Below are 62,957 nucleotides of genomic sequence, written 5' to 3'. Positions count from 1 at the left end.
ATTTTTTAAAAATATTTTTATTCCTTTGACAGAGAGAGAGAACACACACACACAGGGGGAGAGCGAGAAGCAGACACCCCACCGAGCAGGGTGCCTGACATGGGGCTTGATCCCAGGATCCTGAAATCATGACTGGAGCCAAAGGCAAACATTAATCCAACTGGTGCCCCTTAACTCCATATTTTAGAAGTGTACATGGTTATGCTCTTGGCCCAGGTTCATGTTATGTTATCAGTGAAACCCACCCTAATAGCAGGAATAGAACTTTTCTCCCCTCTGTAATCTCACTCTACTTTGCACCTGTTTTACTGTAGTAGGGTTTTATGCTACATGGTAGTTGGATGCTTCATGCTTGTGTCTGTCAGATTATATGCTCCTTGAGAACAGTGACATGGTTTTATTGGTTTTCAGATTCTCAAGGTAGGAGAGTTCTTTATGGCATGTAGGCACATGATGGGAAGCCAGTAACTTATCACACTGGTGAGGAATGTCTGTCATGCTTTCTCCTCCAACCAAGTGCAAAGGTAGGCACGCCAGAACACATTTTCTAATTGTGAATAGTGAACTCCGTAACAGTTCTTCGACAGCTTTTCCATGTCTTCCCATTGTGATTACATACATACTTACATTTGAACACAAATGTGCTGTTTCAGGGATCCTTATCATTTGCGGATGTGACTGTGGGCTTTACCCAGGAGGAGTGGCAGCACCTGGACCCTGCTCAGAGGACCCTGTAACAGGGAGGTGATGCTGGAGAACTATAGCCACCTTGTCTCAGTGGGTAAGAGTTGTTTCCCGTGTAGACTCCTAGTATGCACTTTCATTCTTGGGCCCAGTTCGGCCTCTGGGCTTGTTTCTGTGAAATGAGCGCAACACTCGGTTTTCCTCAATTTGGAGCTGCAGCAATGCCAGCCCCAGTGAGCTGGCTCTGTGATGACAAAGAGAGCAAGCTGTTGTAGAGGCTACTCCACTGAGGAAGGAAGGCACATCCTGGTTGATCTGTAAACCGAGACCAACACATGTGCAGAACACTTGTTCATAATGCATTACCCTTCTAGCCTAAGGGATGACTCTGTTCTGTCTCCCAAGTAAACCTTTTGCAGTGTGGTCTTCCTTGAAAAGCTCACATCCTTTTAGCCCAAGTAATGGAAAAGGAACCAGCACAAATGCATGCAAAATGATTATAAGAAAAAAGGGGTGAAAAGTATTGGGAAGAAAGGTAGTTGTGATGGAATTGTCATCTGATCAAAGTGGTCATAAAGTAGGTAAATTATGTGACCAAATATTAAATCGTGAGTTTCCAAAGGGTGAACTAATTGAATGAATTATCTCTGTGATACAAGTATTTAAGAAAGATATTAATAAGGGAATAGCAAACACATGGCAGGGTGTCAAACTGAGAAAAGAGAACAGAAAATAAAATTACAGTAAAGAAAGCAAATCGGGGGCGCCTGGGTGGCTCAGTGGGTTAAAGCCTCTGCCTTCGGCTCAGGTCATGATCTCAGCGTCCTGGGATAGAGCCCCGCATCAGGCTCTCTGCTCTGCAGGGAGCCTGCTTCCTACTCTCTCTCTCTGCCTGCCTCTCTGCCTACTTGTGATCTCTGTCTGTCAAATAAATGAATAAAATCTTAAAAAAAAAAAAAAGAAAAAGAAAAAAAGAAAGCAAACTGGAAGAATCCCAAGGATGAATACATACTGTCAAAAATCTGTTCAGGGCCCGCCCGGGTAGCTCAGTCAATAAGCATCTGCCTTCGGTCAAGTCATGATACCAGGGTCCTGGGATTGAGCCCTGCATTGGGCTCCCTGCTTGGCGGGAGGCCTGCTTCTCCCTCTCCCACTCCCCCTGCTTATGTTCCCTCTCTCACTGTGTCTCTCTCTCTCAAATGAAGAAATAAAATCTTTTTTAAAAAAATTTGTTCAGAAAGAAAGGATAGATGTAAGCAAGAAGAAAATGAAATAAAATTAGAAGATTACATTAAAAAGAGAGTTCACATACATACCATACATAGAATTCATTCCCCAAAATAGAAAGGAAAAGAAATAGAACAAATGTTTAAAATATTTTGAGAATACATTTTGTTGGGGAAGAGATTTGTGATTGAATCTGTGTAAAAGAGCCAGTCCTTAGCAACATTAGGATATATTCTGATCAAGGGACTAGATTTGAAAAACAGTTATTTTGACAACCGGCCAATATAAGAGAAAGTCCAAATAGCCTCAGACTTTTCCATAGTAAAATCTGTAGCTCAGAGTCAGCAAGAGCAGTTTCTACAAAATCCTCAAGGTGTCACATTGAGAGTATTACACCCAGTTAAGAAGATACTCTTCAACAAAGACAGCAAGTCTTTTCTGAAGGGACAAGAACTGTAGGATCTTTGTTCCTAGAAGCCTCTGTTAGAGAATGAGTATCAGGTAACCAGGGAGTGACATAAAGAAGCATGGCAAAAAGGCTGGTAGTAGACTCTGACTTTACCTGAAGAACTAATCTTATTTTATTTTATTTTATTTTTTTCCTTAAAGTCTTACTTGTTTGAGAAAGAGAGAGAGTGAACATGGTAGGGAGACAGAGAGAGAAACAAGCAGACTCTGTGTTGATCATGGATACCGACGAGGGACTCTACCCCCAACCCCAAGATCACGACCAGAGCTGAATCCAAGAATCAGACAGTCAGCCAACCGTGCTACGCTGACAACCCCCCACAAAGAACTGATGTTAAAACAGATGTGGGAGCTAGGTGACAGATTGTACGGTTGCAAATCTAGGCAACACAGAAAGGGTATGTATCTATATAGATAAGAGGAGGCTAAAAACAAATGGAGAGGAGAGAAGGTTTACAAATACGGTGACTTCTTTTATAACATGATGTGTGTTTTCCTAAAAAAGAATCACTGCTCCATATAAAATAGTGTACTGAAAATCATAGGGCTAATGGAAAAATGGGTTTGGGGATAAAGTTCCTAAGAGCTTTGTCAGTGACACAGTGAGAAGCAGTGTTGAACTCTGTAGCTATAATTTTGTGTTTACTTTTTTCAGTTCTATTGGTTTTTGCGTTACCAATTTTAAGAATTAGTAAACTTATAAATACTAGGATCTTTATGTCCTTTTGAGCCTTTGACCCCTTTATGATGATGTCTCTATTTCTGGTAGAACCTTTTTGTTCTGAAGCCTATTTTAATATTACTACTGCCAACCCACAAATCCTAGCTAAGCCACTTACTGGCTTAGAAGAGTCACTTAATCTCTATGAGCCTTTGTTTCCTCATTGTAAATTTGGATAATAAGACCTTTGTCACAATATTTGTGGGCATCAGAAGAGGCAAGATACACATACACAGGGCCTTCCTAAAATAGGCATCTGGGAAGTTTATACTTTTTTTTTTTAAAGTTTTGTTTATTTTATTTATTTGACAGAGATCACAAGTAGGCAGAGAGGCAGGCAGAGAGAGAGGAGGAAGCAGGCTCCCTGCTGAGCAGAGAGCTCAATGTGGGTTCGATCCCAGGACCCTGTGATTGGGTTCAATCCCAGGACCCTGGGATTATGACCTGAGCTGAACGCAGAGGCTTTAACCCACTGAGCAACCCAGGCACCCCTGGGAAATTTTTACTTTTAACCAGCATTTAACTAAGTGCCCTTCTAAAAGCTCAGGATATACATCAATGAACAAGAAAGTCAAGGACTCTCCCTTTGCTGGGCTTACATTCAGCGGGGAGGTGTAGAGATAAGGACCACAGAGGAAGAAAGGATGCAAATAAATTAATCCTATAATTTCAGGTCATGCTAAATGCTGTGAAGGGTTTTAAAGACCAGAAGATGAGATGATAGTGATAGAGGGTATTGGGGATAAGTAGACTGTTTCAGCCAAGTGGCCAAGGGTAGTCTCTTCAAGATTGTATCTGGAAAGGACCTAAATTATATGAATAATCTTGACAGCAAAGATATGTAGAAGAGCATTGCTGAGAGAGGCAGGAAGGTCCTGGTCAGGAGCACCCTGGACTCATTCAGTCAATAGCAAGATAGCTAGTGTGTTTCTGTCACGACAAGCACAGTGAGCAATGGTATGAAATAAAGTTGGAGACACCAGCATAAACTTGATCTTGAAGTTCTAGGCCATGCTGCAAAATTTGAATGTCCTTAAAAAAAAAAAGGAGGTCCATTGCAGTTTTTACTGTGAGAGAGACTATAATATAACCAAAGGGGGAAAAAAAAGTTTTTGGCTCTTTCCCCATGGTTACTGGCACATCGCTCCTAAAACCCTTGGAATCTCTGGCATGAAAAGAGTGTCTTTTGTATACTGAAGTAACTGGTGGCTGGGGGCCGCTAGATCACTTCAGGTGTGTTGGGGGGGTGGCCATCACCAGTGGCCAGTGACTTAATCACTCAAGCCTAGGTAATGAAACCTCTCTAGGAGCCTCTGAACAACAGAGTTCAGGAAGCTTCGAGTGGTGTGCCCCAGAGAGGGTGTGGGAGTTCCACATACCACACACATCCCCAACCCTTGCCTATATATCTGTTCTCTTTGGCTGCTCCAGATTTGAAACCTTTATAATAAATTGGTAATATAGGGGGCTCCCGGGTGGCTCAGTTGTTAAGCGTCTGCCTTTGGCCCAAGTCATGGTCTAGCTCTGCATCAGGCTCTCTGCTGGGAGGGAAGCCTGCTTCTCTCTCTCCCAATCCCACTGCTTGTTTCCCTCTCTCACTTTGTCTTGCTCTCAGAAAAATAAATAAAATATTTAAAAATAAAATAAAACCAATTAGCAATATATAAGTAAATAGTTTTGGGGGTTTTTGAGGTGTTCTAGTGAATGACTAGTCTGAGGTGAGATGGCTAGTCATGGGAACCCACGGTTTATAGTCAGAAGCCCTGGAGGTAAAAAAAAAGAAAAAAACATTAATAGTCCCTTCAGCTTTCTTGTAATGTCTGTGTGGTGTATCTTTTTCCATCTTCTTACTTTTAATCTATTTATATTTAGAGTGGGTTTCCTATGGTTGGTCTTTTTTAACTAATGTGAAAATCTCTCATTTTTTAATGGGAATATTTTCACCACTTAAGTGGATGCCCTGTGGAATACGATATCTTCAGACTGTCACAGACTGATGTCAAATGACATCATGCTATTTTATAAGAGGCTTGCAACAATATGCTTCTGTTCCTCCTCCCGTTCTGTGTGATATGTTACTTCAAACCCCACAAGGCAGCAAGCAGCTCTTTCTGCCTACAGGCCTTCCTTGTGCAGGATGTTTTCTGTCGGTACGGAAATCTGGATCGACACTTTTCTGCTCATACTTAATTCACTTCACTGTCTTCTGGGTTACATACTACCTTCTCTGATTTTTAAATCTCTGCTTTTCCGTATTTAATATTCTGTTTTCTCTTGTTGCCGTCAAGATTTTCTTTTTATCTTTGGTTTTTAGCTGTTCAACTCTGTTGTTTCCAGACTTACCTTTGTTTTTTTTAGTGTGTGTGGGGGGGTGGGTTTCCTGGTTATTTTTCTTGTTGCCTTCTCGGTTTCCTAAATAAGTGGTTTGATGTATTTCATTCTTAATTTTTTCCTAGCACTCCAGTTCCTTATATGTGGCTATATTTGACACTGTTCCCTAGTTCTTGGATCTGTCATGTCAGAATTTCCTCAGTGTCTGTGCTCCATTTTCAGCTTTTGGCTGCCCATCCAAGCCTGTGTCACAAAGGGTTTATTTCTTTACTCCTGTTTCTCTTCCACCAGTCAGCTGGGCTCATGCTGCTTCAATGAGAAATAAAGCCAGCCCCCATTAACAGTGATATAGATTTTATTCAGTAACTGTTGGAATAGGGGGTGAGAAATTTCAGTAAAACCGAGCTCAACTCCACATACTGCTAAGACAGCTAGGGACTTACAGCCAACAGGCAGAGTGGGCGGGGGGGAAATCACTGGATAGAAGATTACTAAGAGAAACACCAACAGTAGGGGGATTCTTGCTGAATGCAGATCGGGCACTAACGCATCAGGGACAGGGTTTAAGGAACTTGATCAGATATCAAGGGTGAAGGGACTGTCACTAGACTGATTTAAAAGGGTTCTTGCGGAAACTGAGCTCAGCCCGGATAGACCTGGAAGACCTAGTCAAGGCCTAGTTGAGAACAGGCCTCAGAGGACACTAACTGAGGTTTAGTCAACAGGAGAGTTCGTCTCAGAGTATCATTAAATTTGCGTTGGTAATGAAATAAATTATAGCAGCGGTACCTTTAATTGTGTAATTTCATTGTAAAATTCTAATGGACATACTACAGGAAAAGAATATGAAACCCAAAAGAATGCTTGAGAGGAGTGGCAAGTGATAAGTCATGACAAAACACAGAGGTGAATCTGAACAAATGGGTGTGTAAAGCAATTATGATACTAATATGTAGTGCTAAAAACATACACAAAGCGCTAACTGTATATAAATGAGGTGAGAGGTGATCAAATTGAGTTTGATGCTTCTATTCTTCAGAAAGGGAGATCTAAGATATTGAATTAGTCTCGATTTTAAGTTAAATATTCATGGTATTATGTGATGGATAGCCCCTTAAAGCTGAGAAACAGATGTGTATAACTTCTAAAGTTGTAAGGGAGAAAAAATGGAAAAGATAAATTATTTCACAAAGGAGGAAGAAAAGTACAATAGAACTGGTAGTAAGATTGTGACAAATATAAAGTACCAAGTAAAATGTGAGAGATGACTTGATATATTTCAGGAATTACCATAAATAGCAACAGACTACATTTACCTGTTAAAGTACAAATTCTCAAATTGGATCTTTGAAATAAAATAATACCTTCCTATAGCTAAGATAAGAGGTTTTCATTTATTCTGCTATCTGCATATTTATATTTTTAGCATCTTTTGCCCACCCTACATTCAGTGTTATACCTGTGTGTATACAGAAGATACAGGATATCCTGATCCCTTCAGTGTGGGAAGAAGTAATATCACAGTCAGCATTTACAAATCATAAATTTTCCCCACTTCATTTGTTACCTCCTGTGAATCTTCTCTTGTAACTGTGTCCTTGTGTCATTTTACTTTTCTGTCTTCCTTTCTTATTAATGTTAGATCACTATTGTTATATTTTTGGAAACTTTAAAAAAATTCTTTTTATATTCTCAGTTTGCGCTGATACCACCCAGAACACTGGGGCATACTGTTTTCCTCTTTGTTCTGATTCCTAAATGCAGTTAGACTTTGCCCGCCACAGCATCTAATTTATCATGTTAATATCTTGAGTTGTCTTTTGCCCATTACATAATATAGCAAATTTATGTTTTTCTCATTTAGTGACCCTTAATCTTTTTTACCCTTTGAAAAAAAATATTTTATTTATTTTTTTAGAGCAAGCACACATGAGTTGGGGGAGGACCAGCAGAAGAGGGAAAGAAAGTATCTCAAGCAGATTCTGCTGAGGGTTGCCTGGGTGACTCAGTCATTGGGCATCTGCCTTCAGCTCATGTCATGACCCAGTGTTTTGGGATTGAGCCCTGAGTTGGGCTTCCTGCTCAGCAGGGAGCCTCCTCCTCCCTCCCACTCTTCCCCTGCTTGTGTTCCCTCTCTCTTTCTCTGTCAAATAAATACATAAAATCTTTAAAAAACAAACAGACAAACAAACAAACAAAAAAACCTCTGTGCTAAGCATGGAGCCCTACACAGGGCTTGATCTCACAACCCTGAGATCACAATCTGAGCTGAAATCCAGGAGTCAGACACGTAACCACCCGAGCCACCCAGGTGCCCCAGTTACCCTTAAATATGGCTACGTTTCCTCTGTATGGCACAGAACTGGTGCTAATCCTTCTTTTTAGGATTACCCACAGATGTGCTTTCCTGCCATATAAGTCTACATTTCATTCCTAACATACTTGGGGATTTTTGTGAGTTAATACATTAAAAGTACATGGAACAGTGCTTAGCTGATGGTAATGGTTAGTTTTCCTGTTAACTTTTCTTGTTGTTAATATCATCATTGGTTTTAGGCACATTTTCAAATTTAAGCTCAGCTTTCCACAGCTTTTAAAATGTTCCTTCGTTCCTTTAATTTACGTTATCTACTATAGAATCTGATTCCTGGTAGTGTATGGATGTTGAATGAAGAAGCTATTCTCTGGATTATAATTTCTTCAAAGAGAGCAGCATATCTTACTTTGTTATATAACATATAGTGGCTATTCGATCATTGCTTAATTCATTAACTGTGCCTCTTGATGAGTGAGAGAGCCTTTATATTCATGAAATACTATAAGGAATTAATTTCTAAATGGACATGTTGGGTTATAAACCTGTAGGTTCTTGTTCAAAATTACAGATTTGTAGAAAACTTGAACTTTATTTTGAAAAAGCACACCATTTGTTAAGGACCATTACTTTCATAATCACTCAGGTGTATTCAGAGGAAATCAGATATAAATACTTGCCACACACCATAGATTGTAGTTGGAAAAAGAAAAAAGATTACTGAGTATTTCAAATTTCAGCAGTTAATAGGGTATGTTTATGTTTCAAGGGAGTATTAGCCAACATTTTTTTTTCACCTTTTTACATTTTTATTTATATATTTATTTTAATTTTTTATTTCTTTTCAGTGTATCAGTATTCATTGTTTTTGCACAGCACCCAGTGCTCCATGCAGTCCATGCCCTCTCTAATACCCACCACCAAGTTTCCCCAACCTCCCACCCCGGGCCTCTTCAAAACACTCAGATTGTTTTTTGTTTTTCTTTTTAATTTATTTTTTATTTTCAGCATACCAGTATTCATTATTTTTGCACCACACAACATAGAATGAGATGTATAGAATGCAATTAATTTTTTTTAAATTGGTGTATAAGTAGGACTTGAAATGGTTGAGATGTTTGTGAAGACTTATTATGAGACAGTGTCATTTTCCTAAAGAGCGAAGTTCTGAGGAAGTCCAAAATGGGAATGTAAGCCAGCTGAGTTGAAAAGACTTGCTTGAACGTGAATGATTTTTGACAAATTAATAGTCTGGCATTTCTACAAAGAAGACATTTATTATGGACTAGTGAAGCGATCACTTGAATACCCAATATGTATGTAGTTGAGGACACATTCCCCCTCCAGCCAAGCATTATAACTGCAATACGTTTCCTTTAATGGTGCTTGGAGACAATGGGCTTTGAAGAGGTTTTTAAACAGGGTCATCATTGTTACATTGTATGTACTGAGCAAGAAGGTAATGTGAAGTATAGCTGAGAATTCTTAGGGTGAATAGATAGATCATTGAGTGGGGTCAGGTCTTCCATGGTTATAAATACACATAAAACCAAGAAATTTAGAAATCCGGGTGTAAAAGAAAAATTCTTACTAATAATATGTCAGAGCAAGTTTATAGTGGGGAGAAATTAGCATTTGGTGGTAGGATATCTGACCAAATAAGCTTGAATATACCACAACTAAAAACAACGGAAGGATTTGATTGTCTTTCTGTCTTCTTCCTCATCTTTTTAATTTTACTTTTCCTGGTAGACATTTGTATTTTTTATAAGTAACATGAATAGAAGGAAAATTAGAAACTACATTACAGGACTCTCTTCATAGGCACAAAGAAATCAGTGTTTCCAGAAATTTAATGTGGTATTAACAGTATACGAAGATAATGTATATATAACAAAACAGAAGTAGTTTTAAAGGGGGGAGAATGAAACTGGAAACATGTAAAGTTTAGAGAGAATTTAGGTGCACTAATGTAAGTATGAGAGGAAAATTATGTAAAGTCTGATCCTTCTAAATAATACCAAATTGTTCCTCTATTTCTTTAGGGCACTCTTGTCTACTAAGTTTCATGGCCTCTCTGGTCTCTGCATTTCCCCTTCCTAGATGAGCCTTTTTTTTTTTTTAAAGTCTTTTCTTCACCATGCTTTATATTTATTTGTAACGTACATATTAAGTCTTGAAGTATGTATTTGTAAATTGCCAAATGTAGATGTGTGTGTTCTAAGTTTTTAATCCCCTTTTCTACCCTTTCAGGTTTTGTTTTTCTAATCCAAACGGATGGGGCAATATGACTGTTTGGATCACTCTTATTTCACAAAACTAAGTCAGTGACGTAGAGGGGCATTTGTTTTAAGTGTAATTTCATCATAATTAAGACACGATTTATGGCTTATGGTTTGTTGGTCTTTGTCATCTTTAGAAGTCTGCAAAGTTGATAGCCAAGCAGAAGAGACTCAAGAAACCCAGGACAGACGTTTCTGGCAAGCTCCATTTATCAACAACAAAACACTGACTGTGCACAGAGGTAATGTATTAGGAAACATTTTTAATTTCAGCACAGACACAGTTCCTTCCATAAAAATACTGTGTAGGTGTGACTCCTGTGGTATGAATTTGAAATGTATTTCAGAATTAATTATTAATAAGAAAACCTATTTAAGTAAGAAGGCTGTTGGCCTCAATACAATAAGGAACAGTTGTTCCTTCAGATTAACCATTAACAACCTCAAATGGGAAAGAAACCTTGTGAATTCATTCAAAATGGAAAACACCTCAGTCATAATGAAGATTTAATCCCGTATCAGAGAACTAAAAATATAGAGCAATGCTTTATTCAAAGCAATAAGGAATACAAGGAATGTGGGAAAGCTTTCCATGAGACGGCAGTTGTCATCCCATATAACCAAGCTTACATAGGACAGAGTCCTTGTGAACATAATGAATCTGATAAAACATTCTGTAGTAATTCAACCCTCATGGTCAGTAGGATGGCACAAAGAACAGAAAATCTTTATGAGTTTCAAGAATATGCTACAACTTCTGAGAAATCATCTCTCTTGGAACACAGAGTTCATTTAGAGGTGAAAGGTTATGAGTATATTGAAAGAGTGGATAATTTCAATGGGAGATCAGACTTTCTTGGCACAGGAGAGAGAATATTTGAATATAACAACTTGGGAGAAGCCTGTGGGGAGAAGTCAGTTCTTAATATAACTCAGAGAACACACATAGGAGATAAAGTCTATGAATGTAATGAATGTGGAAAAACATTCTGCAAAGAGTCAAAACTCACCAAACATCAGAAAACACATACAAGAGAGAAACCCTATGAATGTAAGGAATGTGGGAAATGCTTCTCTCGCAAATCTCTCCTCACTTTACATCAGCGAGGCCACACAGGAGAGAAACCTTATGAATGTAAGGAGTGTGGGAAATGCTTCTCTAGAAATTCACACCTTATAATTCGTCAGAGAACTCACACAGGAGAGAAACCCTATGAATGTAAGGAATGTAGAAGAAGCTTCTACCATAAGTCATATCTCACAGTACACCAGAGAATTCACACAGGGGAGAAGCCATATGAATGTAATCAATGTGGAAAGACCTTTGTAAGTAACTCAGTCCTCACAGTACATCAGAAAACACACAGGTGAGAAACCCTATGAGTGTAATCAGTGTGGGAAATTCTTCTCTAGAAACTCCTACCTCAGAGTACATCTGAGAACTCACACAGGGGAGAAGCCCTATGAATGTAAAGAACGTGGGAAGTTCTCTAGGAATTCATACCTGAACAGTACATCAGAGAACTCACACAGGAGAGAAACCCTATGTGTGTAAAAAACGTGGGAAGACCTTTTGCCATAAGTCAGACATTACAATACATAAATGAACACACAGAGGAGAGAAATCATACCACTGTACTCAGTGTGGGAAAGCCTTCACTTGCAGCTCAGTCCTCAGATCACATCAGAGAACTCACACAGGTGAGAGGCCCTATGGATGTAATCAGTGTGGGAAGTCATTTTCTGAGAAATCAGTTCTCACAGTACATCAGAGAATACACACAGGGGAGAAACCTTGTAAGTGTAGTGCATGTGGGAAGTCCTTTTATCATAAGTCAGATCTCACTAAGCATCAGAGAACACATACAAGAGAGAAACCCTATGAATGTAATCATTGTGGGAAAACCTTCAGTTGCAACTCAGGCCTCAAAGTACATCAGAGAAGACACATAAGAGAGAAACCCTGTGAATGTATTGAGAGTGAGAAAACCTCCAAGAAATCAGTTATCACAGTACTTGCAAGGTTACACACAGGGGAAGAAAATTTATAAATACAGCAGTGAGAGAAATCTTTCTCTTGTGATTCATACCTCAAAATACCACAGAAAATTCACAAAGGACGTGACCCCTATGAATGTAAAGAATGGCAAATTTTTACCCTAAGTCATCTTCCAAAGTAAACAAGAGAATACGCGTAGTGGGAAATACTCTGAATTTGTCGAATGTCTGAAAACCTGTTGAAGTAAGACAAATAAAATGACTGTAGAAGAAACCCTATTAATGCATGTAGGAAATATGGGGGATTATTATGAAATAGAACGTATTAAATAAGGAACTTACGTAGGAGATAATCCTGTCAATCAAACAGATGTGTGAAAATATTCTTCCAGAATTTGGCCTTAAATAACAATCATAGCACACTTGGGAGAAAGTGTCAACATCTTGTATACTTTTGAGAGCCTTTATACACAAGCTTGTACTCAATGTATGTCAGGGAAATAATAGGGAAGATACCCAAAGAATGCACAAATGTTGTTCAGCCTTTATCGAGAAATGCCATTTTGTTGAGCAAGACAGTTGATATCAGAAGACATCGTAAAGATGTTTTGAGCGTGCACGCTTAAACAAAATTTGGACTTTCTTATATCTGAAGATTGTATTGAAGGAAGTATGTCCTTAGGAAATACGGACAGAAATTTTCCTTTAGCTATATTATCTCTGATCTCAAAATTTTTAATAGAAATAAAACTAAAAATAGACATTTATAAAAACATTGACTGTGGAATGTGAAGCTTTTTGAAAAGAACAGATAAACTGAATATTCTTCTCAGACCCCGCTTTTACTTTTGGAGAGACATATGTCACTCCATCCCCCTGTCAGAGGGTTTTTGATTAGTCTGTCCCCAACCTATGCTGATACTTCTGCAAATAATGCTTGATGGTCTGGTTCATCCTGGAATCTACTCTGGGGGTTCTCCTCGTGGACTAGAGCCAAATCAGAATGTACACTGCCATCAGCCAGGGACAGTTGAGGATGTGTCTGCTTCTTCTCCTTGGGTTCAGGAACCAGAAGTAACATTGAGTGTGTTAATGAAAGTAGAGAACTGCCTAGAGTGCCAGGACTTTTGTGTCCCACCTGAAATTTACAGGAAGCTCCTCATGGCTTAGCTTTGTTGAATTCAGGCCTGTTGACCCAGGGATAGCCCACCTTTCCAGGGAGAGAAACTTTGTGGTGTTTTAGTGTAATATTTCATATATTATCTAATTATGAGGCATATCTTAACCATTGGTGTGTCTGCCACAGGTTGGAAGTAATGTAGTACAAGAATAGTTGAAGTATCTGCATACCATCCTCAAATCCATTCCATACCCTATGACTCCTACCACCTTCCGCACTTTTCTGAATTTGGTTAGTATTGATCTCAGGTCTTACTAGTTTTTACAGTAATATTTCACATATATTTCTCTGTGTGTGTTTGTGTGTGTGTGTATGTAACATTGTTTTGCTAGTATATCAGTGGGAACTCATGTTTTGCAAATTATTTTTGTCTTGAAATGCATGGTTTTGATATTTATACATACTGATCTATTTAGCTTTAGTTGATTCACTTTAATAAAGCTTAATATATGACCATAATGATATTGTCTCTTTTCCTGTTAATGATTTTCAGAATTTTAAGATCTTTGTTATTAAAATAATAGTGCTTCCAAATTTTTAAAAAACAACTCTGGGCAGTAATTGAAATATGGCTAAATAGACCTTATTTAAGTCACCAACTTGAGTTTTAAAAATAAGAGTATACTCATATGTATGACTCCTACAGTTAAGAGGACACACCCATTACCCAGAAAGGTTTCTCAATCTTGGGACTTCCCCCCTCCTTCCCTCCTGGCCTCTGGCAACCAGTGATTTGCCTTCTGTAGCTAGGTTAGACTGATTTTTTAAAATACCATTTTGCATAAATGGAGATGCACAATATGTCCTCTTCCTTGTCTGTCTTTCATTCAGCCTGATTTTGAGATGCATCCGTGTTTTAGTATCTGTCAGTAACACCTTCATTTTTTGATTAAGTCATATTTTATTGTATGTTTAGTACTACAGTTCTGTTTACCCATTCCCTTTCCAGTTTTTGATTATTACGAGCATAGCTGCAGTGAACTTCATGTGCATTTTAATATAGGCCTATTGTTATTTCCCTTGGCTGAATACTTAGAAGTAAAGTTTCTCGGATTGTAAAGAAACCCGGTCCAGGCCCTGGGTTTCAGTTCTGTTTGCTGTGAGCATTTCCTCTGGTGTTTCCAGCCTTTGGCCTGTTTGACCTATCAAACTATTGATGGTGTATTGATAATTCTAATACTCTTGACATTGTGAGAGATTAGCTCTTCACTTTGTGCTAGAAATGTTTCTTGCTGTATTTTCCTTTTAATTAAAAAAAGAAAAAAGTCAAAGTCCCACGTTTCTGCCCATTTGAATCTCCCTGAGTCTCTCTGTTGTGAAGTGGTTGGGTTTGGGGATTTCTAGGGCGGGGGCCCTGACATAGTTGGTGGTGGCTTTGCCTGGAGGAGCCCATGGCTCAGGACTTAGAGTGGGGACTGGAGCAGTGTGAACTGTGGCCTGAAAATGTGTTCGTGTGTGCTGAGGTGGTGCCCAGATTCTTTTGGAGGATAAACTGAGGTTTTGATCAGTAGGTTAGAGAAACACTTGATGGAATAACACTGATAATTTTGTTTTTGTATTCAATCCTAATTTTGTGTTTTTGTTTTGGTGTAGTACAGTGTGCTCTATGTTCTAAGAAAAAATTGGCAATCAGTTCATACAGTATCATGATTTAATAATCCTTCATCTCTCACCAGGTCATATTTCAGGTTTTTATATGTAGTTTTTATATCTGTAGTTCTGTTTCTGAATTCTGCATTTTGATTCATTCCTTCATTTTTAAATTTCTTATTTTAAAGATTTTATTTATTTGAGAGAGAGAGAGAGAGAGAGAGAATGAGCTAGGAACAGGGGCAGAGGGAGAAGGAAAGGGAGATTCCTCACTGAGCAGGGAGCCTGATGTGGGTCTCAGATCCCAGGTCTCTGAGATCAGGACCTGACCCAAAGGCAGATGTTTAACAGACTGAGCTACCCAGGTGCCCCCACATTTCTTCATATTTTTATTTTCACTCCAGTGCTGCACTGTTTGGCTGGTTGCTTCAGTTTCTGGGAGGGAGGGAGATGACCCCCTCCACTGTTCTTCTAACAAGTTTGCTTTTGCTGCATTGACTGGAGAAGGGCCCGGCTTCCTGAAGATGAATAGGATGATTCAGTGACACCCAAAAGGCAGTGGCTATCATTGTTCCCACTGTGCTTCAACACCTTCACCCACTGACTCTTTGATGATGGCAGCCACCAGCAAATCTCCTGCAGAGGACTGCTGCCTTGGGATGCTTTACTTGTGGTGCTGGACTTCATTCCCCCTGGCAGCCAGTACAGCTAGGATTAGAACCTAGGAAAAGTCCCATTAGAACCCAAGAAATTGGGGTGCCTGGGTGGCTTAATCGATTGTCTGCCTTTGGCTCAGTTCATGGTCTTAGGGTCCTGAGATCAAACCCTGCACTAGTGTCCATGCTGGCTGTGGAGCCTACTTAAAATCAAACAAACAGAAATCAGCCCAAGAAAGTACCATCCTTTGTGTTGTTCTATACTGTGGATCAGATTTTATTTTTCTTTTCTTTTTTTCTTTCTTCTTTCTTTTTAAAGATTATTTATTTGTCAGTGAGAGAGCACAAGGCAGAGGGAGAGGTAGGCTCCTGGTTGGGTAAGGAGTCTGATGCCAGACTTGATCCCAGGACCCTGTGATCATGACCTGAGTCATGTTAGGCTGCTGCCTAACAGACTGAGCCAACCAGGCATCCCCCAGGATCAGACTTCAATAACCCTACCAGATTTCTTTAGTTTTGACATTTTAAAGGACAATGAAAGGTAGCTAAACCTACACCAGGTTTCTCCATCTGCTGGGGCTGTGCTGTCCGGGCCTATGTGCCTCCTGTTCTTCTAACCCCATCAATTCCACCCATGTTTTAGCCAGAGAACTGTAGGCATGTGTGTGTGTGTGTGTCACTGAAAGCTTTGACTCATCATTCATATCTTTATTGTAAGCTTATAATCTTTATTTTTCCTTTTTTTGGGGGTAAGATTTTATTGATTTGCTTATGAGAATGAATGGGGAGCAGAGGCAGAGGGAGAAGCAGACTACCTGCTGAGCAGGAAGCCTGACATAGGGCAAGATCCCAGGATTATGACCTGAGCCCAATGCAGATGCTTAACCGACTGAGCCACCCAGGTGCCTCTTTATTTTTCCTTTATTGATTATCTGCCTTTCTGAGGCAGCGTTCTACCTGGGTTTTCATAGCTCCACACTAAGGTATTCTTCCACTAGTGTTCCCTGTTTTGAGGTAATTCCTATACATTCTGGCTGTGCTGCTAAATGATGCTATGATCTTGGACTCTTTTTTTTTAACCTCTCTGAGCCTTGGTTTCCTCTGTGCTAATGGGGATAATATGCCCTCTCTTGCAGATGTGTGGAGGGCCATGGCTGACTTGGATGCAGTTGGGGTCATCTCACGGCACATGGAATACACAATTTATCTTGCTTCCTGTCTTGATAATGACATCTTGGTTTTCATGCTGTCTTAGAACAAGTAGAATTTGACTTACATGTAAGTTGTGAATTCACATACTTTTGACAGAGGTGTTATTTTATTTTATTTTATTTTATTTTATTTTAGTTTAGTTTTAAGCAGGCTCCACACTCAGTGCAGAGCCCAGTGTGGAACTCAAACTCACCACCGTGAGATCAAGACCCGAGCTGAGATCAAGAGTTGGCCGCTCAACATAGAAATTCAGTTGAGATCATCTCACAGTAATTTATTGAGGACAGATGATAATAAGGATCTTTGGGGAATTGAAAAGATTGTTAAGGGAAAGAAAATTGGTAAACTGCATTTTTTTCCTGAAACTAAATACTTTTCTTGCCCTCAGAGCTAGGCATAGGTTTAAAAAGCAAGTGTATTATTGTCTGTCTCTGCTTGTCAGAGAAGCATGAAAGGCTTCCAAAATTTAAGGCAAAATATCAGAAAACCTGATGTTATAAGATGTCTTGGCTCCAAAGTTTTGTTACTGCCATTTTGATGCAATTCATGTGTTGAACTTGCTGCTTCCACATTTATGACAAGCATACAAAACTTTAATCAAAATTATCTCAAATTTGAGTCTCATTAAAATATTCACCTAATTAATACCATCTTCCTTGATGCTATAGATAAAATCTTTCCAATTTATAAACTTTTTTTTTTACTAAATGTATTTTCAGTGGTTCCTATTCCTTAATTAATACTTCAGAAAAAAACTTGATTTACTGTTCAAAGTTTACTAAGTCTATCTTATGTCAATGTGTATTTTGTATTGCACACAGTTGTTAACTAAATGCAACTATCCAAGATCTTAAACATTACAACTTTGTCAAAAATATTTTTGTTATCTGTCCATATTTTACCAAATAAAACTTCTTACCATGTCAAGTTTTATGGCTATCAATATTTTTGGGGAGATTCTTTCTACCAAGTGTGTTTTTTGGCATTTTATTATTGCTATTTTCAATACTTCCAAGCTATATGATTCTTCAAAAATATTTTTACTTATAACTCTCAGTTTGGGGGTTTGTTGATTACTTCAATCATAATATTTACTAAGAAATGGTTAAAAGTTTTGGATGTAATTATCATCATGTTTTCATGATAAACATTTCAAAAGTTCAAAAAATGATTATCCTTTGGCTTAATAAGAGAAAAATCATTCCTGGATTCATTTGAGGAAAAAAAAATCTTACAGCTTTAGTAATTACAAAATAAGAATGCTAATTTCAAGAAATATTACAAACACCAGCATCATTTGGTCTATTGTGAAAGACTAATCATTCAGTTAAGTAAAATAATAGGTATTAATTTCACATAACCTTAGTAGAGATATAAATCCTATATATTATTTCTAAATCATGTATTTTTTATTATGGCCAAATATACATGACACATACCATTTTACCATTTACTATAACAGCTGGCATTTTAATCATTTTTTTTTTAAAGTAGACTCCACACCCAGCATAGAGCCCAACACAGGACTTGAACTCACAGTCCTGAGATCAAGACCTGAACTGAGCTCAAGAGTTGGACACTTAACTGACTGAGCCATCTAGGCATGCTGTTAACCATTTTTAATTGTACAATTTAGAAGCATTAACTTATAATGTTAATCACCATGACCCATTTCCAGAACTTTCTCTTCATTCAGGACACTCCACACCCATTAAGCAGCAACTCGCCATTTCCCCCTTCCCTCAGCCCCAGGTAACCTTTTTCCCGCTTTTTGTCTCTATGCACTTAGTTATTCTTGGTACATCCCATAAGCAGATTCATGTAATATTTGTTCTTTTGTTTTCGGCTCATTACACTTATCGTAATATCTGTAATATTTTTGAGGGTCACATACAGAGCGTGTGTCAAGATTTTATTCTTTTTTAAGACTGAATAATATTCCATTGCATGCAGACACCGTATCTGTTCATGCATTCCTCTATTGATGGACACTTGTGTTGTTTTCAGCTCTTGGCTACCGTGAATAGTAATACTGCTGTGAATGTTGGTGTATGAGTACCTGTCTGAGTCATTGCTCTCCATTTGGGAAGGGGATGGTGAATACCTAGAATTGGAATTGCTAGATCCTATCATCCAGCTTTTTGAGGAACTAACAATTTCACACAGCAGCTGTGCCGTTTGAAAGTGCACATGGACTTCTGGTCCTCCATGTCCTTACCGAAGCTTGTTGTCTTCAGCGTTTTTGAGAATAGCCGCCCCACTGAGTGTGAAGTGGCATCACATTGGGTTTTGCCTTGCATTTCTCAGATAATGAGTAATTTGAGCCTTTTTCATGTGCTTTTTGGCTATTTATGTATCTTCACTGGTGAAGGGTCTGTTCAAGTCCTTGCCCATTTTTTTTTTTAAATTGGGGCTCTTCGTTTTTTTTATTCTTGAGTTGTAATATTTGTATATTCTGGATATTAACCTCTTATCAAATATATCATTTGAAAATATTTTCTCCCATTCTATGCTATTTTTCCCACTCTTGCTAATGTCTTTGATGCACAAAGTTTTTAAATTTGATGAGGTCGAATTAATTTTCTCTTCTTGCCCATGGCTTTGGTGTCCTTCTCCCTGAAGTACCAAATCCAAAGTCATGAAGACTTTTCCTTATGTTTTCCTTTATGACTTTTATAATGTTAGCCTTTACATTTAGGCCTCTGATACATTCCAAACTAATGTCTCTATATGGTATTAGGTCAGAACTCAAACTCATCCTTTACCATGTAGGTATCCAGTTTTCCCAGGACCATTTGCTCAAAAGACTGTTTTCTCCCCCATTGAATGGTTTTGGCACCTTGCTAAAAATAATTTTACAATACATGTATGAGTTTATTTCTGGGCTCTCTAGTCCATTCATTTGTATTTCCATCTTTATTCCAGTACCATGTTGCTGTGATTACTGCAGGTGTAGAATACGTTTCAAAATCAGGAAATGGGAGTCCGCCAGTTTTGTCCCTCTTTTCCAAGATGTTTTGGCATTTCAGGTTTCCTTGATTTTCAGAAAAGTGACCTTTGTATTTGCTCATGTATTTACCTTCACCAGAGATTGTTATATCTTCCTATGGGTTCTACTTGCTGTCTAATGTTGTTTTATTTCCATCTGAAGGATATACTATTTTTTGTGGTGAGGTCTGTGGTCCGGGATTTTATCAGATTTTGTTTATCTGAAAGTGTCTAATTTCTTTAATTGTTCTCTCAAAAATGAAGGACAATTTTGCTGGTTATAGAATTCTCAGTTTACAGCATTCTTCTTTCAGCTCTCTGAACATACTATCCCACAGCCTTCAGATCTCCAAGGTTTCTCATATGAAATTGCCTGGAAATCTTCCTGAGGATCCCTTGCATATGATCACTCATTTCTCTCTTGCAGCTTTCTCTCTTAGCCTTTGTTTTTTGATAACTTCATTAGTGTGTTTCAGTGTGACTATCTTTGGGTTTATTCAACATGGAGTTTGTTGAACTTCTTAGGCTTACATTATTTATGTCCTTAATCCAATTTGGATAAATTTTTACATCATTTCTTCAAATGCTCTTTCTATCCCTTTATCTCTCTTGTCTTTTCCTAGGACTCCCATAATTCTTACGCTGGCTTGGTTGAAACTGTCCCACACATCACTGATTCTCTGTTTATTTTTCTGTTTTATTTTTCACCCTACTGAAACCTTAAGGTGCTCTCAGATCCTTTCTAAGCATACATCTTTTCTGGGCATGAACATGGTTTTCTAATTTCTCCCCTTATATGTGGTTGCTTTTGAATATCCTAATTTCCAAAAGAGTCACAACCCAGCTTCTCTAGGCCTTAGATGGTTTATTCTATATCTCCACTTGTAATCTCTTGCTCCAGGCATCTGTGAGTATAGTTCTCCTAGATTTTACAAACAGTTCCCATTACTTTTCCTGCTTGTGTTCCAAGTTATGCAAGATGGGAATGAATGCCTTGCATCGGCCTTTTGGGTATAGCAGATGTATAAAATTACTTGGAAAAAAAGTCTGTTCCTCTAATTTAAGGGGAAAATTGGGAACCAGGTTGCTACCAGCTTAAGACCAAGACTATTACCAGGTCAGGCAAGGGATAGGGTTAGATGACTATTGCTTGGTTTCTACAAACTTTTACTGTTTTCAGAGCTCTTATGAATTGATTCATACAGCTTCTGATGTGAGCATGTGTGTGTGTGTGTGTGTCGATGTGTGTTATATGTAGAAAGCAGTCCTTGGGATTTTCTACTTTGCCATTTGCTGATAACGTTGATATATTTTTTAAAACCTAAGAAATGTTTACAGATAAAATATCTCCTTGAACATTTTTTTTTCTGTTCCATTTTTATTCCCTTCTATTTGGACTCTAACTGCACATAAGGAACTTTGGGTAAGTCCCACGTGTCTCTCCTGTTCTTTTCTATTCTTGGTTTTCTCTGTGTTATACTGTGGACATTTTCTATTGACCAGTTCAATAATCTTATTCTATCCAATCCTTTCTTAAACCTATCCATCCTGTTCTTAATTTCACATACATATTTTTCAGTTATAAGCTATGGCTTTTGCTTTTATATAATGTCTAAATCTCTGGTAAAAATTCTCATTCATTTTGTGTCCATCTTTCTCTTTTTTTCTTCATCATATTAGTCACAATTATTACAATGTCTGCTAAGGTTATTTTCTGCATTATCTGTCAGACTTGCTTTTTAGAGTTTTATTATCTTGTTTATTTCTTGTTGGTTTTAGCCATACTGTATTACCTCCTTGAATGTCTGATAATTTTTAACTGCATGCAACATATTTCATACAAAAGAACCTTTGAGGGTCCAGATGGCATCTTCCACCACTTGTCCATCTCCCCCATTAGGCAAAAACAGTAAGTGGTTGGTAACATCCATCTAATCTCTAAATTTCAGCTTAGGTAAGTTTCAGTTTCCCTCTCCTTCATCTCTCCTTTTCAGGTGGGGCCCTCAATAGCTTCTAACTGAAAGATTCATGGGTCTTCCAACAACATAGCCTTAAAGTGGATATTCTAGAATTAAAAAGTACAATATCTAAAATGAAAACACAGAAGATGAGTTTAAGAGACCCACTTTTGTCCTCTAAAGATTTTCAGCTCAGTCTTTAGTCTATCAGCCAACAGCTTCGACATTTGACAAGTGGAATTCCATCTGATTTTAGATTAGATATAGACAGAGAAAGAACATCACTCCCATCCTTAAAATAAGAAAAAAGCTATAAAGCTGAAAGTTGACTAATTTCTATGAGACCATGAAAGAACCAAAGTCACAGCTACAGAGACAGATGCCTGCAGGAAGAACAGCCCCAGAGCATTTGCTTCCCTGAGACAGAAGTGGCCAAATGTCATATAAACAAATAGAAATATCAAACAAGAAAAATTTTAACAAGTTGTTGAAGCATGGACTTTACTGGGAGTGTGAAGCCCCTGGAGACCACTGCTATAAAGGAGGAATTTCACCCTCTTACAGGTTTTTCCTCTAGGAACCCCACCTAACAACCACAGGGAAGATGGGGAGAATGCTAAGGAAGGTAGTGGCTGAGGGAGAAGCAGCCTTGGCCAGCGCTCCACCTAGACCCATCCCCCCTTATTTTCCCTAAAACACAAAGGCCTTAGCCTACAGAAGAAAGATCAATTAAATCATAGTCTGAGGAAATGGAGACCACCACTGAAAATCTACCTTCCCCCATATCTTTCAAAGTGGATAAGAGGCCCAACCTGCAGAAGGCAAAGTGGCAAATCCACAGGCTGGGGGTGCATAATGGAAACCCATTCAGTGTGAAGGAGGGAAAAAGGAAGCTCTATTTCAGGAAGAAGTGTAATAACAATAGTGACATCCATATTCTTAAGACCAAGGTTCAATCACTTAAAAAAGAAAAAAAAATCCTTAAAAAAATGGGATTGCCTGAAGTTGAGATTTAATTAGAAAATCAGAGAATTTCACCATCAACCAAATTTCATCCCCAGCACCACACTAACTAGCCCAGAGTAAAAATATCAATGGATATAGCAGAAAGCACAAGAGTATTGGTCTTTCGGGAAGTTCAAATTAAAAACATGATGAGATGCCACAATCAGCACTGCTAAAACAAAAACAATAAATGTCTTACGTGAACCTTTATAATTGCCATTCAAGCTGATAAAGAATGTAAACAGTCAAGATGTCCTTGAGCAGATGAAAGGATAAACACGCTGGACACCTTGTGTACTGGGCTGCGGCTCAGAAAAAAAGACACGGTGAGCTGCTGAGTCACAAAACAACATGGCTGGGGGACTTTGGGGAATGCCTGTTTCCTAAGGATTGTGAGGTTCGTGCACATTTTACTGCCTTTCAGGAGATTTTGGGAATATGCCTTTTACTGTCTGGTGTAGAAATCAGCAAACGCTTTCTGGGGTCTCCTATACTCTCCAATTTATAATTTCAGCTCATGTGACTACTAAAATTTTTGTTAGTTTTATTTTATTTCTGCATCCCAGCCTTTGCTGACAACAGGGGAAATAGCAACTACTTGTTATTCGTTCTTTCCCGAAGTCTGCCGTCCTTGAACTTTTAGCTCATTCAGTACTGCTGTTTCTACCTGCATCTCATGCCTTCAGACACGTAACTTTTCATGGTTTATTCTACTTTTCTTAGTTGTGATTAGTGAAGGTCTGCCATGAGTAACTCTCTCATCCAAGAACATATATTTCTTTTTTTTTTTTTTAATTTCTTTTCACGTAACAGTATTCATTGTTTTTGCACCACACCCAGTGCTCCATGCAATCCGTGCCCTCTCTAATACCCACCACCTGGTTCCCCTTCAAAACCCTCAGATTGCTTTTCAGAGTCCATAGTCTCTCATGATTCCCCTCCCCTTCCAATTTCCCTTAACTCCCTTCTCCTCTCCATCTCCCCTTGTCCTCCACGTTATTTGTTATGCTCCACAAATAAGTGAAACCATATGATAATTGACTCTCTCTGCTTGACTTATTTCACTCAGCATAATCACTTCCAGTCCCATCCATGTTGCTACAAAAGTTGGGTATTCGTCTTTTCTGATGGAGGCATAATACTCCATAGTGTATATGGACCACATCTTCCTTATCCATTCGTCCGTTAAAGGGCATCTTGGTTCTTTCCACAGTTTGGCAACCGTGGCCATTGCTGCTATAAACATTGGGGTACAGATGGCCTTTCTTTTCACTACATCTGTATCTTTGGGGTAAATACCCAGTAGTGCAATGGCAGGGTCATACAGAAGCTCTATTTTTAATTTCTTGAGGAATCTCCACACTGTTTTCCAAAGTGGCTGCACCAACTTGCATTCCCACCAACAGTGGAAGAGGATTCCACTTTCTCCACATCCACTCCAACACATGTTGTTTCCTGTCTTGCTAATTTTGGCCATTCTAACTGGTGTAAGGTGATATCTCAATGTGGTTTTAATTTGAATCTCCCTGAGGGCTAGTGATGATGAACATTTTTTCATGTGTCTGATAGCCATTTGTATGTCTTCATTGGAGAAGTATCTGTTCATATCTTCTGCCTATTATTTGGTATGATTGTCTGTTTTGTGTGTGTTGAGTTTGAGGAGTTCTTTATAGATCCTGGACATCAACCTTTTGTCTGTAATTTCATTTGCAAATATCTTCTCCCATTCCGTGGGTTGCCTTTTTGTTTTGCTGACTATTTCCTTTGCTGCACAGAAGCTTTTGATCTTGATGAAGTCCCAAAAGTTCATCTTCTATCCTAATTATTTTCAAGAAAAGCTAAATTTCAAATCTAAACACAATCTTTATTTTGATTACAATATTAAGTACAATTATTTATTGGCTGCTTTATTCAGAAACTCACTTGATACCGCACTGTTCAGAGGACCCAATTAATGGAGATTATAGTTCGTGGAAAAAGTGATTAACAGCCATTTATTAATGAATTTTGAAAATAGCATGGAGAGTTCTCTGAACTAGTTAAAGAATCCAAAATTGGGGAGCAGCAGTGTAACTCAGTCGGTTGTGTCTGACCCTTGATCTCAGCTCAGGTCTTGAACTCAGGGTGGTGAGTTCAAACCCCCTCTTAGGCTCCACTGGGTGTGTAGTCTGCTTAAAAAGAAAAAAAAAGAATTAAAATTGGACTATCTGACTCAGGAAAAAAAAAGAGGATATTAAACATGTAATATGAGTGGCTCACATCTCAAATTATTTCTATTAAAGTCTAGCGAAAATAAGCCAAAAAAGTTTATCTACTTAATGTATCATAGACATCGCTTAACAAACAACTGCTCGGTGAAAAGCCAATATAAAAGGATGCCTAGGTGGCTCAGTGGGTTAAAGCCTCTGCCTTCAGTTCAGGTCATGATCTCAGGGTCCTGGGATGGAGCCCCCCATCTAGCTCTCTACTGGGTAGGGAGACTTCTTCCCCCTCTCTCTCTGCCTGCCTCTCTGCCTACTTGTGATCTCTGTCTGTCAAATAAATAAATAAAATCTTATAAAAAAAAGATAAAAGCAAATATAAATAATGAGAAGGGGATCAATAATGCCAATATCTTCTCTATACTCACATATTTTTCATGCTATGAAGTACAGAAAAAAATGTTCTTGATTTACTGTAAGAAAGATGGTAAAACCTTGAGCAAAGGGGTGCTCGACGTCTCTCCTGCTCCTCACTTGAGCCTGCGGCATGTGCGAGGCCGCCCGTGCACCGGGACCGTCTGGCTGCAACGGCTGGAACAGCTCACAGACCATAGGCTCAAGGGAGCCGAGTCAGTCTCCGCTGCAGCAAGCATGCAGGAGGTGGGCTGCATCTCCATGGAGCAATCGGTACAGACTAGTTCCCTTACCCTCTGTGGTCTGGCGTGACACCAGCACCCCCGCCGTCGCTGTTCCTGGACCAGAACCACCTGCGGGCCTGACCTCTGCCCGGGGCGGGTTGACGGGGCAGTCCCACCCCTGGCAGTCTCTCCACACCCACAAGTAAGACATACTCAGGTCAGGACGGGAATGTTGACTTGGGAAAACCTACCAAGTGGGATCTGGAATCCAAAGAGGGGGTCCAAGTTTCAGTCCTGCAAGTGCCCGACACTGGTACCTTGGCCATGGTGGAGTCTGGGACCTGTAAACTGTTATATGGCAAACACTGAAACGTGAGCCCCATTTAGTCCCAGGTGGGGAACTGGTCCCTTCCGTCTGATTTGGCTTTTTGCTAAAATATCAAGAACTCTGAAGTAATATGGATTTTCCCCATCTATAATTTTTAAAACCTTGTTTCTGATTCTAAAAGTTCTTCATGGATATAGGAAAATATTTGGGAAATACAAAATGATTTAGGCAGAAACATATGCCCTTCAAAACCCCAACTTTGGTAAATGAGGAGTTTAAGTCTTGGTACTTTTACTTCCAAAGTGCTTCAAGTTCATTTCCTTACCATTTTAGGTATATTGGACATACTTGTAATTAACACCACCAAAGTCTGAATGTGACAGCATTGAGAAGTGGGAATGGGGATTCAAATCCATTCAGGCAAGCCTCTGTGCTAGCTGAAGGAACTAAGGGGGTGCCTAGGGGACCATCTGCCCCCACCCTCACTTGCCTGAGCATCTGGGTCAGGGACAGGCTCTTGGAGCACAGTGAGGATGCCTAGCTGTGTCCACAGTAAGCAGGAAGGGGTGTGGAGATTCCTCACACCTGCACTCTGGGGTCTCACACTCTGGGTTTCCCTGGGGAGAATGCTTTCTGCAACCCACCTGGAGTTCTCATCCCCCTGCCTCAGCTGCCTATTGAAGGGAACCCCACCAGCTGGGTCACAGCACATTTTTCTAATTAGATTTCCGGACTGCTCAACAAATGTTGAGTCAACAAGCATAATCTTAAAATTCCTCTTTATAAAAATTGAGGTTGTGATCACTGGTGGTTCTGACCTGTGCCTGGCAGAGTCCTTTCCTTTCCTATCTGCTTCCTCACCTCCACCACTGTTCCTGCCACTGACAGGGCTTCCCTCCCCACGGATGCAGCTCCCTGTCACAGGGATGGCTCCCTCCTCCTGGAGGAACCCCTCTCCATCGTCAGCTAACATCCAAGGACACATCCAAGGACACTGTCTTAGAGGACACATTAAATTTAATATCTTTATCTTAGAAGAAAACATAAAAATATATCTTCATGATTGGGGCAGGCAATGGCTTCTTAGATATGACACACAAAAGAAATGAAGAAAAAGAGGTAAATTGGGCTTCATCAAAATTAAAAACCTTTGGGCTGCTATCAAATAATTAGTATTATTAAATAAAGTAGAGACAAACCACAGAATGGGAGAAAATATTTACAAAGTGTATATCTGATAAGAGACTTCTCTCCAGAATATGTAAAGATCTCATACAAGTCAATAATAAGATAACTAAACCAATGGGAAATGGGCAAAGGATGTGTATAGACCTCTCTCGAAGGAAAATATACAAATGGTAACTGGCACACACGCACAAAAATGTGCAAAATCATTAGTCATTAGGGAAATGCAAACCATAATGAGATAAAACAATAATGAGATACCACTGGAGACACACTAGGATAGCTAAAATAAAAAGAAAGAAGCAGGTGTTGGTGAGGGTATGAAGAGATGAGATCCCTTATACATTGCAGCAGGAATATAAAATGACGCATCTGCTTCAGAAAACGGTTTGTTCCTCAGGATGTTAAACACAGATTTATCACAGGATGCGGCAGCCCCACTGGTAAACGTGTCCCCAAGAGGAGTGAGAACAGAGGTCCACAGGAAAACCTGCACATGAATGTTCACATCAGCATTGTCTATAAGGGCCCCAAAGTGGAAACAACCCAGTGTCCACCAACTGCTGAAGGCATACAGAAAATACAGTATACCCTCCAGTGAAATATTCAGTGTAAGAAGTACTGATGTATCCTACCACGTGGGCGGGCCCTGGAAAATACTATGCCAAGCAAGAGAATCCAGTCAAAAAAAGATCGTATGTTCTATGATTCCACTTGCACCAAGTTTCCAGAAGAGGAAAATGTCCAGAGATAGAAAGTGTGCTAATAATATTACTAAGGAGTAATAGTGAACACGGGACAGGGGGAAGCATAGAGGATATAGCGTACCTGCCCATGAGTGTAAACTTCCTTGGGAAAGAAATGAGAATGTTCTCAAATTAGAGTGTTGTGGTGGTTTCGCACCCTGTAACTGTACTTGAAGAACACCGGGCAATTTAAGTGGGTGAATTTTATGGTATGTGAATTTTGTCTATTACAGTTTTAATTTGGCATTTCCCACCAGAAACTAATATTTAGAAGAGCTGCCCTTTCCATCTGCTACTTTAGAAAATCAAGTCTCAAGACGTCTGTGGTCCTCAGGAACAATTCATTAAGAAATTACCACACCCTGCCCAGCACTGTCAGCAATAAGTTATCTTTTGGAGAGCCATGCACTTATGGTTAAATCCATAACAATGTAAGGAGATAAAATAAGAAGAATAAAGGGAGATCAATAGTTCTACAATTATCTGCAGAGCTGCAGCATAATTATATTCCAGACATCTACACCCTTAATGGACTTCTGATAAGAAGCTATGGATTAATAGTCCACATTAACTTGGGCTGAGTTGCAGAAGAAAATCTGCATTTATAATTGTGTCACTTTTGCCTGTTTTGCAGAATTCTATTCTAGACTGAAGTGCACTAAGAAAAGATACATCTATAATCAGCCACCATTGAGAAGAAACATGAAAGAAACGACCTCATTTACACAACAAGATCAATAACAAAAAAATCAAAAGATATGACAAGAAGTTTTTGAAGTCATGTACAAAGCCTATGTGAGGAAAACTATTCAACACAAGGTAAGTCTTCTTCATTCTGTTTATTCAATTTCTTTTTAGTCATGATATCTAATGCTTTGAAATTTCAAGTGATATTTAATAACTTTAAAAAAGGACTTTTTAAATTTATTAAAATTTAAAATTTATTAAATTTAAAATTTATTAAAATTTTAAATTTACAATTTCCATCTGTAACAAACATGACCTAAGTTAAGATGCACAGCTCTCAAAGTACATTTCAATAAATACTTTTCCTTCCTGGACTGTCCACTCTGAGGGACTCATAGAACTTTAGACCCAAAGTGTATCAGAAGTGACAGTACAATTTAAAAGGCATGCATTACTTGATAGATATTTTATGAAGACTATTTCTTTTCATCTCCATAAGAGCTCTAAAAAGAAGACAGTATTTCCACTATGTGAGCAAGAAAGCTACTTCCATGATTTGGAAGCTCTGCTCCTGGGCGATGAACTCAGATCTGCCTGTCCCAAAGTCCCTATTCTTCCCACTTTCCACTGTCCGTTGGTGCATTAATCTAATAAATAGTACGGAAAATACGAAAGAGGAGAGCTTTGCTTCTAGGCTCGTTAGATCCTGAAGAAGATTTTCTGTTTTCATTGGATTCTTACTACTTAATCTCTCAGATCTGAATTGTAAATGTAGACTTCTTATCTTCACTATGAAGTTATAGACAGTTTGTGAGCAAAATCAGTAATTCTACATTGTATCTTTTGAAGTGCCTAGAACGAAGATGACAAAAGAATAGACTTGACAGATGCAGAGAAGTCTTTCAAGGAATATGGGTAGAAGGGAAAAGGAATCAATAATAATTTGACCAGGAAAATCTGTCTTAAACAACAGATTTTGTGAGATATACTCAGTATAATTGAAATGTCAGTTATTCTTAAATTAATATATACATTTGAAGGGATCCCAGTTAAAACACCAACAGGTTTTGATCTCCCATTTTTGTTTTAGTGAGTGGTGAGGTCCTTTAGTCAAGCCAATTCCAACCTATTTGGAAATAGACCAAAAAATTTTCACAAAACTCTGAACAACATAGAGTGACATTGCCTACCAGGTAGTGAACATTTGCCCCCCTGTCCTGCGTGCAAAATGCCTTCGTCCTATCCTAATGTTCCCCCAAAGTCCTAACCCATTCCAGCATCACCTGTAAGTTCCAAATCTCATCCTCTAAATCATCCATGTCAGGCAGGAGTATGACTCTGAGTTGAGGCCACACTCAGAAAGACTCCATCCGTGGACCTGTGAAGAGAGAAAATAGCTATCTTCTTCCAGAATAGCATGGTAAGGCAGGTACAGGATAGACATTCCATTTTCCATAGAGGGAAACTGAAAGGAGTAGAGGGGTCACCAAGTGAGTCCAAACTCAGCAGAGCAAGTTCCATTAAGGCTTGGAAGATCCTCTGACTCTTGGTGCCTTGTCCCCAGGGCTTTTGGGGTGGCCCTGCTGACCTGGCCTTGAGCCTCTCTGACCTCTGTCTCCATGTCCACATGTGTGTCTTTGGAGTCATTCTTCCTTGTTCCTGAAGGACAGCCTGTGTTTTCCCGCAGGTAGCTCTGGAAGCCCACTTCCTGCTTCTAGAATCTCACAGGTTTTGGATATCCTCCCTTCATTTATTCCTGTCTCTGTTCCTTCAGGAGAAGCTGGTGGTGTTTCTGCTGATACAACATTCCGTGAAACTGTGCTGGTCTGTGGTGTACATTGTGGGGCACCCATGCCGTTAGACCCCTCCGGCCAAACCCCATCTCTGCTCCTGGCTCTGCTGAGATGTCTGAGTGGGTCCATGGGGCCCCATATCATGTCTTCAGCAGAAGGTTGCCCAGCCTCACACTTGGCCCTCTCTCCTGAGCATCCTTCATCAGCCATGGATGGCTTTGTTTTCCCACTCCCAACTGGGATTGGCTTGGGACTAACCCAGTCAAGCACTAGTCTGTCTTTGCTGAGCAACCCCTCCTCAATTTATCTCCTTATTCACACATTGCTACGAGCTGAGTGGAGTCCTGCTTGGAAATCTCTTCAGTTATCCTCAGGATCTCCTCAGCTAAATCTCAGCTACACCTCTCCATATTTGCCATGGTAAATTGTTTTCCACTGGACAAAAGAACACAATTCAGTTGAGTTTTCTGCCACTTTGCAACGAAGATGAATTTTTCTCTAATTTCGGATAACATGTTCCTCCTTTCCTTTTAAGACCTCACCAGAAGCACCTTTAACATTTGTATTTCTGCCAAGATTCTGGTCATCAACAACTCAATGTTCACAATGAGAAACTTTCTCTGCCATGCTCCTTCCCGAGTTGTCACCAGAATCCCCCTTAACATCCATTCTTCCTTCCCAGTTCAGAAGCCACTTTCCTCAGGCGCTGCCATAACAAACAGTTACAAACTTGGTGCCTGAACAGAAGTGTTAAGATTTTGATAGGATTAGGGCAAGCTGTTCCTTCTGGAGGCTCTGAGGCAAACATTTGCTCCACACTCTCTCATGGTTTCTGGGGCCTGCCAGCAACCCTTGACATTTCTTGAACTGTTATTTGTTGTTGTTTTTTTAAAGATCTTATTTATTTATTTGACAGAGAGAGATCACAAGTAAGCAGAGAGGCAGGCAGAGAGAGGAGGAAGCAGGCTCCCCACGGAGCAGAAAGCCTGATGCGGGGCTTGATCCCAGGACCCTGGGATCATGACCTGAGCCAAAGGCAGAGGCTTTAACCCACTGAACCACCCAGGCGCCCCTCTTGAACTGTTGATACATCACTCCCATCTCTGCCCCTGTCTCCACGTGGCATTCTCCTTTGTGGCAAACATTTTTTCCCATTTTGTTTTTTTTTTACATTCACTATTTAAAGTATACTTCTTACAGAGAGAAGGGCCGCAAAATACAACCACTTTTTACAGTTAATTTGCAAATGGAAAGTGTTAATTAAAATTTAAGGCTCTCAAAGTGTCTAATTAGCCTGTAAAATTCATTCTGCTATTGGGGTTTGAGTTTTTATTTCTTTTCTTGGTTGTATCTCTAATTATAGACTGTAAACTAAAAGTTTTTTTTTTTTTATATTTCACAAGAGCATTTTAAAAGAAAATCCCCAAAGTTTTAAAAATGTAAATGGCTTCCTAAGATTCAGTTGATGCAAATACTATTAGATAATTTGGTTTCACTGTGAAGTGAAAACTTCTAACAGAAATGGCTGAGCTTTTACTTTATGAATTGGAATTTAGGGAAAATAATCTCAAATATTGATTAGATTTAGTTAAATCATGGGCATAATTCCATCAGTTGGTGATAATACACAAATTTCATATTTTTTATCCAAGTAGCACAAGAATATGGCAAAAAGTGTGGGTTAGCACTCTATTTTTATAAAAAGATTCATTTATTTATTTGAGAGCAAGAGGGAGAGAGGGGTGGGGAGGAGGGGGGCGGGGGGAAAGGGAGAAAGAACCCCGAGCAGACTCCCCACTGGGCACAGAGTCTAAGCCGGGGCTGGATCCCATGACCTGTGATACTGAGCTGAGCAGAAATTAAGAGCTGGATGCTTAATGGACTGAGCCCCCTGGGCGTCCCCTCCATTTTTTGAATATACATCCAGGACTGGTTTTTAAGATCACAGTCTTGCATAATAGGCAAGAAGCTGATATAATGACTGAGTCAGAAATTAAGGCAACAGCAATTCATTGACTGGTCCCCATACATCAAGCACATTGATGTCCCTCGTCACAGCAATGCTGACCCTTACTACTTCATTTTTTACCACATTCATATGTAGATATGAATAACACAACATCCAGAGCCGGTAGATGTATCTACATCCTGAAGGCACTGAATTTTAGCATACAACTCAGTAATGCCTAGTCACTCTGGAGGGCTGTCACTATGACCACCGTCCCGTTTGAAAGCATTTCCAAAGAGGCTCACACTCCCGTGCTGTTGGCTTCATTCCCACTCCAAGCCGAAGTGAGGGCTAATGTACTTCCTGTCTCTACAGGCTTGCCTTTTACAGACATTTCATAAAAATGGAATTTCACAATCTGTGCTTTTTAAAAATGTACTTAGCCTGATATGTTTTGAGGTTCATCTCCATTGCAGGATGGATGCGCACTTGGGTTATTTCTACTTTTTGGCTCTTCTAAATCATGCTGCCATGAACATTCATGCACACATCTCTGTACAGACACATATTTTCATTTATCTTGGATGGATATTTAGGAAAGTCATTGCTGGGTGATCTAGTAAATTTACATGTTCATTTTCAAATAACTGACAGATTGTTTTCCACGGTGGCTGCACCTTTTTGTGTTCCCATGAGCAATGAATGAGGGTTCCAATTTCTCCTCAGCTTCTCCAACACTCATTCTTGACTTATATTTTTTTCACTTTATTTTTTTTTTAAGATTTTTATCTACTTATTTGACAGAGAGAAAGAGAGCACAAGCTGGGGAGCAGAAGGAAGAGAGAGAAGCAGACTCCTCTCTGAGCAGAGAGCCCAATGTTGGGCTTGATCCCAGAACCCAGGATCATGACCTGAGAAGGCAGACGCTTCATCCACTGAGCCACCCAGGTGCCCCTGTCTTTTTTGCTGTGGTCATCCTTGTAATTATGAAGTGACATCTCATTGTGGTTTTTATTTTCATTTCTCTAATGGGTAATAATATTGAGAATTCTGCCTTGGGCTCGTTGGCCATTCTATATACATATGCATTGATGAAATGTCTATTCAAATTTTTAGCTTATATTTTACTGCCTTTTTGTCTTGACAAAAAGGCAGTAAAATGTGTTTTAATTAGTCAATTAGTTGACTAACTGAGCTGCAAGCTTTTAGAATCTATTTGGGATGCAAGTAATTTATCATACATATGTTTTCAACATTTTTTCTTCCCATCTAGGACTTGATTCTCACTTATTAATGGTGTTCTTGAAGTTCAAAATGTTTTCATTTTTATGAATGCGAATTTGTCTTTAATCACATGTGTTCTTGGGGTTGTAGTAAGACTGTCTAACCTTAGTCCCTACTCTGCTGAAAGTGGAAACTGAAGTTTCATGCGACCCAGGAGATGCTCAGGGGCACACATGTGTTCACAGGCAGGAAGTTGTCCCTATGCCATCTCTCCTCTGTGCTCACTGCTACCAGGATTCAATTCCTGGGAGCCCAGATGGGGGACGTCTGACCCTGGGCCTGCGATTTCCCCAGTGGTGGACATATTTTGAGTGACCCAAGCCCCGGAAGAAGGAACAGACCTGTCTTCCCAGAAAACACCTCGAGCTTCTTCTGTACCATGTGAAATAAATGTTTTGTGAGCAAATACATCCTATAAGAAAGTTTCTGATGATCCCTTCATCACCCTAAAGTAAAATGAACAATGCTTTTCTCTGATTTTAAGATACAAAAAGTATAAATGTAAGTAAAAAAATTGGCCTTTAAACTTTTTTTTTAAATCTTCTATATAAACAAACTGTAGGAGTGCCTGGCTCAGTCTGTTGAGCACTGGGCTCTTGATTTTGGCTCAGGTCAAGATCTCAGGGTCATGAGATGGAGTCCCTCGCTGGACTCTGTGTGGGGATGGACTCTGCTTCTCTATCTCTCTCTCTGCCCTTCCCCCAACTCATGTGTGTGGGGTCTCTCTCTCTCTCTCTAAAATAAATAAATAAATCTTTAAAACTTTTCTATAGGAAAACCAGGGGACCAACTGTTAAGTTTAAAGTAATCAAAAATTTCAACTCCATTACCCAAATTATTATAATGTGCCAATAATTAAGGTCAGTCACAGTGTATGTTGGTTTAATGTTAAACTTGTGAATTTAGGAAGCATTTCAAATATGTCCTTGTGTAAGGCAGCCTCAAAAGTGACCCCAATGACCCCTACCTGCTTGTATCCCCACCCCCTAAAATCCCCCCACGTCTTGGACATGGGCTAGGCTGAATGACCTGCTTCTAACATATACACAGCAGAAGCACACATACAGCACTCACAGCACTGCCAAGGTAGGTGACAACATTATGTCAGCATGCCCCTGGCCCTCCCTCTCTTGAGCACTTGCTATGGAAAAAGCCAGCGGCCATGTTGTGAGCTGCCCCACTGACATGCTATGTAGTAAGGCCCTGGTGTCTCTGGCACACAGCCAGAAAGCACCTGGGGCCAAGGAGTGCCAGTCTACAGTCCTGGGAGTAATCAGGTCTCTAAAGGGATCCTCATCTTTGAACCAACAGGAAAAAGTCCTATCCTTTAATTCTGTATGACTTTTGGATAAACCACATATTCAAATTAAGTGGAGTTCAATCAGACCAGGAGCGGGCGAGATGACTTTAAGTATTGCATCATGATCCAAGCACGCTGCAGGTAAGGGCTAATGAGAAGAGCTTTCAGCAGCAACTGTCACTCCACCAACCTCTGGGGGTGTGGGTGAGCTCGGATTCTGCCACGAGGACATCACACTCAAGGCAGCACCTGGCATCTTAATTATTGAAGGGCTGCACAAGAATCTCTCGTTCATTCAAACTGCACGCTTGTAATTCTTGACGACAGACGGTTAGAGGTAAGGGGTTCATTTATATTCTCTTGACCAGCAGTTGTGTAGATGAGGGCACAACTTAAGATCAAGCAATTAGAGGGAGTGAGATTTCTTCTAACTTATCTCTCTTCAGTTATGTTATCAGGAATGATTCTAATGACTCCATGTTACTAGCATCATAGTAACAAAGATGGAAATATACAGGGCATCTTATAAAGCAGCGCTTCTCAAAGCACGGCATCTTTTCTTAGAAAACCAAGTGCCCTATCTCCACCCCCAAACTACTGGATCAGTAGAGGAAAAAGTCCCCATTGTTTTCAAGAATGACGTTTGGTTACCAGGACATCATCAGGATAGATCAGGATGTTGACTGAGAGGCCAGTTTCAAAGGGAAGAATTCTGTCTTTGTAGTATGAACAGTGAGGTCATGCATCTAGCAAAACAAAAACATTCCAGTAAACTAGGTTTTTAAAATAGCTTCTTTTTACATCATTATGAAAGATTTTCTGAAAGAAGTGGAAGGAGTTTGGATGGGACATTTATGACTCATGTAATTTTTGTTTTGTTTTATTTTGTTTTGTTTTTACAGTGGGTTCAATACCACTCAGAGCACACAGGTTCTCTACGATCAGGCAGGTCCAGGAACAGCCTTCCCTGGCTCCTCTTGAGAAATGTGGTATTGTCGGAGTCTTGCCAGTGCCCAGATTGTAGAAGAGCTGAGGTGAAGGGCGTGGATGAGAAGGGCAGAGCCTGTGTGAAGGGCTGTGGGCACAGGGGCCGTTCTGATGGATCAGGACTTGAAGGAGCTCAAATGAGAAGTTCTCAGGAGAAGGGAAGGATTGAAACAAAGTTTCCCTTCCTCCCCCAATGAAGATGTGTGTCTCTCTTCTTATTTCTTCATGTTTCTGAAAACATTTTGAGTTGTTTTTCATTTCTGCTGCAAGAGCAAATTTTCTGTCAAATAAAAATGTAAACTGAGAAAATTAATAACTAAGAGAAAAGGGGTGAGGTGGGAAGGGGTCTGCACAGAATGACCTGCAGGCTCAGCCTGACCTGATGTTTTATTATCTCACAATTCAGTCCTGAGGAGGTTCTGGGGCCTCAGAGGCATTTTGCTGTCCTCTCCAACTGCAGACAACTTTCATCATCTTTCCCTTCTTCTACGTACTTCAGTCCTCCCCGTGTTATGGTCAGAGACAGCCCCATTTCTAGATTTCTAGAGTGGAGTCATCTGACTGTTTCCTTTTACTCATGCCCTTTATTCAGCTGTCCTGTTTGCCCTTAACTCCCCATGGCCTGACCCCTACAGAAGCCGAGACCATGGAGGATGACATCAGGAGGAGCTTGGTGAGGACCAGGCCTAGGAAATACAACTGGATCAAAGGAGGAGGTTTTGGGTAACACTTCAGAGAGGAACCCCTGGAAAGGGCCGTGAGGAGAGGGAGTATCAATGCCCTGTAAGATACTACCACTCTGGCTATTCAACATGAATATCTACAATCCCCATAGTTGGGTTATGAAAAAGGAGCATATTGGGCACCTGGGTGGCTCAGTGGGTTAAGCCGCTGCCTTCGGCTCAGGTTATGATCTCAGGGTCCTGGGATCAAGTCCCGCATCGGGCTCTCTGCTCAGCAGGGAGCCTGCTTCCCTCTCTCTCTCTCTCTCTGCCTGCCTCTCCATCTACTTGTGATTTCTCTCTGTCAAATAAATACATAAAATCTTTTAAAAAAAAAGAAAGAAAAAGGAGCATATTGTACAAACACATATAGAGAATTGTTTTACTGCATTTCTACTATACGTATAAAAATTCTATTTAAAATTCTATGAGCACAATTATATATCTTAATTTTCTTTTCAGTAATGTGTATTTTAGCTCCTTAAAAGTACTTTTTCTAGGGGCACCTGGGTGGCTCAGTTGGTTAAGCATCTGACTTTTGGTTTCTGCTCAGGTCATGATCTCATGGTCGTGGGATTGTGCCCTGAGTTGGTCTCTGTGCTCAGAGGGGTCTGCTTGAAGGTTCTCTCTCCTTCTCCCTCTGCCACTCCAGCTCATGCTCTCTCTCTCTCTCTCTCTTTCAAATAAAAAAATCTTAAAACCAAATGAAACCAAATAAAACAAAACCTTTTCTGGCTACTGTGCATATGCCCCAAGGTTGTTAACCCAGAGAGCCACTGGCCTGAAGCCACACGTTTGGTCTGATGCACCACTGCCTTTCAGCTCTTGTGGACTCCATTCTCCCATCTATTTTTCAGGGTCACAGATTCTAAGAGGCTTTGCCACAACATCCCAGGGTCCCAGAGTAGCCACATCACAGCATGAGATCCATATGTATGGAGACAACCACAGTCCAACTCCAGAAAAAAGAGTCACAGGGCATGTATCAAGGAAGAAATAGAATTTTATGTTTGCATTTTAAGTTTAGGAACCATCAGAAGTACTTGTATTGGCACTGGCTTGTTGTCAACAGAGTAACAGGGAGACAGCAGAGAAACCCTATTTCAAAAGCTAAAAATCTCACTAAATCCTTAAGATGTTATGAAATAAAGCTTTGATTCTGTACACAAAGCAGCCCCTGGAATGTTTCCTGTGCCCTGCATAATACTTTCTAGCAGATAGGGCTTTCTTTTTGGTGTTGTTATTAGTTACGTTCCTTTTCCCTAGTTTTTGGTTGACTTTATTATTTTGCTTTATTTTTAAAGCTTACAAAATGAAGGGTGTAAGCTATGCAGAAGATGTAAGGGATAAAAATAAAGGAACACCCATGCATAACTCCTCTGCCTAAGAAAGAAAACTCAGCCATGTCTTTGCAGACCTTTATTGGTCCATCTCTACTCCCATCCTGTTGGTTATCCCCATTGTTCCTCCTCATAGTTTACTTGATGGGAATATACGGCTGAAGATGATATCACTTTGAGTTTCATACTTTGAACTTTAAATAGAGGGAATCATATACTGTGTATATTCATTGACTTGCTTTCTGGCTCAGTATCATGTTGATAATATTAAATCTCATAAACTTTCATTGTGCTATGGTCATTGCTTTATTATATCTCATCATAAAATTATATTAAGCAAATGCATCCATTCTAGTTGATTGGATTGGGTCTTTCCCCCATTTTTCATATTACAGTGAAAACAGCTATGCATCTTCTCAGGATCTTGGAGACAGGGCTGAAATTTATTTAGAGAATATACAATAGGAATGGCTGAGTCCAAAATCTGACACATCTTCACATCTATGAAGCTTCAACAAACTGTTTTCTGAGATGGCTGTGTCCTCATGAGCAGTTAAAAGGCTCAGGAAGTCCATGTTGCTATGTAGAGTTGATAGTGTTGCTCTTTTTAATTGTGTCCAACTTGGTGGTTGGGAAATGGGATCTCTCTATGTTTTAATCTTAATTTCCTTCATTACTAAGGCAGCAAATAAAGAAAAATAATTTTTTAAGTATTTTATTTATTTATTTGACACACACACACACACACACACACACACACACACACACACACATCACAAGCAGGTAGAGAGACAGAGAGAGGGGGAAGCAGGCTCCCCGCTAAGCAGAGAGCCCAATGTGGGGCTCGATCCCAGCACCCTGGGATCATGACCCGAGCTGAAGGCAGAGGCTTTAACCCACTGAGCCACCCAGGCGCCCCTAAAGAAAAATAATTTTATTTAGACAAACCAAGAAGGAAAAATGGGAGGGGGCTACCTCGGATGAAGGATCAAACTGGGTGTCTCCTGTGCAGAGTCATCTATGTAGACATGAGAGACGAGATGGGCTGTGCCAGGTAACCAGCTGCGGGCAGGGGGCTGCAGACAGAGGGAGTGGTTTCTAGCAGTTCCAAGAGGCAAAACCCTCTTTCCTTTTAAGTGCTGTAAGTATTCTTAGCTGGTAAATAAGAGACCTTGCCAGACAGTTTTCATCTAGATTAGGAGACTAGGGAGAAAAGGGAGAATGTAGGGAGACATACTTTGTGCCTATTTATTCTTAATCTTAACTGGGGTGAATTACTTTGCACTGTAAGAAAAGGAAAATCACACATAAAAACAAATTTTTAAAATCTTTGAGAAGAATTAATCTGGCATGAATCATGCAATGTTTTAAGCTTAAAAGAATCATTAAGAGCTTTCTAGATTTGGAGAAATATATACATATATATAGTCGGTCATATTTTAGATCTGCATGACTTGCCTGTGTTAAATCTAGATGAAGCATTTCTAGCCCATTGGAGATGCCCCTTCTTGTTCCCAAGTTCCGTTATATGTAGCTGCAATGGGTCATTCCCTATCACCTGAATGTTGAGTCGAACTGAGTGTCACCATTCACTCCTGGAAAAGGACCCACCTTTAATGATCAGTGGAGTCCAGATGAGCCCAATGGGGAACCTTTCTAGTTTTTCTTAGTCGCTTTGCATTCTCTTGGGAACAGATGCCAGGATGGAACCAGTCATATGAGTGATTTGCGAGGGAGATGCCTGTGGAGAATGAGGAAGCAGGAGTAAGCGTGGAAAGCGTTCCTATTTCGATGCAGGTCTGACGATCAAGGAGACAGGATGAGGCAGGATTGGACAAGAAGAGCTTCGGACTTGACTGCAGTTCAGAGACAGCTTCAGCCAGGCTGATGCGGAGTCTGGAGTAAAGGCACCCTCCAGGGAGACCCCACATGAGGCCAGGAGAGCCCCGCTCCACCATCCAGTCATTGGCTGAGAGAAGCCTTGGGAGAATATGGCCCCAGGATTGAGGTCAGTGGGGACCCAGAAGTCCCAGAGGTACCGAGGCTGGAGGCTGTCATTTTCCCATGCCTCTCACAACAGGTTCTTTTGAAAGGGAGAGCTGAAAAACGTATCTCCATAACTGCCTCACTAAGAAATATAAACCTATTAAACTCACCATACAAAGAAGCTCACGGTCTTTAACGTCTGCATAACAATGAAATATCACGAATGCATCGGGCTCCTAAACTACATGTGGGCCTACCAGTTATGACATCCAAGAGCCTCTCACTGGTGTTCCTAATGACGTCGAAATGAAATGAGGGTTATTTGCCTGGCTCAAGGGATTATTTTTTAGAACTTTGTGTTGTTTGCAAACAAATTAAGGAAGACATTTTTTAAATTTACAAATTAAACTGATGTAGAGACATCTGTTAGTACCCTATAGCTTCAGTTCTCTATTTGTCTGTAAGCACAGTGATCCCCTTTCATGTTCCTATCCTCAGCACTGAGTTGGTTTGCCCTAAGTAGATTTTCTTCTGCATGAGCACGTACTCATTATTTATTTGGACTTCACATAAAATGGTTGCTATCCTTGACCCAGTGGTCCCAAACCACTCAGATGGGTCTAGAATGTTCTGTGCCTAGGGATGCTGTCATATGATTGCAGAAGCCAGGCCTCCTGCATTGTTCATTCATTATGTGACATTCAGACCTCTCAGACTCATCTGCTTCATTATCTTATTCCTACTAACCACACAAGCCATCAAAGCAGAAGGACACAAAAGTGGGATTCAGACAAAAGAGGCCCAGCTTAACCAAGAGACTGGTTCTTCCCCCTCCCTTTGTTTGCAATGTTCAGTGTATCTACTTTACAATGGGAAAGGAGTGGAATGGCTCACTTACACAGAGTAGAAGTTAGTGGAGAAGAATCATTAATTAGTGAGAGGAAGGGTAACCTTGTGTTAGGTTGGCCATCTGTGTGGGAGAGGAGAATTACGAATCCCTACAGGAAGTTTGTCTAACAGAGGCCATGCAGTCGGGAAGAGCAGAGAGCCCTAGAATGACATGCGTCTGTGATGCCCACCACGTGACATGCCTTCACCCAAACCTCTTTCTGTCTTACTAGAACCTCTTACTACTCAGCATGGTTGCCTGCTTAGTCCCATGACCACCATAAAACTTCTGGAAAGATAATAACTTTCCAGTTGGAACGTAAGTATTGTTAGCTCTCCCGATGGCCCCCTTCCAGGTCCATGACTCATGCTGAGCTACCTTTGTCCTGAATGGCTCTCACTGATAACTTGACCTACCTTTGCTCCTGTCAAGGCCACTCAGCACCCTTTAAGAGAAATAAAGAGTGTTCAATGACAGTTGCAAAAACACCAACTAAAAATAGAACCCAAGTCACTATTAGAAGGCTATATAATTAACTAAATAATTAGCTACTTTCAAAATCAAAGCCGACCCCCCAAAGCCAAGGAAACTCCCTGACTGACAAATGCACTAAGACAGCCACTTTCCAAGGAGACTCCTCCTCCACCACCACACACTGTCCCCTGCTCAACCTTCTGTAGAGACAGAAACTTAATGGACAGAACACACTGCAGCTGCTAACACCTGAGGCTGAGAAGCTCCTTGGAAGGATGAGGCAGGAAGCTTCACCACTCAGATGGGTTTTGGAGACACCCAAATTGGCCACTGGGTCTCTTCTTGGTCTTTCGCCCAAAATTTAGCCCACAGCCTTCATAAAATTACATGTTAGCCCAAAGGAAATCTCAAAGATCTTCTCCACAAATATTGGTGGTAATGGTAATAACTAGCTCTTCTGCACAACCAGAAATAGGCACCATGTGTTCTCATTTATGGGCTTTTGTCTGATGCATGCAGAAGTTTTAGAATTAAAGCTCTTTATTTATATGTATCTGGATGTTTTTGTGTCTACACATATGTAATAGTTTCCTGCCTTTGGATAGTATTATAAAATTACACCATAAATTTCTTAAAAGGACTTCTATTTTAATTGCTGTAATGATAAATAAACACATACAGATTGAACAGTTCTAAAATTCCCAGAAATTTGGGAAATTTAACTTTTAATACTTTCACATGCTTTAAAAAATATTCTTATACAAACTGACTCAAGGATTTTCAAAATTCAAGTTTCCATAATTTGGGTAGGTCTTTAGCAATCAGGACTAGTTTGATATTGCCGGTTGAAACACTGGCGTTTCTAGCATCATACATTTCTATTCTATTTGGGTACATTCTTCCCAAAATTACAAAGGTTTCCTGATTAAATAAACCCGCCTGTGGCTACAGCTGTTTCAGACTATCAAAAATGCAAATTTTTCCTTAACCAAATTGAACCTTCTTCTGACCAACCTTATTTCAACAGTACTTACGATTTGTAGTATAAAAATAGTTTCCAAGCTCTTTACATAACCTAAAACCTTAAAGTTATGCTAACCTGAGTTAATGGTTTTCTTTAGATACCCAGGTCACTTATAAAGAAGAGAAAATACTGAAACTTAATTACTAAATTTAATTAATTCTATATGCTTTTGTCTCTAATTTTTACATGGTACAGACTGGGATAAGATTTCAGAATTGCATTCAGGCCAGGTTATTTCTCCTGGAGAGCACACTTCTGTTCTATAGAAAGATCTGGACATATTTCCAAATAATTCCTATGCCCCAACTACCTCCTCCTCTCATCCATCCCCCTCCAAAGCCACAAAGGCACCTTTCTCCATCCTCACCATGAGAACCTACGGGGCTTCTGATGGAGAAGGCCCCAAAACGGTGGCCCCCAGGATTTTCCCAATGAGTCACAACCAGCCTCCAGTCATTTGTGAAAAGTATCATGTAAGTCTCCCCTACGTGTCTGTGGCTTCAATGTGCTTGCTATGGGCCTCAGGAGGCAGTCACAGGCTCAGCTCCTGTCTCTCTGGATATGCCTGCCTCTCTAAATTTCAGGGTGGCAGCTAGTCTTGAAGCCTTGGTTCTCTGAGGAGCCCAAGAAAATCTACTGATCTCCAGTTTGTCCTGATTTTTCTTACTGTAAGGCTAAAAGTGATGACTTCTGGAATTTGCTTCTCTTGCTGTCAACATGTTATACAACCATGTTATGTCTGTAATACTGAGCAGTGAACATCGGTACCACTGTTAACTACAGATTTTATTCTGATTTCACCAGTGTCTTCCACTAGTGTCCTTTGTCACTCTCAGAATCCAAATAAGGGTAACACATAGAATTTAGTTATGTATCAGCTTAGTCTCCTCAATCTGTGATACTCCCATAGCCCTTTCTTTCTTTCTTTTTTTTTTTTTCCAAGACTTTTTCACATTTGAAGCTCTCTCATTTTGGATTTTTCTGATATTTTCTATTAATTAGGCTGGAGTTATGTTTGGGGGGAAGTATAGCACAAAGGTGAATCCCCTTTTTATGCATCATATCAGGATGTACATGACAGAAGCTTGGCTAATAACTGGGGATGGTAGCTTGATCACAGGGTTTAGATGGCACCTACCAGATTTCTCTGCTGAAAAGTTACAATTTTCCCCTCAAATCTCTATCAGCTAGAAGCCAATCACTAAATTCAGTGCACACTCAAGGGGAAGGGAATTAAACTCTACCTCTTGGTAGCAGGAATATCTGTATCTATATCATGAATAATTTTTCTGTTATTTATTTTTTCATATGGACTCATGGACATTTATTTTATTCTTTGGAATTTGATCCAACATATGCTTGCTTGTGTCATTGCTCAATTTGTTAAAATTTCCTGGTTTCATCTTTGTTTGAGCTTATAACTTCTTCAGTCTGTGTCTGCCCTGAATAATGCTGTGTTCTTACTTCTCCCAGTGAGTGCCTGTCACTCTCTAGTTTTCAGGTTGCTTCTTCTTCCTGTGACATCAGTTCTCTGCTGGGTTCACAAAAAGTAACTCATTTCCAACAATGCTCTTTCCAGCTCTCTATGTCTCTGAAATCATTTATTAGACTGATATCTGATAAATCATGATCCAAGAGCTCGCATGAAAATAATGGATGTATAATTACAATATGAGTTCTGAATCACTGGTTCTGTGTGCTCTGAAATTTTCTGATCCAGGCTGGTGCCATTAGAGAAGATAAAAATAGATTATTTCTTCGTGTCACTTCAGTTCCCTCCCTTCACATCACTCCCATCTGTCCCTCACCTACAGAACCCATTAGGCACATAAGGCCCATGACTTGGCTTGTTCTATATAGATACTATCAATCATGCTCTTTGGCCTTACAGCAATAGACTCACTCCTGACTTTGTCCTCAGGAGAGAATACAGTAAATTATCAAAAAGAGAAGGTTTACACAAGATGGAATTGGGAGGGAGACAAACCATAAGTGACTCTTAATCTCACAAAACAAACTGAGGGTTGCTGGGGGGAGGGGGGTTGGGAGAAGGGGGTGGGATTATGGACATTGGGGAGGGTATATGCTTTGGTGAGTGCTGTGAAGTGTGTAAACCTGGTGATTCACAGACCTGTACCCCTGGGGATAAAAATATATGTTTATAAAAATAAAAAATGTAAATAAAAAAAAGAAGGTTTACATTACTCTCATAAAGTGTAGTTAACAAGCAGGGAGGACGTTCATGCAACACCCCCATCAATCAGTACCTGTGCTGAGACATAACAGTAAATATCAATGGTAATAATAATAATAATAACAATTGAATAAATAAAGGCTTTTAAAATAAGTACACCTCCGAGAATCTTAGAAAAAAAATGCAACATGAATTTAGGACTCAGAGAGTTTAAAGGTCAGAACAGGTCAGGAAGAGTAAAACTAATACCATTTCATAGATTTGAGCAATTACTTTAGGAAAAATCCATTACATAATACACCTGTTAGATGCTGAGGAAGTAGTATGAAAAGGGACTATCTCATCTGATAAAACACTATCAAAATGTATTCTGGAAAGGGATTCAAGATGGCAGCAAAGGAAGATCCTGAACTGATCTCCCATAAACATAAACACATCAAATCTACAGCTACATACGGATCATTCCCCTGTGAAAAAGATCTGAAATCTGGATGACAATCAATGGATAAAAGAATGTCATTGAGACAGGTAAGAGAGGCAGAGATTTGGTCTTCACAAAAAACTCAGGCCCCAGAGCCCAGCACACAATAGGGAGGGGTCTCACCAGTCTGGTGCTTCCTCTGGAAAAGTGAGGAGTTGGTGCCTCATATCAGGCAGTCCAACACTTGGGATCTGCACCAGAGAGATGAGTTCCCCCAGAGATGCCTGGCTTAAAAAACCAAGGGAGATGAGGGATCCAAAGTACTATAGGAAACTGAGGTTCTCCTTCTAAAGAGCTCATGTTTGGTCTCACTCATCCTGGGATCCTACTCAAAAGCACCACTTTTTTTTTTTTTTGATGTGGAAAATTTATTTCTTTTATTTCTTTTCAATGTAACAGTATTCATTGTTTTTGCACCACACCCAGTGCTCCAGGCAATACGTGCCTTCCCTAATACCCACCACCTGGTTCCCCCAACCTCCCACTCCCCCACCCCTTCAAGACCCTCAGGTCGTTTTTCAGAGTCCATAGTCTCCCATGGTTCACCTTCCCCTTTTAAAGTGTCTAGACTGTATGGCAAGAAAATTCATTTGTTCATCTGAGGGTATCTGCCCGAGGGGCAGGGAAGAGTCAGGGGTCTCTCTGGAGACAAAGGCTCTGGCAGACACCATTTGTGTGTTCTCCACCTACCCTGCTAGCCAAGATAGGCACATTGTGACACAGCACATTCCTGTTGCCTCACAAGAAGGGCTCGCAGTCACAGCATGGTCCCACCGCCTTGCTGAGGCTAGAGAGAGAGGGTAGTAGCAGCAATTCTTCACTCCCGGAAGGGCAGACTAGTGTGAACAATCATGGCATTTCCTTGCCCCCAATCTCGGGACTGGGATAGGGCAGCACAGCTAAAATTGATGAGTACATGCAGCCAAGGCATTTTCCTGTTCTCGTTCTGAAGCCAGAGGGCGTGCCTTGTCCCCTGCACGTACCAGCTTCCCTGCTAAAGCCAGTAGGCATGTGAAAACCGCACAGGGGATGCTCCTTATTTGTTTGGCTCTGGTGGCCAAGGGGGCTGGCATTCCTGAGCTCCAGGGAACTATAACAAATACAAAGACACTTCTCGGCAGACCAGTACCCCCAGGACACTGCATAGACAGCAGGCTGAAACACAACCCCTGTCTTTCCGTGAATAAAGCCTTTTTACTTACCCTGGAGCTTCAACCTGAGGGACAAGCTTTATGTCTCCCAGACATCTAGAGGCTACAGAGGTGCTCCCAGGGAATGTAAGCAGAAAGAAACCATCCTTGCTCATCCCCTTTGCCTCAATACAGCTCTACCAAACATCCCAGAAAGGAGCTTATACACTTATCTAGAGCCCTGATTTTTGAAACTGTCACCAGGGACACCTCCAGATCTCCCAATCTGGAGTCCAACTGGGATTGAAATTGTCACCCCACAAGACTATATATACTTGCACACTTTAAAAGCTTCTGCCTGAGTGTCTGACTTCCAATCAGCCTAAAACAAAGTGTTAGATTAGATTTCTTTCCTTGGAACACTGACAGGTCTTGGGGACAGATCAGAAATAAATCAGGCTATTTAGACAATCACAAAGGTTAGGAGACAACTAAGAACCAGGACAAGGGTAAGGGAGAAAGTTCGTCTCCCACACATGGCAACTCTTCAACACTGGAAGAAGTAGTTGTTTTGCCAAATATATAGAAACACAGGAAGTCAAGCAAAATGAGGAAATAAAAATACGTTCCAAATAAGAGAATAAGGGAGGAGTCAAGATGGCGGAGAAGTAGCAGGCTGAGACTACTTCAGCTAGCCGGAGATCAGCTAGATAGCTTATCTAAAGATTGCAAACACCCAAATAAGAGAATAAGACAAAACTTCAGAAAAACGTTAATGACATTGAGATATGTAACCTACATGTAATGAACTCAATTTGATAGTCATAAAGATGCCCGTGGAACTCGGGGGAAGAATGGAGGAGCACAGGGAGAACTTCACCAGTAACAGGAAGTGTGCGAAAGAACCAATCAGAAGTGACAGGAATGACGAATACAATAATTAAACCGAAATCTACACTAAAGGTGTTCAGCCTGAGACTGGATGAAACAGAAGATAGAGTCTCTGAGGTGGAACACAAAGCTGCCCAAACAGAGCAACAAAAAGAAAAATGAATTCAAAACGTTAAAGATAACTTAAGAAAGTTAATGTGACATCAAGCAGCATAACACTCAAATTAAAGAGGTGAGGAGAATCAGAAAGGTGCAGAAAACTTATTTGAAAAAATCATGGGTGAAAACTTTCCTAACCTGAGGAAGAAAACACCACACTGGGATATTCAAATCAGAAAAACAAACAAATAAAAAACACCTCAAAGACCCCAACACCAAGCCACATTATAATTTGAATGCCAAAAATTAATGATAAAAAGGAGCAGCAGAACACCTGTTTATTATGTGCAGGGAAGTGTACCCAGTAGGCTACCAGCAGATTATTCAGCACACGTTTCACAGGCCAGAAGAGAGCAGTGTGATGTGTTCAGAGTACTGAGGGAGGCACCTCAGTGGCACAATTGTTTAAGAGTCCAACTTTTGGTTTCTGCTCAGGTCATGATCTCAGGGTTGTGGGATCGAGCCCCACCTTGGGCTCCCTGCTCAGTCTGCTTCAGTTTCTCTCTCTTTCATCCCTCTTCCAAACAAATTGTTAGTGTCCGTGATCAAAGGAACGAGGCTGATGCAAAGTGAAAGTCAAGCAAAGCTTTATTTCGCGCCAAGCATCGAAAACCAAACCGACTGGTAGGGGCCATGTCTTACAAAGAGGCGATGACGACGACCCTAACGAAGCCACTCCCCAGACAAGGCCATTCTCCGGACAACGATGCTCCCCAGACAACGACCCTGAAGAGGCCGATGACTACCCCAAGGACTACCCCCAACGTCTACTACTACTCCTACCCATCCAGCCTCACAAACCAACCTTTAAAGAGGCGGTTGAGCCCAGCCCACACACAGGTGGCCAATGGGATTGCAACACACAGGGAAAGCTGCACAGTCATGCTCGGTCAGCAATACGGGTGACCAGTTGAATTTCAACTGACCACAGTAAATATATGAACACCCCACTGATTGAATGTCTCCATCTGGTCTGGCCCACCCCTATATCCGGGGTTTGCAAGTAAGTTCCTCTGGCTAACGAGGCCCTCATACAGGCTCTCACATTCCCCCCTTTTCCTTGGAAATTAGTCAAATCCTTGACTTTTTAGCCAGTTCTATGTTCTCCTGTTGTAAGGGCTTATATTGAGCTTGTAAGACTAACTTTTTGTTTAAAGATTTTATTTATTTATTTGTCAGAGAGAGAGGAGCGAGAGCGAGCACAGGCAGACAGAGTGACAGGTAGAGGCAGAGGGAGAAGCAGGCTCCCTGCCAAGCAAGGAGCCCGATGTGGGACTCGATCCCAGGACGCTGGGATCATGACCTGGGCTGAAGGCAGCTTCTTAACCAACTGAGCCACCCAGGCGTCCCGTAAGACTAACATTTTATCGCTCTAATTTTCTTTTGTACAAATGACATTAGGGCATATACAATGCAGGGGCCAAAAGCAACAGTAGTGCACAGTCGGCTGATGAGTTAGCCATTCACCGCTTTGTATGACCTTTTGCATTTTTCCTAATTCCATTCATCTAATTTCCTGCCTATACTTTACATAAACAGGTAACAATAGGAGCAACAATAAACTCACAAGTTTTTTAGTCTTAGCTTTAGTCCATGGTCAGCAGGGTCCGTGGGCTGCGGCTTCCATCTCTGGGGGGCGTCCTCGTCCTCATCTCATTTGACATGATCCGTGTGAATCCAGGCCCTAATGCCTTCTACTTTTACTGACATGGGGGTGGTCAGGATGACAGTAAATGGTCCCTTCCAGCGAGGCTCCAAGTTTCCCACTTGATAGCGACATATCCAAACCAAGTCCTTGGGTTGTTAAGGATGTGGTTCCACCTCTGTCTCTGACCCAGTGTGGGCAGTCCGGATCCCTGCGTGGGCTTTTTTAAAAATAGACTGTAATGCCTGCAGTGACTGGAGTACAGAATTATCAGTCATTTTTGCTAGGGCAACCTCTTGTAGCCGAGGACAGAGCGGGGGGGGAGGGTCTCCTGAACATTATTTCAAGTGGGGTCACCTTGTTTAAATAGGGTGTACATCGTGCCTTGAGGAGGGTGAAAGGAAGGAGATCAACCCGTCCACCACCAGTTTCCAGAATTAGTTTTGTCAAGATCTCTTTAAAAGTCCGGTTCATTCTCTCTACTTGCCCGCAACTCTGGGGCCAGTAGGCCCAATGTAGTTTCCAATTAGTGCCAATGGCCTTGGCCGATCCCTGTGAGACTGAACTCACAAATGCAGGGCCATTGTCTGACCCAATTGCAAGAGGCAGCCCAACCTAGGAATTATTTCTTCTAGTAGCTTTTTGGCTACCACTCTTGCCATCTCATGTTTGGCAGAAAAAGCCTCTACCCAGCCTGAAAAGGTATCTACAAAAACTAACATATACTTGTGCCCATATTTTCCAGGTTTCATTTCTGTAAAATCTATTTCCCAGTAAATTCCTGGTTCCTTACCTCTTTCTCTTTTCCCTCTTCCCATTTTAGTTCTTCCCACATAAACTGTCTGGCATTGAGCACATCTATCAACTACATCCTGAACCATACACCCTAATTTAGAAACCTGGAACTGCTTGTCTATAAGTTCCTTGAGTTTGCGTATCCCCAAGTGAGTACCCTGATGTATCTGGTCTACTAACTTCTTATCTAGTCTTCGAAGAAGAATTATTTTTCCTGCTTTAGTCTTAGCCCGATTCCCTTCATAGTCCAATTTAACCCATTTTTGTAAATACTTTAAATCTTCTTCTAAATAGTTTGGTTTTTCTGGTAGGGCTGGAGCCGGGAGTGTAACCAGTTCTTGTACTGTTTCTCAGGCTGCTTGCTTTGCAGTTTGATCTGCTAATTGGTTTCCTTTTGAAATCAGATCAGTCCACTTTTGGTGACCTGGGTAATGCATAATGGCCACCTCTTTTGGGTCCCAAATAGCCTAGAGGAGAGCCAATATTTCTCCTCTGTTTTTAATTCCTTTTCCTTCTGCTGTTAATAGGCCCCTTTCTTTATAAATAGCCACATGTATATGGAGAGTAGCAAAAGCATACCTGCTGTCCATATAGATGTTGGCGGTTTTACCTTAGGCTATCTGCAGTGCTTTGGTGAATGCAATCAGCTCCACTTTTTTCACCGATGTTCCGTGTGGCAGGACTGCTGTCCAGAGTTTCTGCTCAAAAGAAACCACCAAAGCCCCCGCATACCTCTTTCTATTGACCATGTAGCTACTCTCATCTGTGAACAGAGTCATCTCGGCATCTGGGAGGGGAATGTCTCTGAGATCCGGCCTTATTCCTGTGACTTGGGTTAGGACCTCCCCACAGTCGTGTGGGTGATCAGCCAGCTCCTCTGGCAGCAGCGTGGCTGGATTTAGCACCGCTGGGGACTAGAAGGTCACTCTTGGTTCATTAAGGAGGAGGGCCTGATACCCCGTCACTCAGGCGTTCATCATCCATTGGTCTGGTGGAGCCCAGAGAAGGCCCTTGATAGCGTGTGTGGTGGTTATGATGAGATTTTGACCCACAGTCAATTTACTTGCACCCTTGACCAGGAGGGCCGTGGCAGCAATTATGTGGAGGCAAGGGGGAACCCAGCTGCTACTGGATCTAGTTTCTTGATAAGATAGGTTACTGGCCTTTGCCAAGGCCCCAGAGTCTGAGTCAAAACTCCTTTGGCCACCCCTGCTTTTTCATCCACATACAAGTGTAAGGGCTTGGTAACATCTGGGATGACCAATGCTGGGGCACTCAGTAAGACTGTTTGTAATTCCCGAAATGCTCCTTCAGCCTCAGCTGTCCACTCTTATCATAGCGAGCCCCCCTTTTGCCAGTTTGTAGAGAGGTCAGGCAATCTCTGCTAACCATGGTAGCAGAGCCTACAGTAACCCACCGTCCCAAGAAACTCCTTCACTTGTCGGGACATGGTGTGGCAGGGGTATCGGGTGATCACCTGTTTCCTGGACTCAGACAGTGAACGCACACCCTCGTGGAGATCAAAGCCTAGATAAGTGGAATGGCTCTGACAGAGCTGTGCTTTCTTTGCTGACACCCGATATGCTTTTTCCTGCAGAGTCTGTAAGAGAGCTCTCGTCCCCCACAAACATGACTCATAGTCCTCAGCGGCTACTAGCCAAGTTATCAACATACTGTAACAGAGTGACTCCCGGGTTGGAGGTTCTGTACTCACACAAATCCTTATGTAGGGCCTTGTCAAAACTGGTGGGTGAATTCTTGAATCCTTGGGGAAGTCTTGTCCAGGTGAGCTGGCCTTGGAAACCTTCTTGTGGGTCGGACCACTCAAAAGCAAAAAGGGGCTGAGATTCCCTTGCTAAATATATGCAGAAAAATGCATCCTTGAGATCTAAGATGGTATACACAGTTCTTTTGGGGCCCAGGAGGGAGAGTAGGGTATAGGGGTTAGGCACCGTCGGGTGGATATCTACAACCCGTTTGTTAACTTCTCGCAAGTCCTAAACAGGTTGGTACTCCCCAGTCTCGGCTTTTTTGATGGGCAGCAAAGGTGTGCTCCATGGAGATTTGCAAGGAAACAGGATCCCATCTCCTCTGAGACAGTTAATGTGTTTTCTGATCCCTTCCTTTGCTCCCCGGGGGAGGGGGGACTGCCAAACGCGAACAGCCATAGCCATCGCCTTTAATTGCACCACCACTGGGTGTTGTCCCCTGGCCAAGCCAGGCGGGTTCCCTTCTGCCAAGACCTAGGGAAACTCGACCTGTAGGGTTTGAAGAAGGCTCCCCCCCTTTGTCTCCTCTGGTTTTGAGACTGGCTCATAAAGGAGGTATTCATCTACTGCTGCCATAAGCACTACAGTGGGTTGTCTCAAGGTTACAGTCATGTCTCCTTCCAAGAACTGAATGCCAGCTCATAACTTGTGGAGGAGATCTCTTCCCATCAAGTTATATGGGGCATTAGGAAGGGAAAAAAAATCAATGTTTAACTACTCCTGAGGCCAAATTTAAAGTACTTTCTGTTGTCCATTTATGCCTCTCTGTGCCATTTGCTCCTTGTACCTAGACTTCCTCTCCAGATAGTTTCCCCATAGGTTTAAGTAATGATGAAAATTGGGCTCCCGTGTCCACCAAAAAATCAACTGATTTCCCCTCCACTTCAATTTTTACCTGAGGTTTGGAGAGGGGGTTCGAACCATGGCCCCTTCAGTCTCTGGTGGCAAGCATTGCTGTCTTCTTTTGGGGGCACTCCTTGGCCCAATGTCCTTTTTCCTTACAGTAAGCACACTGATCTGAATCTAAGTCTTCCCGCCTGCCTTCTCTGTGCTTAGGCTTTTCCTTCCATTTACTATCCCCTACCTGTCTCCTCCCCTCCTCATGTAATGCCAAAACCTTAACCAGTTTTTTTGTCTGCTTTTCATCCTCGTGTGCATCCCTGTTGTTAAACACCTTTTCTGCTATTCCCACTAACTCAGTCATATTCTTCCCTTCAAATCCTTCAACTTTCTGAAGTTTCCTCCTTATATCTTGGGGCTGACTGACTGGCAAATGCAAGATTCATTGTCCTCTGATTTTCGGGTGCCCTAGGGTCAATTTGACTATACATTTTATAGGCTTCAATAAGCCTTTCTAGGAAAGCTCCTGGAGACTCATTCTTACCTTGAGCCACTGTACCAGTTTTAGATAAATTTATGGGTCTCCTTGCAGCTGCACGGAGGCCTGCCAGTATAGCCTGGTGGTAGAAATGTAAGCTCTCCTTGCCTTCATTGGAGTTTGGATCCCAGTTGGGGGGTTCCCTCAGGCAGTAGTCCTCCATTCGGCAGGGATCGAGGTCCCTGCCAAGTATCTCACTTTTCACCTTATGGGTTTCTCACATGATGCGATCCCTCTCTTATGCGTTAAAGAGAGCTATAAGGAGCTGTTGAATATCCTCCCAGGTAGGTTGGTGGATAAGAAAGACAGTCTCCAAGAGACTAATTAATATCCTGAGGGAGGACAGAAAAGGATTTGTTTGGGCCTTCCAGTTATAGAAGTTAGAAGAGGAGAAAGGGATATAGGTTAGGTGGGGGTGCCCTCTCCCATATGGTAGAGCAAACTCACGGAGAGGCAGCATTGGCGCCAACAGCACTGGTGAGGTAAAGGGAGGCAGAGGGGGATAGAGGAAAGGGGAAAGATCAGGGCGGTCTCTCTGCTTGGTGGTCCCATAGGTGGACCCCAACCGCGTATGAGGTGGACTGGTAAGGGCATCTCAGGACTGAGAGTCAAGTTTAGGGGACATATGGGGACGGGGAATTCCACATCCTCCACATCCGATGGGGGTAGGACGGTCTTCTTCCCTGGTTCCCCCTTATCTGTCTGTTCTGGTTTTGGTCTTTGACCTGCCTTAGAGGGAGAGAGATGGTTTCATTAGCAGGGGAAGGTGGGACTTGAGCCATGACGGTGGCTCTTCTATCAGATATCACCAGGCCACAATGTACAGTATTTGGTCTCAATGTAGATTGAACACCTCACTCCGGGTAGAATAGATCTGAGCCTAGGCAAACGTTCCTTCCGGCAGCCACCCTGTGGGCCACTCTAACTGGCAGAGTGTTTTTAGTGTTCCCGGGGAAACCTTGACACCCGACTGGGTGGCTTTACCTTGAAAATCCTTGAAATGTTCGAGAACAAGACCTAGGGGTGTCACAGGTCCCTTACTCTCCGCTTGTCCCATTTCTCCAAATACAACAAACAACACAACAGACAACAAAAAAACAAGGCAAAGACAACCACAGTCCCAGCAATTCCCATCCAGAGCCCACTGATGGTGGGGACTTTCTTGGTCCCTGACAAACCAGACAATGGACAAAGCAAAACAAAACAAAACAAAACAAAACACAAGGCAATCATTTATAAAGCTAGAGTGAAGACAAAAATAATATGTTTAACTAAAACTACAATAATTAGTTAAACAATTTATATTTTAAAAAGGTTGTGACATCAAAAACATTAAACATGTGGTTCCCCACAGTATAGAACTTCAACAGTTTACATCAATGGGAAAGTCATCCACACAGAAAGTCAATAAGAAAAACATCAGTCTTAAATGAATCATGTATACTGAGGTGAATGGATAAAGATATCACACATATCAATACTATTCAGCCATAAAAAATAATGAAATGGTGATGGTCGTGGTAACATGGAGAACCTTGAGAATACCTTGTTAAATAAAATAAGAGAAAGACAAATACCATATAGTTTCACTTGTATGTAGAATTGGGGAAAAAAAAGAAACTCAGATTCATAGATACAGAGAAGAGATTGGTGTCTGCTGAGGGGAGGGACTTGGAGGCCTGGGAGGGCGGAGGGATAGAGCCACAGGGTGGGGCTCCCTTCCCCTCCCTCAGGAGCCCTTTGTGACCAGACAATAGCTCTGTGATGTGGGCCTGGGGCTTGTATCTGCACCTCCACACCCAGGGCTCAGTTGTCTGAGGACAGCAGTGTGGTTGGACGCTAAGTCTCAGAGCTCAGTTGTCTGAGGGCAGCAGTGCGATCAGACATTAATGTCTGATGAGGGAAGAGATGGAAAATTATCTCTTCCCTCAGCAATTCTTTTTTAATGGTTGGCTGAGCTCCAGTCCCATTATCTGGGCAGTTAATGTCATCTTTGCCCTTGTATGTGGGATAGGGCTCTTTGTATATTTAGTTTCTTATTTCCAGCCTGATCCATCCTCACCACCAGGCAAGAAACACAGGAAGAGCAGGAAGGTAAGGAACCCTCGGCCCAGACTCAGCAGAGTGTGATTCTATCTTCTTTTCTATTATTCTTTCCACTTTTCTGAGTCACTGGAGAGACTCCTGAAATGGGAAAGAATAGAATGGGTATTCTCAGGAGAGAGCAGACCACCATCCATCCAGGACAAGCCAGACTCAGACTCCAGGACATGAGGATTTCTCCCTGAAGATCTCGGGCCAGAATCCAGGTGTGGTGGAGGGGTCCAGGGCAGTGTCCCAAACACAGTGACCGGTGGCCAAGGACCAGAGGCTAAAAGCTGCCTCTCTAGCGGAGGTCAGGCCCCTGAGCACTGGGTCACCAGCCACGGTCCAAGGACAGGTATTTCAGGTGAATGTTCCCCCTTCAGGGCTGATTGAGGGCAGTACTGAGCCCAGGAGGTCCCAAGCAGCAGCTAGAGTGGGGCTCTGGCCTTGGAAAGTGGGGTCCTATGTGAAAAAGTCCAGTTGCGCCACCAGGTCTGGTATTGTGTGTGTTTCTTGAGCAGAGGAACAGTGGCAAACTTCTCACATAGGATATCCTTCTGTACATTCTTCAAAGAAGGAAAACTGGAAATATTTGTATCCATTTTGAAAAGGAAATAAGTAAAACTAAAGAAAATCACAGTCCGCCCACCCCCTTAGTTAAATGTAGGAAGTCACACTACTCATGAGCAGTGAGCACCTGCTGCTGGGCTGGGGGTCCCAGCCTCCCAATGTTCTCTTATCTCAGTACCAAGCAGAGCCACGGAGGAGAAGCAACAGAAGCCAAAGAAGCCAGACTCTGAAAGGTGAGTGTCCGCCACTCACCCCTGCGTGCCCCAGTTACACTGTGCCCCCTGCTCTGAAGCCCGGCCCCACCGTCTTCCAAGACACCAGGGCCTGAGCCCATCCCTCAGGAAACAGAGCCCTGGGAGGCGGGTTGGGGGCTCCTGGGAGGAAGATCACAACCCACCCAGAGGCTTCCCAGATTCTGCACCAGAATAAAGCCCTGAGGGGCTGGAAACGGGTGTCGCCCAGCAGGGGACCCAGGGCCTAGACTAGGGGCAGGACCTCCTGCTTCCACTGTGGACAAGCTGTTCAACTCAGCTCAGATTCCTCTGTAAAGCCATGCAGTCCTTCCTCCCCCAGCAAGGTCATGAGTGAGAAAACACTTTGGAAAAGACAAAGCGATCCCCAAAATGAACCCTGTAATCACCGTGTGGGCACGTGACCTTTGACAGTGCTGTTTGGGGCTTCCAAGTCCAATCCCCCAAAGGTTTCCCCTAAAGGGACATTATACCCAGTCTCCTGTAAGACACCTGGGCCCCCGCCTTCCCCTTGACCCAGTCTCCTGTTTCCAGCTTGCAGAAATTGCCTGCACGAGCTGGAAGAGTTCCGCAGTTTAGTCTCCCTTCTGCAAAGGTAATGAATCTGCCCCCTTATCCCCTGGGTGGGCCTCCCCGAGTCTGTGGTGTGACCCCCAGGGCTGCAGGGAACCAGCCTCTGGGGCTGCTTGGGGTTGCTGGGAGGAGCCATGGGACAGCAGGAGCATTGTGATGTGGGTGTGGGGCGTGGAGGGCCATGGGGTCCTCTCCCGGCCCCAGGCTGCTGCAGGGACAGCTCACACCTCTTGTCTCCCACAGCCACCTGACAAGGGTTTCTGACCAGGGGGGCTTTCACCAGTCCTTACATCAAGCAGCCCCTGGTCAAGTGTGCCAAGGGGCACCAGCTGGAGCCCATCAGCCATGCAGGGAGCCTGTGGAAGGCGCTCCTCCTGCCGTGGCCTCATCACCTGCTCGTGCTCCACTGACAGGGCCCCCTCGGCCTCTGGCCTCCACCCTGCCAGTGAGACCTCAAGAAGAGCAAACTAACTTTAAAAAAATCCTACCAGACACAGTGAGAAAGAACTTTCTTCCAAGTCATTCCAACTGGGCCTCTCTCATTCCAGCCATCTCAGGCCTTGGCCATGCCAGCTACCCCATTTTTTCCTTTTCCTGGTGGTGGAAAAGTACCAAGTCCTTGTTCTTGCTGGCACATTACAGCACAAGTGCCAGCAAGAACACGTGTCCTGCCACCCACCAGATGCCTCGTTCTGGGGTGGCCTTACTAACAGGCAGATAGAGACTCATAACCCTCCGTTTGTCAATCCGGATGTCCAGAAGCTCCTTGAACTACTAATCAACAAAAGGGTAGAACTGAAGAGTGGGAAGGAGAAAGAAAAGGTTGGGTCAGTTTTCAAAAAGTGGTGCCCAGACGACCACGTGAGCTTCTGGGGGACTCTGTGGAAGCTTCTGGGTACTGAGCAGACCACCACCACCCAGCCATCCTTCTGGAACATGAAAAAAAAAGCAGAGCCACTGGCCCAACCTCAGCCGTTCTCACCTCCCAAGGTCTTGGAAGACCACTTGCAATGGAAACGCAGCCAGCTCTTCTGGGGTCTCCCCTCTCTGCACAGTGAGTCCCTGGTGACCACTGCCTTGTTTTCTACTCACTCTTCTCCACTACAGTCTCCCTCTGTTTTATTCAATGGGACCTCTAATTGCTTGCCAGTTCTAAACCAGGATCAAGTATCTTCACAGTTTTCCCATGCCCCACCATTGTTCCACCGTGGGATCCAAACTCAACCCTCAACACTAACCTTGCCCAGCCCCAAGTCCCCCTTGCACCCTCTGTCCCAGTAAGACACCTTCTCTCCTCATCCCAGAGGAGGACCAGTAGGGTATCTTTTGCTACATCCCAGAAAAAGACCACAATCCTTCACCCCAACTAAATGCAACATCTGGAGTGGCCCTTGTTGCCAAAGCAACAAGGAAGGGGAAGACTTTACCCCTATGGAGAAAAAGATCTCCAAAACTCTTTAGCCAAGTCCCTCCCAGCTTCTAGAGGACCACCAGGCCTCCCGGGCCACAGATCAGGTTCTACCTATCAAGGGGACTTTGTCATCTTTATATCCAGAAGCCACAGCTTCAGAGGAAGCTCAGCAGGATAAACAGCAAAGCAGCTTGCCCCACAAGGTTCAGCTGTCTCTGGAACTGAGGTGGCCTCAGGATGAATCCCCGGGAATGAGTCAGGCACAGGGAGAGCAGGGGCTCTCAAGGTCCTTTGTGTTTAAAGGTAAAAACAGCCAAGCTACATGGAGGACCAGGTCCAGATACCACAGGAAGTATAAAGCAAGATTCAAACTAGAGAAGAACTTTGGTAAGGGTCTATGGCAGTGTCTGAAGAGGACACCAATAGGTCTCTCCAGGATCTCAGCTAGATTCCCAGTGAAGGTTCTGGGAACCAACTCTGAGAAGGAGTTTGGAAGACCCTTAATAGGGGCCTTGGAGGGTGATCCAGGAAAATACTTAGCCAGGGGCCCAGACAAGAAACATATAGAAAAAATTTTAAAGGTTCATTTACACAGGAAATTAGGACAGATCAGTAAAAGTCTGATCCCTGTGACTGTGCGTCGATCCTGGTTTGTGGCCAGCCATGCTTTTCCCAAGTCCCAACCCCACATGGCGATCAGAAATCTAGCACCCTTAAAGGATCAGGAGCTCTGCGTAAACACCTCCCATGAGCTGTCCTTCCTTTGTCCTAACACTCAGCAGAAGCTGGAAACACATATCATAAGTTTTCGAGTGAGGCATAAGTGGGGCCTACCTCTCCAAACTGTTGAGCCCATAGATCTCAAAGAACTTGAAGCTCAACATTTGCATTTTCCCCAGTCCCCCTTTCCATGCTCAGCCACCTTTGTACCTGGGGCCCCCTCAAAAGCCAAATTTTACAAGTTCTTGGGGAAACCACCTCAGCCCCATCCAGAAGAGAAGGGTATAACTGAAAAGTCTGATCCCACTTCAGGGAGTCCCCTGCCTGTTCCTTCACCCATACATGAGCAAATCCAGCAGGCCCTGGGAAGGACTTTACCTGGTGATGGCCATCATTCCTCAAAGACATCTTTATCAAGACAGGAGGGCAGTTCACCTTCTTGGGCCTCCATTCTCAGCCTCCCAAACAGAACCCTGCACAGCAAGACTGGTATGGGGGCCAAGAAAGACAACCTGGAACCAAGTCCAAGTTTAGCAATGGCCAGGAATGAGCTAAAAGAGAGTGGGGGTCAGGCCTCACCAGACATGGTAGCAACACTGAAGATGAAGCTCAGGTCCCAAACTCCAATGTCTGAAGGGGCCACAGAGGCGATGGAGGCCAAGAAGGCCCCTGCCTGGAAAGTTGTCTTAAGACCCAATGGGCTGGCCAACAAACCAGCCATTTATGTGGATCTGATATCAGGATATCCAGGTGCTAGGAAAAGCTCCTCACCATCTACAGTGTTGGTTGCTCAAGATCCAGAGGAGGTAAGCCTTGAAACAAAGGTTAGTAAGGTTGAGCTCCAAGAGAATATAGAGTCGGAGAACCAGCCTGAAGGCTCTACCACTAGTGAGCTTCCTCAAGATTCTCCCAGTGACCTCCACCTTCCAGACTTTGCCACTTGTGTGCTTGTTGAAGACAGTGGCACCAATGTGCTCCCACCAGACTCTCACACTAATGCTGTCCTTGCTGCAGACAGCTTGACCACTCAAGAGTCACCCTCCTGTTCCCAAATGGAACGTGCCAGTGGAGAGACACCATCTTCCCCAGTGTCACATAACCTTAGCTCAAGTGGATCAAGCAGTGAGGGGCAGCAAGAGCCCTGTGGACCAAAGGTTGAGGAACCAAGTGACAGCCAGAGCAACAATGAGACCACAGATGAGGGAAAGGACCAGAAGAGACCCAAACCAGAAGAGAATGAAGACAGGTGTGCAGAACCGTTGGCAATCAGGGCTTCCCAAGCTAGCAAAGATAAGGCCACCCTCCCCAGGTCAGAGGATCAGGAGAGAGCCTTGGGAGCAAATACCTCCAGCTCATGACACCAGAAAAGGGACATGTTTTTTTCCGGAAAGCCACTTTAGACAAAGGATGAAGAACTTTCTGCAGTGCCTTAATCCCAATAAAAATAGCAAAGGACTGGAAGGCCCCCTTCAAAAAGGCAAGCCTGCATCTGCTTCTGCCCCGAGCTGGGTACAAGTCAGAAGCAGATCGGTTATGGACAACAGGGCTGCCGAAACTCAGACGGTAGTGACAGCTGTGGGACAAATCCTGGTGGAAAAATTGCGACTCCACCAAGGAATTCGGGCCTCAGAGATGTATCAGCACAAGGAATTGCAGGCCCCAGTACATAGGCATTCTTGCCCTCACAGGGCTTTCACCTCTACAGACCAGAATAGAGTGATGGGAAGAATAGGCCTCCAATCAGCAAGGTACCTCCAAGGGCCATAGCTGCCCTAGCAAGAGCCAGCTGACCAGAGGACAGGAATGGTGAATGGAAAAGCCTCCCCAGGAACCTGGGGCCCCCAGCAGACCCAGCCCAGCACCAGCCGATGGTGGCAGGTGTCTCGAGGTCGAGTTTCACCATTATCCTACATGCAGTTTTCGAAAATATGCCTCAACCTATCAGGCAGAGAACGCTTCACACATCTTTCCTGGTCAGGAAGATTTCCCTCAAGAAAAAATCGAGTATATGCAAAGAAAGTCCATTTTTTCTCATATTAGCACATCCTCTGTGTGCTAATTGACTTCCCCATGCCACATTTTGTCTCCTGAAAATATATGTTTGGTGTTTTCTCTCTCATGAGTGTGCTGGACTTTGTGTGTGCCTGCTTGGGTAGAGGGGATCAGAGTTTTCTCTCCCCCAAAGGCCTGCTTTGGTTTCCAGAAGGATGGGGCCTTGGAGGGCCAGGGACCTTGGGTCCACCCCCGTCCCCTTCCTCACACACCTTCCATTTCCACGACAAGGTGAACAAGACCCAGAGTGGGACCTTGCTCTGACCATCCTCTCCTGCTTTCCTTCCACCTGAAATTTGTGTGGTTGTAGGGAGGGTCTGCTGAGGCATAAATACCACTCAGGCTCTAGGAAGACAGAGTCCTAGATAAGAGTGGGGCCTGCAGTTGGGAGACGCAAGGCTGGCCTTGAGGGCAGAGGTGAGAAATCCTGCCCCCATCCACATATCCTGTGGGGAGAAGAGGACGGCCATCCCAGGAGCCTTCTCACCCCCAGATAATCTCATCTTAGCTCCATGCACCCCCTCTTACACTCGGAGCAGCAAGGGACGAGCTCTCTCCCAACACTGAGGGTGTGTGGGGTGCCACAGAGACCCCCAGGCACCAGCCTGCCCAGCCCCAGGGCACTGAAGGGGCCTTCTCACCAGCACCCCCTTCCCCTTCTGGGGGATGGGTGGGGTGTGGCTGTGGGCAGGGGGACCCTGTACTTAGGGTGGGAGGCCAGGAAGGAAGCCAAGTGTCAGGGTAAGCCCATGCCTGGTGTGACGACTGAGGACCCTTGGTGTCCCACTGCCACCTACAAGCCCAGAGGGGAGAAGTTAGAGGCCCCGGGACTGTCCCCACAGGATTTCCACCCCACTCCAGCTGCCAAGTCCAGGGGTGGGGTTGTGAAGAGGGTGGGGCGGGGGTTGTACAGAAGCCACTTGAGCTCCCACATGGAAAGCCAGGTTCCCAGAGACAGCCAGGCCTTCAGGCAAAGAAGTTAAGTTCTGCACAATTTGATAAGCTTGTAGGACTGCGGGCCCCGGGAAGACTTGTGGTCATTGACCTTTATGTACACGTGTGGCCCAAGGATGGCTCCCAGGGGACTGGTGGGGACTCGGAGGCCAAGGGACTGGCCTGGCTCCTGGTCATGGTTACCTCAGAGCCCAGAAGGGCAGGAGGACAAGATGGGGCTTGTCCCACCACCGGCTGGAAGGACGTGTCCAGAATAAGGGTGCAGTCCAGGAGGCTCCCCCATTGCCCGTGTGCCCCGGTCCCAGCCCAAAATCATCCTCTAGGGCCTCTCACACATAACTCACATGGTAGACTCACAAGTTGGACGTGCACTCCACACTCCTGTTGGTAGAAGTGCCGTGGACAGGAGGCTGGTGGAACAGCCAGAAACAGGAAGGAGCAAATCCCCTTGCCCTTCTCCTGCCAGATGGTACAAGGAGGCCAGAAAGGGAAAGCCCCATGCCAAGAGACCTTGTGCAGAGACCTCTGACAGAGACCCACCAAGACCTCCCACAGAGACTCATACAGAGACCCACACTGAGACCTCCCACAGAGACCCACACAAAGCCCACACAGATCTTACACAGAGACCTCTGATGGGCCAAAATCAAGAGCCCTCATGAACACCATGTCCAGGGATGATCTTCAAGGCCCTCCCACACAGACCTTATGCAGAAACTCTCACAGTGAACACCTAGAGACTTCACAGAGACCTGTGACAGAGATCCACACAGACTTCTCTCAGACACACCTCAGAAACCGATCTGAATACCCACACACAGCTCTGCAGAGCCCACACAGAGGCCTCCCAGTGCCCTGCAAACACCAAAGACATACCTTGAACAGAGGCCTCACCTCCATCCTTAGGAGCCCAAGTAGCCACCCAGTGTTAGGCCCCGCTTGGATCTGAAGCAACTTAACAAACTGGCAGTGAAGTTGTGCTGTAAAAGGCTTGTGTATTTTTAATTACTTCTGAAAAAGACTTAGATTCCCCATGTAAACCTGAAAAATCCTTTCCTTCACAGATATTCATTAGCTTGAGCTCCCACGCACAGTTTAAAGAATCAGAAACTGAAAACAAAACTTTGCCATCGTCTAATGAGGGAAAAACTCTTATTTGTCCAGTTTTAGCTAAGGTTTAGTGAAATGGCCTCAGGAGTCATGTTCTTTATTTTGTTAGGGACAAGTCCCTCCACCCAAAGTGACTTATTCACATTGGAAATGCTGTAGGGAGGCCTACAGCCATTGGAATGTGGGATGGAGTGAACCAGCAGAGAGGTCATTGACTCAAATGTACAGACAGCATGCTCTTTGGCCCAGAGCAGCTTGTGGTAGGTTTGTGAGGCTTGCTTTATTTTAAAATCAAAGAACTCACAGTGTCAAACACATGAAGCTGTTTTATAAATGAAACAGTTCAGCAATATTTTTTTTTTAAATTTTTTATTTTTTGTAAACATATATTTTTATCCCCAGGTGTACGGGTCTGTGAATCACCAGGTTTACACACTTCACAGCACTCACCAAAGCACATACCCTCCCCAATGTCCATAATCCCACCCCCTTCTCCCAACTCCCCTCCCCCCAGCAACCCTCAGTTTGTTTTGTGAGATTAAGAGTCACTTATGGTTTGTCTTCCAATTCCATCTTGTTTCATTGATTCTTCTACCCACTTAAGCCCCCATGTTGCATCACCACTTCCTCATATCAGGGAGAT

The 62,957-nt window shown here is 42.5% G+C and overlaps 1 protein-coding gene and 1 pseudogene across 1 annotated transcript; both read left to right on the top strand.

The window, feature by feature from the left end:
- The first annotated feature begins 10,469 nt into the window (after positions 1 to 10,469).
- LOC116573704 (zinc finger protein OZF-like) lies at positions 10,470 to 12,213 on the top strand. Its single transcript, XM_032313968.1, is given in 3 exon segments — positions 10,470 to 11,385; positions 11,387 to 11,534; positions 11,536 to 12,213. Coding segments are annotated over 3 exon segments (1,602 nt in total). The 5' UTR covers positions 10,470 to 10,474; the 3' UTR covers positions 12,079 to 12,213.
- A 42,199-nt stretch (positions 12,214 to 54,412) lies between these two features.
- Positions 54,413 to 60,257, top strand: LOC116573198 (annotated as a pseudogene).
- The last annotated feature ends 2,700 nt before the right edge of the window (positions 60,258 to 62,957 follow it).

The sequence above is a fragment of the Mustela erminea genome, chromosome 14 (assembly GCF_009829155.1).
Source record: "Mustela erminea isolate mMusErm1 chromosome 14, mMusErm1.Pri, whole genome shotgun sequence".
In the NCBI taxonomy this organism is placed as follows: Eukaryota; Metazoa; Chordata; class Mammalia; order Carnivora; family Mustelidae; genus Mustela; species Mustela erminea.
Note: the sequence above shows the minus strand (reverse complement) of the source record. Positions and strands in the feature narration are given on the sequence as shown.